Here is a 72,089-nt window from a genome sequence, read left to right on the forward strand (position 1 = left end):
TACTTATAGAAATAAACTTCTTCTCCTTCAAACTATTGCACCAAGATTGGATGTTGAGCTCAAGAAATCTCAAACAAGAATCAACACAAATGTCAAGCTTGATATGAGTGTTCTTGGTAGAAATCAAAGATGATTCCCTTATGAACTTTCTTCAAACATTAGTCGACTAATTGGAAATCAATTAAATGATTTGGTTTTCCAACAAATAATTGATCCGTTAAAATGATTTCTAAAACTTATTTGATTTTATTGATAATTTAAATACAGTCTACTATCACTATTCATCGATCAAGTACTAATCACAATCAGTCAAGTGCAATAGTTGAATCTGTAAATATTTTTTTTATTTCAATAGTAGAAACAATCGACTGATGACTATGAACAATCAATTGATAATAATTCAGTTGAATTGAATAGTCAATTAAAAGTTTCTATTTTCTTCTTGATCAATATCAATCGATTGATATTGATTAGTCGAGTTGGACAGTCGATTGAGAAACATTCTATTTCCTTAACCATATAATCAATTGACTTAACGATCTAACTATTAGAATTACTATGTAAACCCCTTAATCTACTTTGAGGTCTTAGTACATTAATCGATTGATGCCCATGAACAATCAATTAATAATAATCAATTGAGTTGAATAGTCAATCCAAAATTTTTTTATTTGTTTCCTAATCGACATCAATCGACTGATATCGATCAGCCGAGTTGTATAGCTGATTGAGAAATATTTTATTTTCTTCGTCATCAATCAACTAAATAACTTGACTGTTAGGGTTGCTGTGCAAAACCCTCAACTTACTTTGGGGTTTTGACATATCAATCAATTGATTTTGTGTATTAGTCAATTATTGTCAACCCTTCAGCATGATTTTGGATTTTGTAAACCTTGAACTCCCAATAGAAAATCCCCTTTTGTTCTATAGTTTATCAGTCAATTGATATATCTATATCTATCAACTATTGTCAACCCTTCAGCATAATTTGGGGTTTTACAAACCCTAAACCTGGAACAAAAATATCTCCTTCTATTCTACAGTGAATTAATCAAATGATTTACTTGTATCAATTGATCATTACACTTAATGGTGTCCTTTTTCATCCACTCGGGCTCCTCTCACTTTGCCTTCAAGGTAGAAACTTCGATTATCCTCCAGCATGCTCTTCGTGGCCTACAAGTCAAAGCACGTCGGTGGGGGGCCAGCGTTGCTGGTGTGACCCTTTTAACAGTCAAGTCAGCGCTAGACTATGAAATAAAACTATTGGTGCAATCTACCTTAGGTCAAGGTTGACTAAGTTTAGATTGGCTCAAGTTTGAGTTTCAATGTTTGATCAATATATTAGTAATATGTCAAATAGGTCAATGTTGACTAGAAACTTGATAATGAAGAAAAGTCGAATAGGTCAAGATTGACTAGATACTTGATGGTAAAGAAGTCAAGTAAATCAAGGTTGATCGGATATTTGACGATGCCAAAAGTCCAATAGGGAATTAGCATAAGAAGTTAAGTAGGTTAAGGTTGACTGGATACTTAACGATTGTAGAAGTCCAATAGAAAATTGGCATGAAAAGTCAAGTAGGTCAAAGTTGACCAGATACTTGATGATGTCAGAAGTCCAACATAGAGTTGATACAAGAAGTCAAGTAGGTTAAGTTTGACCTGACACTTGACGATGTTAGAAGTTCAACAAAGAGTTGACATGATAAATCAAGGAGTTCAAGATTAACTAGATACTTACTAGAAGTTAGAAGTTTAACAGAAAGTTAGCAAGAGGAAAGTCCGAGTGGGTCAAGGTTGATCGGACACTTGGTAATTGAAAGTCCAACAGGAAGTTGACAAAAGAAGAGTCCAAGTGGGTCAAGATTAATCAGACACTTGGTAATAAAAAATTCAACAGAAAAATAGCCAGAGAAAAATCCAAGTGAGTCATGGAAAATTGGACATTTGACATGACTGAGGAAGTCCTGGCAGGTTAAGGCTAACTGGATGCTAGGCAACAGTAAAGTCTTAATACGTTAAGGTCAACTAAATATTAGGTGATGATGAAATCTCATTAGGTCATGGTTGATAAGATATTTGACAACGAAAAGTCTTGATAGTTCAAGAGTGATTAGATGTTCAGCAAAGAAAGTCTTGATAGGTTAAGGTCAATTGGATACTGATCCGGATGTCAACAGGGGCATAGGGGGCAATTAAGGAGAATGAGGGGGCAGTTGGGTCTTTTGACACCTTGAGGGTTTTAGTGTTTTTAAGAAACACTGTTCACGCAGAAGAGAGGGGGCGGGGGGTTCCGCCGCCGCCACAGGGAGAAGAAGAAAGAGCTTCTTCTTGATCCATCGTCACCGACGCTGGAGAGGTCCGCCGGCGACGATCATCCTCGACCCACCTCCTCCCTTCTCTCTCGACATTGTTGCCTCTCGCCGTTGTTGCCGGTGCATCACGCTGCTCCGCCGCCATCGAGCCGTGGCTCCACGCCACCGTGACCTAACCGCCAGCATCGTCTGCTCCTTCCTCGCCGAAACCGGTCGCTGGTCGCTACCTCCTCTTCTTTTCTTCGTGCGAGCAGCGTTCCGCCGCCAAGCACCACTTCTAGTGGCCGTTGCCGGTGACTACTGATGGATCGAAAGCGCTAGAGAGGGGGAGGGTGAATAGCGCTCGTGGCTATTTTAACGATTTTAAACACAGAATAGAAACACAGCGGAAAGTAAACTCAAACACACAGAGACGTAGGTGTTTTACTTCGTTCGGAGCCTATGGCGACTCCTACTCGAAGGCCCGCGGTCCTTGACCGCTTTCGGTGGGCAACAACTATATATCGGAAAGATTACAATTAGAATTACAATTAATACAATAAGTAAACTAATACCGACAACAAAAGATTGAAGAGTCTGAGCTTCGGGTTGTCGACGTCGAGTAGTAGCACTTCAAGGTCGTCTCATTGGCAGCACTTCACAAAAGAAAGCTTGGAATTCGTTGTTCTTTGAAGCTGCACCTCAACCCTCCTTTTATATGCGGTTCCGGGTGCCTGGAGTGTGACGTGGCCAACCAACTAGGATACTCCACGTGGCGAAGTCGCGGCAGGGATAAAGTTTGGTCCCGGGCGCCCGGACCTGTTCCGGGCGCCCGGACCTCCGGGCGCCCGGACCACCTTTTTCCAGCAGGTTCCTCACCTGCAAAACAAGGTTAGTCCGAGCAAAATCCCCTGCAAGACAGTGTTAGAATATGATAAAACACAGTAAGGAATAACTGACAGTCTTCGGACTGTCCGAGTCTGACTTCGGATTCCCAACCGGAAACCCTAGGTCGACCCGACGCCTACTGTTCCCTCTACGGGGAACGCGTCCTCACCTACTCCCCTCAGGAAAGATTACCTGATGCCAGTCCGGTCCTCCAGACCGACTGGACTTTCCGCCTAGGGTTACCACCCCCTAGGACCTAGGGTTACCGCCCCCTAGGGTTTTTCTCCACCTAGGGTTACCACCCCCTAGGACCTAAGGTTACCGCCCCTTAGGGTTTTCCTCCACCTAGGGTTACCGCCCCCTAGGACCTAAAGTTACCGCCCCTTAGGGTTTTCCTCCACCTAGGGTTACCACCCCCTAGGACCTAAGGTTACCGCCCCTTAGGGCTTTTCACCTGCCTAACCGCAGCTAGGACTTTCCTGAAACACTTATTCAAACGTATTAGATCACACACAAACTTAACTTTGAATCCTTTGCCATTATCAAAACTAAGGTTCGATCGTCGGATGTTTCCCGCACCAACAATCTCCCCCTTTTTGATAATGGCAACCGAAATTCAATGTTAAGTACAAATTATGCAGTTATGTATAAGCACAAGAAATAGGATAAGCGTGATAGCAAGATAAACATAGCTCCCCCTTAATACAAGCTCCCTTTAAACTATTTTCTTTGAATTTCTCTACTCTTTCTTTGAATTTTTCTACTCTCCCCTTTGCCATATATAAAAAATGAGCTAGTTTTGAAAAACTTAATTTTTCAAGACAAAATTTAGCAGAATCCATTTAACTTAGGCAAGGAGCTCTTTTTAACTTAGTGTATTTTGAGGAGTTACCAAAATTTTCACAGAAAAATTTTCAAAACACAATTTTCAAATTCAGAAATTTTCCGGGAAAAATATTCAGGTTTTCCAAGGAAAAGTTTCAACTTAAAGAAGTTAATTGCAGCTTAAAAAATTTCAAAATAGGGGACACTTGAAAGTTTTAAATTTGGAGAAAGATTTTGAAAAGCTGCTTAAGGCATGTTTTTGAAATGAATTTCAAGAATACTTAAGGCAAAGGAGAAGCGATAACCTTAATGTTTAATTGCTTGTCATTTTGTTTTAGTAAGGTATCAGAGCCCTAAGGTCCAAGCATGAGTCAAGATTTGGTTTTGATCAGGTATCAGAGCCCTTATGTACAAGCATGCTTAAACTTTAATATTGACTCTAGAGAACATCTTGCCAATTAGCTAAGTTTAGAAAATAATTTAACTAAGTTTAGTTAGAGAAAACTTAATTAAGTACTTAGCTTTGAAAACATTTAGCTTATAGAGGAGTTATAATTTGAAGGTCAGGTCATAAATAATTTTAATTTTAAAGTTAAAAAATAGCTTGAATTTTCGAAGATATGCCAAAAATAGTTTTTAATTTTGAGGTCAAGTCAAAATTTTTTAAAGAAAAACTAATTTTAAAACCGACTCAAAATCACTCCCCCTTAATTGATGCCTTAATAAATTTTTGAGTTCAGGAGTTCAAGCCTGAGAGGTTAAAAAATTATTTTCCTAATTTTCCATCTCACTCATTCTAGATTAACAAGCATGTTTAGTATATGAGTGAGTGTGACATGGAGTTTACTTTAATTTACAACATTGAAAATATCAGTTAGAATTCCAAATAGGTGACCATTATTTTGAAGATTTAAAAATTAATTGAGTTTAGAATTTCAAAGAATTTAATAACTTCTGAAAAGGGTTTTGAAATTAATTTTTCAGAGGATATTTCAAATGATTTTTCAAATAATTTTTGAAATAATTTTTCAAGGGATTTTTCAAATGATTTTTCAAAAGATTTTGAAATGATCATTTTTCAAATTAAGTTTTAAAATAATTTTGAAAAGATTAAGTTTTGAAATTAAGTTTTAAAATAATTTTAAAATGATTTTGAAAAGATTTTTCAAATAATTTTTAAAAGAATTTTGAAATTAAGTTTTAAAGATTTTGAAAAGATTTTTCAAATAATTTTTTAAAAGAATTTTCAAATTAAGTTTTAAAGATTTTGAACTGATTTTGAAAAGATTTTTCAAATAATTTTTAAAAGAATTTTGAAATTAAGTTTTAAAGATTTTTGAAATTAAGTTTTAAAGATTTTGAACTGATTTTGAAAAGATTTTTCAAATAATTTTTAAAAGAATTTTGAAATTAAGTTTTAAAGATTTTGAACTGATTTTGAAAAGATTTTTCAAATAATTTTTTAAAAGAATTTTGAAATTAAGTTTTAAATATTTTGAACTGATTTTGAAAAGATTTTTCAAATAATTTTTTAAAAGAATTTTGAAATTAAGTTTTAAAGATTTTGAACTGATTTTGAAAAGATTTTTCAAATAATTTTTTAAAAAAATTTTGAAATTAAGTTTTAAAGATTTTGAACTGATTTTGAAAAGATTTTTCAAATAATTTTTAAAAGAATTTTGAAATTAAGTTTTAAAGATTTTGAACTGATTTTGAAAAGATTTTTCAAATAATTTTTTAAAAGAATTTTGAAATTAAGTTTTAAAGATTTTTTAAATAATTTTAAAGTTAAGTTTAAAAGATTTTTGAAATCATTTTGAAATTGAGTTTAAAAGATTTTTGAAATAATTTTGAAATTGAGTTTAAAAGATTTTTCAAATAGTTTTGAAGTTAAGTTTAAAAGATTTTTGAAATAATTTTGAAATAATTTTGAAATTGAGTTTAAAAGATTTTTGAAATAATTTTGAAATAATTTTGAAATTGAGTTTAAAAGATTTTTGAAATAATTTTGAAATAATTTTGAAATTGAGTTTAAAAGATTTTTCAAATAATTTTGAAGTTAAGTTTAAAAGATTTTTGAAATAATTTTGAAATTGAGTTTAAAAGATTTTTGAACTAATTTTGAAGTTAAGTTTAAAAGATTTTTGAAATAATTTTGAAATTGAGTTTAAAAGATTTTTCAAATAATTTTGAAATAATTTTGAAATGTTTTTTTTTAAAGAATTTTTCAAATAATTTTGAAATGAATTTTAAAGAAATTTTGAATTAATTTGAAATTCCTTAGTCATCTCACCTGATCTAAATTTTCAATCAGGGAATTCTATAATCTTTGTGAGATGAATTGAGGTTCAATTTTAGGATTATGTTTAACTTTGTGTTAGATTCAGGTTTAGCTTTGGGTTCAACAAGTAAGCATTCTTTGGATAAACTTCTGGGCTATGGTGAGTCACAAGGAACTCATTAAAATAACCATGCCTTCGAGGTTTTCCAAATAGTCCTACCCATTGAACTTAATACTAAACCTTGGTCTAACTAGTTAGGATCCATTTAAGGGTAGCTTCGGTCAGTTCCACTTGGCCAAATGCACTAGGTCGAAGCCATATCTTCCTAGACATGCGATGCCCAAGTTTCCCTAACGTACTATCATCCAAAAACTTCAGCAGTACTGTGCTTCAAGTTAAAATTTAACCCTTTTTTTTTAATCTATCCTTATTTACCCATCCGGGTAATCTACTCTTGTTTACCCATTTTGGGTAAATTAAGTTAGGTTACCCTGTCGGGTAAATAGATTTCGGAGTTGCCAGCTATTCTGGACCCTCCTTCTATTTGATTTTTGAATTTTAAATTTTAATTCCGAATTTTGAGTTTTTTAGACTTATTTCGAATTTTTAAATTTTGAGTTTTGAGTTTTAAATTTTGAATTTTGAGTTTTAAATTTTGAATTTTGAGTTTTGGATTGATTTCGAATTTTGAATTTTGAGTTTAGATTAATTTCGAATTTTGAATTTTGAGTTTTAGATTAATTTCGAATTTTGAATTTTGAGTTTTGAGTTTTAATTTTTGAATTTTGAGTTTTGATTTATTTTGAATTTTAAATTTTAAATTTATTTTGAATTTTGAATTTTAAATTTATTTTGAATTTTGAATTTCAAATTTCAAATTTTTAATTTAAATTATGCTCTTAATATTGTTTTTCTATTAGCTCCCCCTGGATCATAGCCTCGATATGGTCTATCAAGGTAATAGACTTGATCCTTGGGGACCCAATAGTGACCATTTCCAACTTGATTAACCAAGTTGGATTTTGGCACCCATGCTTGGATAATTTTTCTATTATTTCTATTAACTAGCGATAAATATGATTTGTATTTTATTTTAGTTTTAAATCCAAGTCCAGTTTTGTTGTAAACAGCTCGCTGTTTTCCAAGAATCAGATCCAGATTCTTGGAGCCCAAGGTGAACCATTCCAACGTGTCCTTGAGTTCTTTAATTTGAGCTTTCAAATTGGAATTTTCTTCCTCAAGTTGTTGGACTTGAGTTGAACTTCCAATTTGAACTGACTCAGTTAAAGAGCTCGAGTCAGTCGCTTCCTTAAGGGCTGTTACCTCCTTTTGGAGCGACTTAACCCGGACGTTGGATTTAGCCAACTTTTTTACTAAGTAAGGTAATAATTCATGCAAGTTATCTAATTGAAATTCTGCGAGTAGTGAACTTACAGTGGGTTTTGGTCCTTCGGAAATGAATGCGGATTCGTGGATTCGATCAGACTCAGTCTCGGATTCGCTCTCGGTTTCTGACTCATATTCGGACTCAGTTTCCGCCACGGTTGCTTGTACTGGTAGAGCGAGGAAGCTCGTCGGTTCTTCTTCGTCGGACCCGGATTCATCTGAAGACTCGGACCATATCTTTTCCTCTGTCTTACTTGTACCTGCAACCATCGTAATACCTTCGTGTAGCTCAATCAGATTCTCCCACAGCTCCTTGGCGCTTGAGAATGAGCCGACGCGATTTAGCTCCTTATTCGTTAAGCCACACTGAAGTGTATACGTTGCTTTTGCGTTTGCTTCTACCTTTTTGATAAGGTTCGCGTCCCAGTTCTCGTACGGTAGTGGCTTGTCGTCTTGATCCGTTGGCAGATCCAAGCCAGTCTTGACGATCATCCACGTCTCGAAATGATCTTCAGGAAGTTCTCCATTCTGGCCTTCTAGTAACCAAAGACAATCTCGCAAAATAAACACAATAAAACTTGTTCCAAGACTTGGTCTTGGATTAGTAGTGCGGGAGAGAAATAAAGATAGTAATTCAGGAATTTTAAAAAAAATAATAAAATATTATTAAAAAAAATATTAAAAAAATATTACCACAAATTCTTAAAAACGCAATATTTTGTTAATTCCAACCAATGATGAAAAGATGAAAATTAATTTTTCAAAAACAGTTTTGGAGGGAAAAAACGAAAGGCGTAAGGTTTTATTTTTAACCTATACAAACGACAAAGCCACGAAAAATGCTTGAATGGTGGTTGCACCAATTCAAAGCGACCCCGCTCTGATACCAATTGATGGATCGAAAGCGCTAGAGGGGGGGGTGAATAGCGCTCGTGGCTATTTTAACGATTTTAAACACAGAATAGAAACGCAGCGGAAAGTAAACTCAAACACACAGAGACGCAGGTGCTTTACTTCGTTCGGAGCCTATGGCGACTCCTACTCGAAGGCCCGCGGTCATTGACCGCTTTCGGTGGGCAACAACTATATATCGGAAAGATTACAATTAGAATTACAATTAATGCAATAAGTAAACTAATACCGACAACAAAAGATTGAAGAGTCTGAGCTTCGGGTTGTCGACGTCGAGTAGTAGCACTTCAAGGTCGTCTCATTGGCAGCACTTCACAAAAGAAAGCTTGGAATTCGTTGTTCTTTGAAGCTGCACCTCAACCCTCCTTTTATATACGGTTCCGGGCGCCTGGAGTGTGACGTGGCCAACCAACTAGGATGCTCCACGTGGTGAAGTCGCGGCAGGGATAAAGTTTGGTCCCGGGCGCCCGGACCAGTTCCGGGCGCCCGGACCTCCGAGCGCCCGGATCCATCCCGAGCGCCCGGACCACCTTTTTCCAGCAGGTTCCTCACCTGCAAAACAAGGTTAGTCCGAGCAAAATCCCCTGCAAGACAGTGTTAGAATATGATAAAATACAGTAAGGAATAACTGACAGTCTTCGGACTATCCGAGTCTGACTTCGGATTCCCAACCGGAAATCCTAGGTCGACCCGACGCCTACTGTTCCCTCTACGGGGAACGCGTCCTCACCTACTCCCCTCAGGAAAGATTACCTGATGCCAGTCCGGTCCTCCAGACCGACTGGACTTTCCGCCTAGGGTTACCACCCCCTAGGACCTAGGGTTACCGCCCCCTAGGCTTTTTCTCCACCTAGGGTTACCACCCCCTAGGACCTAAGGTTACCGCCCCTTAGGGTTTTCCTCCACCTAGGGTTACCGCCCCCTAGGACCTAAGGTTACCGCCCCTTAGGGTTTTCCTCCACCTAGGGTTACCACCCCCTAGGACCTAAGGTTACCACCCCTTAGGGTTTTCCTCCACCTAGGGTTACCACCCCCTAGGACCTAAGGTTACCACCCCTTAGGGTTTTTCACCTGCCTAACCGCAGTTAGGACTTTCCTGAAACACTTATTCAAACGTATTAGATCACACACTAACTTAACTTTGAATCCTTTGCCATTATCAAAACTAAGGTTCGATCGTCGGATGCTTCCCGCACCAACAACTACAGCGGGTACTGCCTCTTGGCAGCTGTCCGTTGCCACCCTCCGAGCAACCGTCGTTCGGGTATCGTACTATGTTTATATGTCGGCCTGCGAGCCGAGAGTGTATTCGACCTTCGTGCCGTTATTGTATCCCGGCCTGCGAGCCGACGGAGTGTTCGGCCTTCGTGCCACTGTGGCGCTCCAGCCTGCGGGCCGAGGTTGTAGTCAGATCGTGCGTTGCCCTGCGAATCCATATCGCGTCCGGCTTCGAGCCACCGGAGCCAGTTACTCACCTGGCGGATATTTATCTGCTATCCAGAGTCGAGTGACGACTTGATCAGCTCACCCATCCATCCGAGGGCGCCCCCCTGGGGCCAGGGTGCGTCGCCGTATTCATTTTGTACTTATTTTATTATCCTGTTATTGTATGGATGCTTATCTGTGCGCGGGACCCACCTCGAGCATCGAGGTACCAGGGATCGGGGCAACCCGGTCACTGGTTGCAGGTGTTGTTGACCAGAAGACATCGGACGACTTGGTCAACACAGGAGACGACTCATCAACCGAGTCATGGGGATGCAGTCAACTTTTCAGACATGTCACACCGGCAAATCCATCTTCTCAGCTTCCCGACAGGATCAGATACAAAGAAAGACATGAATTTCTCCTTGAAAAGATTAAAATCATGGTTAACAAGTGGCAATTAATTAGCAAACCTTAAATTTAGAATTTCAAGTTTGTTACTTAAGCAATCAATTGGTGCAATTAATTAGGTAATCAATTGATAGCTTCTTTAGCAGCAAACAGAATGCTTTGGAAATGATTGGTGCAATCGATTGACAGTTAGCAATCAATTAGGTAAAAATAGTTGTTCTATAGGTTTAAACGGTCGGAATTGACGTGACAATTTATTTAGGAGTAAGGTCAATCAATGATAGAAAAAAATCAATCCAAACAACAACTGTATAAGAAGGGTTTCATTTAGAGGAGAAGGTACGAAATCTTGAGGGGTTAGAGATGAAGTGTTGCTGCATTTCTAACCATCAAGAGGCTATCCAAAGCAACAAGCAAGCTTCCAAAGTAAAGATTTCATATGTAAAGTTAGTTTTGCTTTAATTTGCTTTTGTATTTGCCTTTCTTGTTTGTCCTTGCAAGAACAAGATTGTAAGAGGTTTCTCTTCCTTCAAAAAGTATCTGAAAAAAGAGAAGATTTTAGTGGAGGGAGATCGCTAAGAGTCGATCTTGGATTAGTCGCCATAAGAGGTGGATACCAAGTAAATCTTGGAGTTGCGCATGTGACGTCAACTTTGAGTTAAGGTTTCTACTGGACATTTTAACAATGAGCACAAGATCAAGAAAGGAAGTGATTGAAGCTATTCACCCTCCTCTAGCTCACACAGGTCCTAACAAAAACCTATAGAAATGCGAGAGAGAAGAAATGCGCGCGCGCACGAGAGAGAGAGAGAGAGAGAGAGAGATTGTTGGTGGAAAAGAGTTTCCTCCGCATGCGATAAGAAAACCATCATCCCTTTCACTTATCTCTATTGATCCTTATATATACAAAAGGGAATCTCAACGTAGTCCACTAGATGGCTGAATGAAGGGCGGTTAGGGTACAAGAGCAACAGTCATTAGACCGTATACTTGACATTGCCGGCGATTATGGCACCAAGGGCGACAATCATTAGACTATATACCGGACATTGTCGAGTTGTTGCCTAGGTGTCACCTTATGCCAGGTTGTCAGAAGTTGAAGTCAAGTGTCGAATTTGTTTAGTATTTAATTACCAAGTTTCTAGATCTCTAAGTCTGAATGGGACGTCGTGGATGAAAGCCAAGTGCTTGGGAGTAGACACCGGTTGGTTTGGGAATGAAGTTGAGTGCTCGAGAAATTACCTGAGTTCAAGTGGGATGCCTCAGGACAAGTGTTGAGTGCTTAGGAGGAAATGACCAGAGTTCGAGTGGGATACCACAGAATGAAGGCCGAGTTCTCGGGAGTGAGTGCCCTTCTCAATTCCGAATGAGATCTTCATCGTGGCACCAAGTGCATGGGAGCTCAGATCCAAGCGACCTTCTTGAGCCCGAATGGGATGTTGCTGGTGGCGCCAAGTCCTCAGGAGCATGTATCCCGAACGTGCTTCCTGAGCCCAAATGGGAAGTTGTTGGATGATAGTTAAGTGCTCGGGAAATGAGACTTGTGGGTCTGAAAGTGAGGTCAAGTGCTCGGGAGTAACTCCGGATACCATTACATGTTCCTCCTCCAAGTTGGACTGAGGAGTGGAGTCGAATTAAGTCTGATAGAAGTGATGGGCTGAAGAGGATCAGCTGGGCAAGGATTCCTCTGGATGGCAAGGCTCGGATGCCATCACATGTCCCTCTCCAAGTCATACTAAAGAGTAGAGTCGAATGAAGTTTGATTAAGTATGAGATAACTATAGCCATTAAGTACTTGTCAAAGGTAGTGAGCGGAGAAAGCCCATTCGACATTGTTGGAGTATATGTGTAAGAGTTGTTGTAACCAAGTGGGATGGAGTGGTTGGAGGCTATCTGGATCCTTACCCTTTGTTTGGGAGGAGATGAGGGAAGGGGAGGGAAGAGTAAATAAGGGGAAGGAGAACTCTAACCCATGTTTGGGAGGGAGTGAGCTAAGAAAAGGAAAGACAAGGAAGGATAAGCTCTGACCTTCATTCCCCATGAAATGGAAGATTTTCTTACAACCCGATTTGGGGGTAAGGGTAAGGGAACCAAACAAAAATTTGTTCTAATTTTATCCTATTTCTCGACAATCTCACCTTCTTCACCATTGATGACACCATTAGCTCTAGCAACACCGAGATGCCCTCCTTCCTTGAGTGCCTTCGTGATGCCTATAGAATGCATCAAGGAAGGACAAAATTATAGCACGTTGGCTGGGTGAAGATGTGAAGAGATTAGCAAATCAAGGAAGGGAGAACAGAATTGGAGGACGAGGAGGATAAGATGTTGGAGCAATCTGGGTACCCTAGGTTTTGATGTTTGGGCAAAGGTTTAAGTTAGGTTTATTGTTGTATTTGATATGCATTGTGAGTGTACAGGATACAGGTACAACAAGGAAAGTCCAAGGGTGAGTCTTGGCGGTGTAAGTCCAAGCATGTAGTCTTGGCAACGTAAGTCCAAGTGTGATCTTGGCAAAGGAGGAAAGTCCAAGGATGAGTTTTGGCGGTGTAAGTCCAAGCATATAGTCTTGGCAACGTAAGTCCAAGTGTGACTTGGCAATGGATGAAGTCCCGGAGGCGCGACCTCTTGTCAAAGGAAGACCAGACAACAATGACAAGGGCGATGGAAGCTCCAGAAGGCAAGACGTGAAGGATGGGGAGGCATCCGAGGGACGCAAGGCTGATGGAGGAGGCTAGAAGGCTAGGTCTAGGTTGGTCGGGCGAGAACGAGTGCTGAGTGAATGTACTCGGGGTAAAATCCAAAAATTAGGGTTTACTGTAGCAGTACTGTAGCGTTACTGTAGTAGTACTGTAGCAGTCGACTGGTGGTTTCATCAGTCGACTGGTGTAGTCAACTGGTAGCGAATAGAGGGTTGGTATCGAGCCGTTGGGCTGCAACGGTCGAATTTCCACGAAGGGCAGTCGACTGGTAGGCGGGGTTTTCTAACCCGTGGCCTATATAACCAAGCATTGGAAGCTTGGTTGCGGTTGACGAAATTAGTGGTGGTTAACCCTAATTAGAGTCTCCAAGTATCCAAGTGATCTAGCGTGCTTGTACGAGGTTGTGGCGAGGTTTCTCCACCCACAAGGAGCTACGCGAGCTAACCGGAAGTTCTCCGGGGAATCATCCATCGACGGATCGGGATCATCCACCTTACAGACAGCCGTGGAGTAGGAGCTTTATCTCCGAACCACGTTAAATCAACGTGTTAGGTTTGCTTTCTATTGTTAGCGTTTATCTTGTATTTCCGCTGTGCACACTAACCATTGTAGGAAGCGACGATTTGGGTGAGACGCTATTCCCCCCCCCCCCCCCCCCCCCCACCCTCTAGCAGACGTCAAGGTCCCAACAAGTGGTATCAGAGCAAGGTGAGCTCTTGTTGGACTAATCGCCAAGAGAGCGGCTAGAAGAAGAAGATGGAGTCGGAGGGACCTCTCGGATGGGACATCCGAATCTCACCTCCATATGAGTGCGAGGACTTCGACTATTGGAGGAAGCGCATGGAGATGTGGTTCCAAATGAATTGGGACCAATGGATTGCGTTGGAGGAACCATTTAAAACTCCAACGGACAAGAAGGGAAAACGTCTCCGACGTCGATATTAGACCAAGGAGCAAAGGGAGCAATCGGAGACGGACAAGGAGGTAACTAAAATTTTAATTAATTTATTACCTCTTAATGCGATATTGAATGTAGGTGAATATGAGAACGCAAGTGACCTTTAGAAAAAGGTAATTGCGCTTCATGAGAGTCCTACACCAATCCAAGGAGAGGAGGAGCCTAAGGAGAATGACTCATTGGTCCAAGAGGAGAAGGACCAATCGGATGTTGATACGTGTTCAACATCCGAGGAGGAGAAGGAAGATGAGGAGGTATCATCCACATTTTCAAGGGAGGAAGAAGTGGAGCCGTCCACATCTTCAAGTGAAGAGGAAGAAGAGCAATCCAAGGAAGAGGAGATCTTGGAAGCTCAACCCTCCACCTCAACTACCAATAAGAGCACAAAGGACCATATCAAATATTTTGAGTGTGGTAAGATGGGGCACTACAAGAGTAGGTGTCCTTCGCTCAAGAAGATAAAGGAGGTAAACCCTAAACTCACTAAAGTTAATTCAGAAACTAATGTGAGTTGTAGGAAGATGAAGAAGGAGAAGAAGCACATTAGGTGTTTCACGTGTGGTGAGTGGGGACACTACCACACAAAGTGCCCAAGGAGAGGAGAGCTCAAGAAATTGGCGCACTTGAAGAAGTGGGAGAAGAAGTGGAGGAAGAATGGAGGCTTATGTCAAGGGGGAGCTCCAAAGGTAAAGGGTAAGGTAAACCCTAATTTGAATTTAAATTCAAATTCAAATTCCTCCATGCATGTTAAAAATAATATGAATTATTTTCCCATGCATATTTATGGTTTTAGATATAATGATAGGAATAGGGTTAATGTAGGTGATAACCCTAGAAAATCATTTTCAAATGATAGACCTAAAAGGAAACAATCTATCTTGCCTAAGGAGAAGAAGGTGGTTGAAAACCTAGGCATTAATCCCAAGAAAGGGAGACATATGCCTAGGAAAGTGGGTAGGTCTAGGGATGCCCAAGGTGGACATGTTGACTTTAGGGTTAGAACCCTAGAATTGAAAAATCAAGCCTTGAAGACAAAGCTTGAGGAAATGGAGAAAATCCTAGAGAGGTTCATTATTGGACCTAAAGGACTTGACATATATTTGGGTGGTCAAAGACCCAAAAATGTCAAATTAGGTCCCTCCAAGACCAAAAGGAGGTCAAGTGCTAAGGTAGCACATGATATTGGTAAGGGAGGTGTGACCAAGGATAAGGGAGAGTCATCTAAGGCCAATAAGAAGGAATATGCTAGGGTGACATATAATTATGGCAAGCATGGGATGTCCAAGGTTAAGGACAAGAAGAAATTAACCAAAGACAATGTGTCTAAGGTTAAGAAGGTGAGTTTTATAGGCCAAGTGTCACCCGAGGTGCACCGAAATGGCCTAGCCATAGTGGATGAGTCACCAAGGGAGGTGACTAAGGTTAAGATTTCTAAGGTTAGGAAGAGCCTTTGGGACCCATGGTAGATGGGTTATCAAATGTGCCAAGTGGTTAGGAGATAGACTTAAGCCTCTAACCTAGTGGGTTGGCACAATTAGGATATGTTTCGTGCATGGAAATATGAATTGGGTTCATATTGCATGAAAATTAGTTTTTGATGTATATATGTCATATAAACTAATGCTAAGGATGCATTATGGTTTAGTATGGGTAGATACATCAAGAGAAAGCCAAAACTAGGACTTTAGGTCAAGGTTCAATTGAACCATTTAGCTAGTTTTGAATTTTGTGTCAATCTTGGGATCTGTGATAAATATATTTTTATATATATTTTTCCCAAGTAGACATGGATAAAATAGACCTCTCCACAAAATTTGGGATTTTTTGGAGGTCTGTGGAATTTTTTGACACATTTCTGAAAGTGGGTAAAAAAGGCTGATTTTTGCCCAAAAAGAGTACTAGTCGACTGGTACAGTTACCAGTCGACTGGTAACAGTAATTTTCAGCACAGAGGACCTCTGTAAGCTCATTTTGATGAGGTCAGTCGACTGGTAACACTGTTCATGAGCACAGAATGTCTCTGTAAGATCATTTTGACGATGACAGTTGACTGGTACTTATAGCAGTCGACTGATACGGTCTGAAAATATTTTTCAAGCATTATAAAATGAGCAAAAGAGTGGTGAACATGTATGTAATCTTATGGGGGATTAATACATGATGTTTATGGTTATTAGAGGTCAAAGAGTCCAATAATTGAGATATTGTTGGAGCTCTTTTTGATGTATGGCAAAGGGGGAGAAGTTTAGGTTTAAGTGGAAAACTTACATACCTTTGCAAGAAATCCTAGCTCAAGGGGGAGCTTAGGTGAAGGGGGAGCGATTGCTCATTTATTAGCAAAAGGGGAGAAGTTTACCTTTGCAAGAAATCCTAGCTCAAGGGGGAGCTTAGGTGAAGAGGGAGTCTAGGATTAGGTTCCATGATTTATGCATGTGTAGATTACATATATTTATTTGCATATGTATTGCTATATTGTTTCCCTAACTTAAACGGGTTGCCAAACATCAAAAAGGGGGAGATTGTTGGAGCAATCTGGGTACCCTAGGTTTTGATGTTTGGGCAAAGGTTTAAGTTAGGTTTATTGTTGTATTTGATATGCATTGTGAGTGTGCAGGATACAGGTACAACAAGGAAAGTCCAAGGGTGAGTCTTGGCGGTGTAAGTCCAAGCATGTAGTCTTGGCAACGTAAGTCCAAGTGTGATCTTGGAAAAGGAAGAAAGTCCAAGGATGAGTCTTGGCGGTGTAAGTCCAAGCATGTAGTCTTGGCAACGTAAGTCCAAGTGTGACTTGGCAATGGATGAAGTCCCGGAGGCGCGACCTCTTGACAAAGGAAGACCCGACAATAATGACAAGGCTGATGGAAGCTCCAGAAGGCAAGACGTGAAGGATGGGGAGACATCCGAGGGACGCAAGGCTGATGGAGGAGGCTAGAAGGCTAGGTCTAGGTTGGTCGGGCGAGAACGAGTGCTGAGTGAATGTACTCGGGGTAAAATCCAAAAATTAGGGTTTACTGTAGCAGCACTGTAGCGTTAATGTAGCAGTCGACTGGTGGTTTCATCAGTCGACTGGTGCAGTCGACTGGTAGCGAACAGAGGGTTGGTATCGAGCCGTTGGGCTACAACGGTCGAATTTCCACAAAGGGCAGTCGACTGCATGTTTTGGTAGTCGACTGATAGGCGGGGTTTTCTAACCCGTGGCCTATATAACCAAGCATTGGAAGCTTGGTTGCGGTTGACGAAATTAGTGGTGGTTAACCTTAATTAGAGTCTCCAAGTACCCAAGTGATCTAACGTGCTTGTACGAGGTTGTGGCGAGGTTTCTCCACCCACAAGGAGTTACGCGAGCTAGCCGGAAGTTCTCCGGGGAATCATCCACCGACGAATCGGGATCGTCCACCTTACGGACAGCCGTGGAGTAGGAGCTTTATCTCCGAACCACGTTAAATCAACGTGTTAGGTTTGCTTTCTATTGTTAGTGTTTATCTTGTATTTCCGCTATGCACACTAACCATTATAGGAAGCGACGATTTGGGTGAGACGCTATTCACCCCCCCCTCTAGCGGACGTCAAGGTCCCAACATAAGACGCCATCGACAAAGGTTCCTAGGGAAAAAGAAGTTTCTTGTGAATCGGGAAGGAAAACTTGGCCTTGGAATTACACATTCTGAGAAGCTCCACAAGTAAGGAGATAGTTATCGATCGGAGTAGACACAACAAAGGAAGCATCAAAATAAAAAGGTAGGGATCACAAGGAGCAAACAAATCAACCTCATACTTGTAAACAACCTAATTTCTCTGCTCCCAAAACAAAATATGATTGCTTCTAGAAAACTAATATCAAGTAATAAAAACAAGTGCCTAGTGAGTAAAAACTAACGTTGAGCTTCCAAGAAAACTTTATGTTTGTAGACCGCTCCGAGGAAGATGAAGAATTGACTTGGGCTCAATGTGGAAGGATCTTCTCCTCCCTCTCCAAGATCGTAACTTTCTGGCTGCGGAGTGATCCGGGAAATGTTCCGGAGTGAAAATGCGCGTAGAACGACACTCTAATTTTGTAATTAGATATAAGACCTAATTTTGTAATTTTATATATTTAACTTTAATTCCCCTCCATTTCCTACCAAAAAAGATAACACATGTTATGTTAATTAACCTTCCTTCTCTCTCAAACAAGTGGAACATAAAAATTTTACTTTCCCTCACTTTCCATTCCTTCCCTTTCATTCCCCTTTTGTTAATGAACCTTTCCTCATCCCATCCAAATAGAGGCTTAGAGAGCGTTGATCCGCGGAGGGGTGTAAAAGAGAACGACAACCCTATTGGGTTCACTCAAGCTATATCAACGTTGTTCTTAGCTATTTTAATGGTTGAATTCACCTAGACTCCATCTACCTTTGACTCTCGTTTACCTCATGCCAAAGAACCTTGTTCCTTGGACTTTCATGCTTGGAGTCTTTGTGTCTCTAGATCTTCATTTGCCCTACATCCGATCTCCTGATTTGTCTAGACTTTTCTTCTTACCAAAAATCCAAACTTAAGCCTCCTTAAACTTTATCACCTTGCATCTGAGTCATCTGACCTTTTAGGGTTTTCTTAACACGAAAGTGAGACATCGCATTATCCTCCTTAACTTAAATACTATCAAACATCAAAACTACATTTCTAGGGCATGATTACACCAATATATCTCACAACTCCTCTCTTTAAGTTCAATTATAAAACAAAACCCTATTAATTCTTTTGAATCTTATTAAGTAGAAATAATATTCATCTTCACCAACAAATATAGATAAATAACATAGATATGATCATTTTGTAACTTTATGATGATCTCCTAATAAAGGTGTGAGGATCTTAGCTTATAAAGAAGAGTTGAGAAACAACAAACATTTGATCCTAAACAATATATTGGTCCTTAAAGTCCTTTCCCAAATACAAAGTTCAAGGGTTTTAGTAGGAACACGAGATAGTAGGAGAACAACTTTCACCCACAATGAACCTGCCTTAATACAAAATACAAGGGTTTTAGTGGGAATACGAGATAGTAGGAGAACAACTTTCACCCACAATGAACCTGCCTTAATACAAAATACAAGGGTTTTAATGGGAACACGAGATAGTAGGAGAACAACTTTCACCCACAATGAACATGCCTTAATACAAAATACAAGGGTTTTAGTGGGAACACGAGATAGCAGGAGAATAACTTTCATCCTCAATGTGTTGTGATATGATTACGCTAACACAGTAATCTAATCTATAATTGCACCAATAAATGACGAGCATGCAATAAATGATAATAAGAGTAAGGTTAAGAATTTGTGTATCTCCGGTTGAAGCGTCGGGCTTGCCGACTGTCTTTAGAGAATTTATTGCCGCCCACGGTGCAGAGACTCTCCTCAAAAACCAAGCCTCAGAACTCGAACTCGGGAAGAAGAAAGGAGAAAGCAGAGGAATGCTTTGCTTTGAAGTGAGTTGAGAAGGAAGTGAGGCAGTGTATTATTTATACACTTGAAGCAGCGCACAGGAACCAAAGTGTACGTCGGTTCGAAGAAGTGCGTTGCTTCTGCTTTCTCACCAGATGCGGACCAAATCACGCGGACAGATACCATCAGGTGCGAACTAAACCGGGCTGACAAAAATAAATCGGGCCGCCCATAAGTGCGAGGCCCACGAGCTGGGGATTTGCACCCCCCTGCGCGCGATGTTCGCGTGCGTCGCGCCCAGTTTATGGATTTCTGATTCGAACCCCCCTGAAACCACCTGATTTGGGCTCGGCCCACGTATGCGTGTAGGTCCCCTTAATTTTGCTAAGCATGGATGGAAGGACTCCATATATAAAGCCTTCCAAGCTTTCTTTTCTTAGCAATGTGGGACTAAAAGCTTACACTTATGCATTACCAAAAGCAAAGGGAATAATGTGAATTAAAACTCAACACAATGAACCTACGGACTTGTTGTTGAGAACATTCAAAATGTTGACCACACCTAGTCACACAAAATCTCTATGATCGATTTTATACACGAGGGGACTACTCAAATAGAATAATTTTTTTTTAAAAAAAGACAACACGATTTACAAATCAGATCAAGAGAAGAGAGACAAAAGGCAAGAAAGAAGATAAAGTTGAGAATGAAAAACCCAAGATAATTTTTTTCCCATTAGAGAAGAAGAGAGATCAATTTATTTACAAATACAGAGGAAAAAAAAGGACAGAACAAGAGTTTCTTTTCAAAATAGAGAGTATATAAACTATATCTAGATTTGCTTAATTAAAAAAAATTATATGAAAAAGAAAACATAACTCATACTTTTGTTTCACAGCATTTGCATATGTGCTACATGGACTCAATTTATCACACACACACACACACATAAAAGAAGCTAATTAAGTAAATGACCCTCTATATATAAGGTATTAAGAAAAAAAACTTGAATATATAGATATTAATTTGATGCATGAACATATTTGCTCATAAATGCAAAGAATGACAACTAAAATGCTGCTGGCAATGAGGAGGATGAAAGCTAATCAAACAAGTTTGGAGGTTTATGGACAAAAGGAGTAGACTTTAAGAAGGCTGTTGATGGTCCTCGTGGAGTTGGTTGAGTTATCAAAGTTAAATACTATGCATTCTCTTTTATTCGTATTTCAAGATCAAAATGAAATGAAATTAAATTAGAATGATGCCTTAATTATGGTTTAATAGGCTGTGTGGCAATAATTAACTGCTTAATATTCCATTTCTTTTGTGGATCGATCGACTAAGGACAAGGGCTCAAGAAGTTGACGTTTCTCAATCATGGCACAGTGCACATTGTAGAGATGGTTCCTCGTAAACCATGTGGTATTCTTTGAGATGGATAATTGACCAACTGCATCATTAATTTGCTTATAATTAATTATCCAACCGTGCATAATAAATATTTTTAATTAATCTTATTAAATTTGGCCTTTGGTTGTTTGATCCATTAATATGGGTTCCAGAAAAGGCCTATTGTATACTATCTTATATTGCTTTGCAAGAGACTGTTTCCACAATTCAAATTAGTGACGTCCAAATTACACATTAACAATTTTACTATTATATCATGACTCCTCTTCATACAATTCAGCTCTCTTAATAAAATAAAATGTATTAATTATATGCTAAAATATTTGGTCAAAAATGCATAATGCATACAAAAATGGTGTGTAGTTATGACCAATGAGGCTAGATCATCATTCCAATACAACCCTAACTAAAAATAAAAAAATTAACCTCTTCAAGAAATTTTTTTTTTAAAAATTTAAGTCAAAGTGCATGTCTCTCTTAATCTTGCATTTAGCTCTTACATTTAGTGAGCAAGTACATACAAGACATTAATATTTTTGTATATTGTAGAAGTAGATTTGTGCATATTGATTTTTTAGATTACTATTTAGTGTTTGAGTATGCTAAAAGACATGAATATTTTATAAGAATTTCATATCGTGAGAGGAAAACTAATTCTGTTGGTGTAAATTCTCCTAATTTAGTAAACTTTTAAATAGTGTGTAAATATAATAATAAGCTTTATGTTTTTTATGATAGGTGTGTGTGATGTGGTGAAAACAACCGTGACCTATATATATATTTATATATTTTTAAATTAGGGAAATTATAAATTAAATAGGTATGAATATTTTCCTTTTTTTTTCAAAGAAAAAGAGTTAAATCGAAGTTACACTTTCTTGATTTACTCTGTAAATATTCAAAATTAACAGATAAATAAAAACAAAAAAAAATAATTAGAATAATATCATTATTTTATTTTTATGATGAAGTAATGAAGTATATTAAATTTGATTCGGCTTAATTTAGTGAGTTCTAATTTAATTTGGCTTGGGTTGAGCTATGTATGGCTAAATGTAATTCGCGAAGATTAAAAAAAAATAGTTACAAGATTTAAAATTATAAAGGAATTTATAAAATATATTTTTTAAAATTATAATTTTTCATACAGAATGATTTTTTTTCTTATAAAATCTACTACAAAACATTTATAAAATCATGTCGGCGTATAGCTAGCACGACTCACAAACCTGGTCATGTTGGACTCCGGTCTGGGGATGGCCGGTCCAGAATTGTCTAGGCCGGCCCGGGTCGCGCGGTCAAACCCCGAGGTAACTAAATGAGCGGGGAAACCGGCACGTGTCTCGCGCTCGATAGGGGCAAAACGGAGAAAGCAGTGACGAGAGATCCACCGACGGCGACGGCGACGGCGACGGCGATGCTCGGCTCATCGTCCCGCGCTTTTTATTTATTGCGATCGGACTTCCGCCACCAAACTCTCGTCCGGCGGCCTTAAATCCCAGCTTTATTATCACCCGTACCATCTCTCTCTTTTCTCCATTCCCAAGAAATCCCCAAAAAGTTCGATCACAACTTTTTGAGGTTGCGAAAACAGATTAATTGAATTTAACATTAAAAAAAAATTGCAGCTTGTGCACGCATGATGGAGGCGGGCATTCTCTTCCTCTCCGTGAATAAATAAAATATAATTGCGAAGTGTCAGATTTTTTTTTTTTTAACTTTTGTTTATGTTCAAGGAGCCCACAAATCTTGCGTGGTTTGACTTTTTTTTTTTTTCTGGTTAGTTCGCTTGGTTTCAGATAATTGCTGACTATCTTTTAACCTTTTCGGCAATCAAAAATCCAATCCATCGATCAAAATTTGTGTTTTTGAATTCACAACCATAAATTTTTCTACCAGAAAACCATTATAACCCTGCGCCGCTGACCAGAACTCTTGATTGCTCGCATTGATTCACTGCTGCATCGACGCTTGGGTTCGTTTAGACGACGGATTCAGAGTTGCGTTCATTGAGTTTTTTTTTTTTTGAGCATGAGCGGTGGCGAGGTTTGAAGCTTGAGCTGGATTGATCAGTGGTCATTTAGTGGTCACTTGGTTTCTATTTCAGAGGACAGAAATAGGACACATGAGAGAGGATGAGAGGATGGTGGCTGAGAGAGCTGGCAGATCAAGAGGCAGCGCCAGCGCGCCCTCTCTCTTTCTCTTTCCGTTCTTTAATTCTGGAACATGTACAATTGAAGATGACTACCGGATCAGGATAAAATCTTTTTGGTGAATTTTACGGCCAAATGCATGTCTGGAGTGTAGTAACGTACGTAGCGGTTGCTGCTGGATGTAGATGAAGAAAGAGCAAGGGAGTGATAGGAGGATTTGAGAGCAAAATGAAAATGTAGGAGAAGAATTTGGCGGAGTAAAATAAAATCATTGTGTAGTCTACAAGTAATAAATTACGTAGATATGGTTTGGAGAGGAGGATAATTATATATGGGTCCAAAATCCAGCAATTTTAAAGCCCCGGCCTTTTAAATCGCGTCAGTTGCTGTTAGCTTTAAATACAGAGAGAGAAAGGGAGGAATTCTCGGTAGCGTCTTAATAAGGGGAGAGGCCGAGACGGAGCCGGTCGAATCCGCCTGGATTGCGGCCGATATCAGCGATGCGCATACCGCCGGTTTCCTCATTTGGCTCGCTCGACCAGATCATGAGGAGACTGATTTGAAAGGCGCCACCTTTAGGAGGAGGGGGAGGGGGAGGAGGAGGAGAGGAACACGAGGCGGCGGAAGGGAGCGTTGCGACGCCTTGGAAATAGACGCCATCATCTCGCGCGATCGCTTAGCGGATACTCACCTGTAACCGCTTGAAGTCAGAGCAGCAGTGGCAGTGGGAGTGAGAGAAAGAAAAAAGGAAAGAGGAGAGAGGAAAGAGGCGGTGCGGGCGTTGGGAGCGGCGGACGGCGGCTGCGGCGGCGAGGATGGACTCCGGCGATGAGCAAGATGTTCCCGACTCACAGGGGAGGAAGAAGCGGTATCACCGGCATACTCCGCGCCAGATTCAGGATCTCGAAGCGTATGCTCTGTTTCCTTGTACCATTCTACTCGCTTTAGAGATTTTGATGGTGTTTGTGTTGCGGCACTGGCTTCGCCTTCTCATGGGTTTTGTTTGTTGCGTAGGATGTTTAAGGTGTGCCCGCACCCCGACGAGAAGCAGAGGATGCAACTGAGCCGGGATCTGGGGCTGGAGCCGCGGCAGATCAAGTTCTGGTTCCAGAATCGCCGGACGCAGATGAAGGCAACTAACCTCTCTTGATCATTTTGTTTTCCATCCTCTTTGGCTTGCTGTTCACGATCCCCAAATTGAATTTTGATACGGTTTTGAGATAAAAGGAGCGACCTTTGGCGTTGTTTGATGGCACTCTGCTACTTTGCAGGCCCAACAAGAGCGGACGGACAACTGCCTCCTCCGCGCCGAGAACGACAAGATCCGGTGCGAGAACATCGCCATGAGGGAGGCGCTCAAACACGTCATCTGCCCCTCCTGCGGCGGCCCGCCGTCGAATGAGGACTCCTACTTCGACGAGCAGAAGCTGCGCATGGAGAATGCGAGGTTGAAGGAAGAGGTAAACATCAAGCTCACTACCCTTGTTTGGAAATGAACACATATTATTGCTTCAGTAGACAATGGCTCCAAAATATGGCAATTCAATCATTGTTTGAGTCAGAAATTGCTGCTCTAATGTATCTAGAAAGAGATTGAATCACTAAATCGGTTTCTATTCTCTTGGAGTAGAACTAGTTTGCCAGTTGTTATCAACAAGTCGACAAATCAAGAGGTCACTTTTGTTTTGCTACTTTGGCTTTAAACGGGTGATCCTTTAGTCACCAACACATGTTAATCTAATTTTAATGAAGATTAAATAATCATAAATATGTCATCGTCATTTAATTGTACAGTATTAACTTCATGAATTTTGTTGTTGAATGAGCACCATTGTTACCTGTGATAATTAAGGTTAACTATGTTGCCTCCCTTCCTCCTTGCTACCAATTGCAGCTCGATCATGTCTCAAGTATGGCATCAAAATACCTCGGAAGGCCAATCACCCAGCTTCCCCCAGTTCAGCCACTATCCATATCTTCACTTGACTTATCGGTCGGGGGATATAGCAATCCAGGATTAAGCCCCTCTCTTGATCTTGACCTTCTCTGTCGGAGTTCTTCTTCGGCCTTTCCATATGCTCCAACAGCAACTTCCGAGCTTGAAAAGCCTCTAATGGTGGAGATGGCCACCAATGCAATGGAGGAATTCATCAGGTTAGTGCAGACTGATGAACCCCTCTGGGTGAAGTCGGGCAGCGATGGAAGGGACATGCTTCAACTTGAAACTTATGAAAGGATGTTCCAGAGGCCTGGCCAACAACTCAAGTTACTGGATACTCGAATTGAGGCATCGAGGGATTCAGCTTTGGTCATTATGAGTGCTTTGGCATTGGTTGACATGTTCATGGATGCAGTACGTTTCCATCTTGATTGTGTAGAGGGCACATGATCTTCTTAAACGACATTTTAACTCGAATTTGATTATGTTTCAGAGTAAGTGGCAAGAGTTGTTTCCCACAATAGTTTCCAAGGCAAGGCCTATTGAGGTGCTGGCTTCAGGAATGGCAGGAAGTTCAAGTGGATCGTTGATATTGGTAATGTTGCATTACTTGAAACTCTTGTAATTGTACCAAACACTGTTCCTTTATGCTACATACTGATCTATCCAAGAGAATGCAGATGTATGCGGAGATGCAAGTTCTTTCACCAGTGGTTCCAACTCGTGAGTTCTGCTTTCTTCGCTATTGCCAGCAAATTGACCAAGGAATGTGGGCAGTAGCTGATGTTTCGGTGGACTTTCCTCGAGATAATCATCTTGCTTCGCAGTCAAGGAGGCTTCCTTCTGGTTGCTTGATCGAGGAGGTGCCTAATGGCTATTCTAAGGTATTGGCATACTGTAAAGTGATGATAGCTACGTCTTTCTCCGTTCTCATAGCTTAACTGAACAGCATTTGGTAATCTTGATGTAGGTCACTTGGGTTGATCATGTGGAGATTGAAGAAAAAAATCCAGTTCATGTTCTCTTCAATGACCTAATAAGTAGTGGTATGGCGTTTGGGGCGCAGCGGTGGCTCACCACTCTTCAGCGAATGTGTGAAAGATTTGCTTGTTTCTCTGTTGCTGGAGTTCCAACTAGAGATGCCGGAGGTACATAATATTTCCATTGCAATCTGTAGCCAAATATAATGGTGACAATCCAAATAACTAAATTCTAGATGATTGAATGATTTGTTAAAATGTTGTATCAGTTGCTCCGTCACCCGACGGTAAGAGGAGTATGATGAAGCTTGCTCAACGAATGGTGAGCAACTTCTGTGCCAATGTTGGTGCATCAATTGGTCATAAATGGACGACTCTCTCGGGACCTAGTGACATAGGAGTTAGGGTTACACTTCACAAAAGTACTGATGTTGGCCAGCCTAATGGTGTCGTTCTCAGTGCTGCAACTTCTATTTGGCTTCCTATATCACCTGAAAGTGTCTTCAGCTTCTTCAAGAACGAACGAACTCGAACACAGGTTCAAATGCTCAACTCCCCCTGTTGTTTCCGAATAATGTAACTTTTTGCTGTATTTTTCTTCTTCTTTTCAGTGGGATGTTCTCTCGAATGGCAACACTGTACAAGAGGTGGCACATATCACAAATGGATCCCATCCAGGGAACTGCATTTCCCTTCTTCGTGTATGTCTCCTTTCTCGATCCCCGTTAATTTCCTCTCCCTGATTGTGTTTGTATGAAAGGTCACTTCATTAGATAGATTGCAAACCAAGTTGTGTTTCAAAATTTTGCTAGATAGGTACTTGCCTAGTTCTGATTACCTTCACCTGCAAATGAATGCCAACTACTCAAGTTATGAAGGCTAGATTGTAATGAAAACAAAGCATCCAGTGTCAGAAAGTTTTAATTGCCTCTTTTATGATGGTGAATAAATAGGGTCTCAACTCAGGGCAGAACGCCATGTTGATACTCCAAGAGTGCTTCACTGATGCATCGGGCTCGGCGGTGGTTTACTCTCCTATCGATCTACCAGCGATCAACATTGTCATGAGCGGGGAGGATCCCTCCTACATACCCATCCTGCCTTCAGGCTTCACCATTCTTCCAGACGGACGATCGACAGGGGGACAGGGGGCATCATCTAGCTCAAATCCTATGGGTGGGTCATCAGGCTCGCTGGTCACCGTGGCTTTCCAAATTCTTATGAGCAGCTTGCCTTCCGCAAAACTTAACCTGGAGTCAGTAATGACAGTCAATAACTTGATAAGCACCACCGTCCAGCAAATAAAGTCTGCCTTGAACTGTCCTTAACTCTGAAGAGAGAATTGACGGGCTAGTTTTGTTCTTCCACTTCTCTCCTTTAACTTGCAGGTATTTGAAGCTGGCATTGAAGAAGGGGATTAACGTGGGGTATCTTTGTTGGTTGGTTGGACTTGAATGCCTTCAAATCCTGGCCTTAAATTGCAACTTTAAGATGCTGGTGCCACTCTCAGTACATCCCAATTTTTTTTCCCTCTCTTTTTCTCACAGGAATCAGTCAGGCTTTAAATTTACAAGTTGTTAATGAAGGAGTCAAGAACGCACCATACCTGTTTCTCCTCTTTCAGCTCTTTCTTTTTCAACGTTTTTAGATTTCCCCCCTTTTTTAGGATTAATTTGCTCACTCTTCTTTTGCTCTCCTCACTCCAGTCCTATTTTTTTTTTTCCTTCTCTTTTCTTCATGCAGCAAGTGGTTATGGTTCGGGTATTGACTTCTGTCCTTGAGCATTTATTAATGAGCATTTACTTGCAAGATGGTGTAGATGGTCTATGGATTCATTATGAATTTATGATGACTTTGGGAACAGTAAGAAGCATCTAAATTGAACTTGAAATGTGGTACAATGGTCCCTCTGATCACTGTGGCTTAGCGTGGCTTCGATGTTGTGTGATCTGCTAAAGGGCCATGCCTTCTAGCTTTGCATTAGCTGTTGAATTAAGGTCTCAACCTTTGTTACATTCAAGAGTGAAAGGTAACGTGCTTGCTTTATTGGTGTGTACTCTTCATTCCTCTGTTCCGTTTCCATGGCTATTGAAGAGCCAGCCAGCCAGCTATTCCACACTTTACTAGCTATTTAATTAGCTCATAGCAAGTTAGCTGATGTGTGGCACGAAGACAAGAAATCTTTTATTCGAGAAAGTAAGCAAAGGCAATAAGCCAACAAATAACACACATGCAATAAGTAATTTGATCTTTATCTATTCAAAAACCAGCAATTGAACTTTGGACAATTGCATCCTCTGGCATAGCGACAAAATTTAGAGGAGCAGTCGACAACCTTCTCGTCTCCTTAAAGCAGCAATTGTAACGGCCTGAGTAGGAGTGCGGTGCCAACAGCTCTGGAGTTGCATCACCAGCGGAAGTGACGGGTAGACAACCTATTTGTCTCCTTAAAGCAGCAATTGTAATGGCCCGAGTGGGAGCTCGGTGTCAGCAGTTCTGGAGTTGCACCATTTAGGGGACCCAGTTACGAAGCCATTGACATTTCCAATTTTTCTAGTGCCCCGTTTTGGAGTAGGTTTGGATCCATAAATTGCATCCCTTTTCAGTGAGAAGCAGATTTTGCAACTTCTTGTGTTCCTGCAGTAGTGAATAGAATAACTCGCCAGCACCAAACAAAACTAATTTACCCTGCATTTTAGTCTTTCCTCTGCCTTATGTCGTCTTGTAGAATGGACATTGACCTCACCTATACAAAACGAAACAATGATCAAACGATGGAAACCCATTCCTGAATTCAAATAGTTGTGGAGGTTGATCCTACCCCACCATATAGGAGGACCATATTTTTCTCATCCATTCCTCCCCAGCAAATACTTTGTTCATTAGATTGTTGACCATTAGCTGGAAGCAAGATGTCATGAGAGTTAATTCGTGCATGGTTAGGAAAGCTACGTTGGAGCCAACATGCACCTGGAATTTTGCTGACAGTCACCCTCGCATTTTCTGCCCGTTTTAGATTTAAATGAGTACCCCTTCCAGCAGTACACTTGCTAGTGTCCTGCAAACAACAGAGGACCCTAAACAACAGAGTGCTAGTTGCAAATACAAGATTCGAAGATTGAATGAAACTTTAATCTAGGGTTAGTTTATAATATTGATATTGTGAAAATATACATGGGAAGAGACTCATACATGGACTCGTTGGGGGTGCAAATCCAGAGATTCGGATTTTACATTGAACCAAGTTGACTCGTATGCGAGCACGACTTACATGAGTCAAATACCGGATCAATCGGGGCAAAATTTATCCAAATGAATCGACCAATGTTTTGTCACATAAATCTTTCTTTTGCAAACTCTTTAAGTGAGTAACGGATGAATTAATTGAGAATCCATAATTGTCAAGTGAAATAACCGACTATTGGTGGTCGACGACTGACGTTTCTAGCTCGGTGTATAATGACGATAAATGATCTTTATTCGATCATTTACTACGACATAGGTATGAAGCTCTTAAATAAGGAGGCCTTCCATGACCTTGAGCAATGAGAAACAAAAGCAAGAGACACCAATCTCCATTCACTTTGTTCCCCCATTTTTCCTCTTTGTCGTGCATTTCCGCTCGGTAGAGTCATCATGATAGTGTTCGAGTACTAACTTAGTTCGCCACAAGCATCAGTGTTTAGTGGTGATCGTAGTTTGTCATTGTATTCTAGGAAATAGACATCCTTTGTAACCTTGAAGCACAGTTGGAAGGAGACAAATCTATTTTAAGGAAACTAAATTGCATGTAGGTCTCGGAGTCTCTACTTCCAAGCACTTGGAAACCCACTCGAACTTGGGATTGCTTTCTGAGTACTTTGCATCTCTTTCTCGATTGGGTAAGCGATTGATCCGGGATTGGTGACATTTGGTAGTTGGGCAACTCTTCCGACTCGGCTTGCCCTCAGAGTTCTTGACCAACTCGACGACTCGACACTTGATGAGGGTTGAATTGGTGACTCGACAATTCGTTACTCACCACTCGACTGACTCGATGACTCAGTCATACAAGGTAGTTTGGTCGTACAAGGCAGCCGAGTCATTCAGGCATCTCAATCATCTCAAGCAACTCATCCTTCCCTGCTTGACAACTTGCAATTATTAACTCAAGCCTTTTCATAGACAAATTGAAATTTAATTACGATTTCAATTCAGCAATTTCTCCTATATCTCCGGCAATAACATTGTCCAACACATACCTTGTCATATTCTTCAAGCCAGCCCTCTTTATTCACTCTGTCGATGATTTCTTTTCTGATCACATATTCTTGTTTAACTTTTAAAATATGCTTCTCAATGTTAGCCAGGAGTTCAGAAGGATCAACAAGACCTAAATGGACTTGGAGTTAGTCCAGGATAATTACGATGATTTAGCCAAAAATGTAATCGAGGTTTTCATACAAGAATCTAGCAATGCGCAGGCCTTCTCTGGTGCTGTGCTCATCTCAGGTTCAATGTGTGTTCTTCTGCATGCCTCTTCCATTTCTGACCTCTCGCCTGAAACAAGTTCTTTCATTCTGCCAACTTTTTTTTTTTAAGTCTCTCAATCTCAGTTTCTATCTATCAATAAAAAAATTATAATGAGTTTAATAGCACAGATAACAGTAATGCAAATATTAATGGGCTTCTCTATGCATCTTCTTTTTAGTTGTAAATTTAAGGACAACTTGAGCCAGGCCATCCAAAGTTGCATCACTAATATTAGTGGGCTTCTCTATGCAGACTTGGGTTCACTTCTTCAACTATCTTCTCCATTTCAAGCACACCACACAAACAATGCACCTCGTTTACATGCTCCAACACTTTGCCAAGCCCAAGCCTAACAGAATGGAAGCAACAGATGCTTAGTGGACATCATGTTGAACAAACTGGAGCACGAAAAGAAAGTATATCGCATGTATCATAAAGAATATTATTATATTTTACACAAAAGGATAGATATGCATGCTGTTGATTGTCATAGCGAATTCAAAATCTGTCTAGAACTAAGAACTATTTTCACACTCATGGTTAGAGATATTGTCGGAGATATTGAGAAATTATTAAATTTAAATTATATAAAAATTCAATTCAAACTTAATAATCTCAAACAGTAAAGAAGGAAGGACGAGTTGTCTGGGATAACTGAGCTATCTGGTATAGCCAAGCCGAGCTAGTCGAGTTCGACCTTGTCGAGTGCCGAGCCGAGCTATCAAGTGCCTGAACTATCGAGTCGGCCGAGATACCAAGCTTTTGAGCTTCAGAGCTTCCGAGCTACCCAGTCGAAGGCCGAGACCAAGTGGGAAAGAGAAATGGTGAGGATGGTATTTGACGTAGTTTCTTTAAAATATATTCATCCCCTCTTATTGTACTTCAAGATAATGTTGGACATCTATTTCCTAAGATATAACGAGAAGATCACGTAGACAATAAAACATAAATTGTTCATGATGATTACTCGAATGTTATCACCAAAAGCGCCATCGAGCAGAGTGCACGACAAAGAGAAAGAATGAGAGGAATGAAGGTGGAACAATTGCTTATGCACCGGCTCTCTTTAGCAACATTAAATGGCTGAATAAAAATCATTTATTGCTTTTACTTGCTCGGTCGAGAAATATCAACAACTATCAATGGTCGATTGTTTCACTCGGGCGGCCACGGATTGACGATTAATTGTCAATCATTTTAGATCAACATATCAATACTTCCATTACATAGCAAAAGGAGGATTCAGCTAGCAAAACATTGATTGATTCACTTAAGTAAATTTTATCTTAACTAGTCAGACATTTGATGCATGTAGATTGTGCTCACATACGAGTCATCTAAGTTCAATGCAATTCAAGGTCTGGATTTACAACTCCTGCAATCCCATGCATGAGAAAAAGTCTTTCCCCATACATATTCAGAACATTCATTGATTGTCATTCAATATACTCCAACCATAAAATCATACAACTCCCAATATAGAACTAAACTATGATTCACAATAGAATCTTCTCCCCTTCCACATCTCTTCCATTCACAATTTCTTTTCAATACTAATAATGTAACTAGACAAATAAAGTAGCAATACTTATCTCCTACAATATCATTTGCATGTATTTGACATTTGAAAATTTCCACATTCGTACTTGAGTTCCAACAAAATTAAAAGCACACATCAACTCCGAACGATGTCAGCATCTATACTAGATAATGCACCAGACCTCTAGCTGATTAAAAGAAATTAGAGAGTGGCACAAAAAAATTATAAGCTCTCTAAATACCACAAATAATAGGTTGCTACATTGACAAAGATACACTGCCGAAAGATCAATCAAATTTTTTGTGGCAACGAGTATTATTATGAACGCTATCAGTCACGAAGGAACTCCGGTGTCGTCATATGCAGTGTCTAATGGTACAACTTCTGATACAATCGGCAATCATACCAGTGAATCAATTTTTCCTTGTCAAATCTGCATCAGCAATTTTCCTAAGATGCACATTATTGTTATTTGATGTTAAATTACTGGCAGAAACTACTAATAATTAATTAACTTTAGGGTCTTCTTGTCTTTCTGCAATGAAAAAGAAACGGGAGTCAATAGACTGGTTACTCGTTGACTCGGTCAGCTAGGCTTGAACCATAACCGGCCCAATTATGGCCGTGCTGATTACGATTCAAAGGTGAAATGAACTAGAACCGCTGGTTCGGTTCAACATTATTTGATGTTATCGAGATTTGAATCCTAGTATCCTAGCTAACCAACTATGCTTAAAATCTAGAGGGAAGGAGTAAGAATAATTCTGACCATTAGATTGATGGTTCATATCGTTAGGAGAGAGGAGCTTTTATTTTTTTTAAACGGTTTTTGTGCTCTTTTAAAATCACAAGTATATGCAGACAATTTAAATAAGTGCAAATCCTTTTTTATATTTTAAAATAAATATATAATTTTAAAATATTTTTTAAAATAATATTAATTTTGAATCGTGATGAACCATGAATCGAATCGTGAACCAGCGATTTCGAACTGTAATCATCTTGGATTAAACTTAAGGATCGACCTATTAAAAATCGTCTAATCAGCAGTTCCGAGTCATGATCGGATCTAGGTGCAAGGAATGAGACAACTGTCGAGAACATATACCCACAAAACTTACATCTTTATTCAAAATAATTCCATGTTGATCAGGACAAGTACTTCTAATTTCTACCAGCTGGCTTTTCCTGTGTCATGAACATTCATTAAAAACACAAAAGAAAAAAAAAATCGCTCGAAATAATATGTGAGCATTGTGGTTTCAATTGTCCTGTTAAACAGAGTTTGAAACAAAGAAAGCGAGCTTAAAACAAATATGATGCTTAACATTTACAATAATGAGAAAGTAGAAACTGTACCAAAGACTTTATTTTCATCAGAAATACGTTACGATACAAGCGAAAAGTTCCAGACTAGCACAATAAGGTTAGAAATTCCTTTGGCTTGGCATGTGCCACAAAGAATATGCAACTGAACACCTTTGATCTAATAGCCACCATTGTAGAGAAGAGAGCCACATAGAGAAGAGTGAGGTTCAGCAGTCATGCTTCTTGACTTGCCAAAACAGAAATCTCCTAGGAGGAGACTGGACCTCTGATGGCTATAATCTAGATAGACAAGGAAAGTAAACATAGGGTTGAAATTTTTTAATGTCTGATACATAAGAAAAGGAACATCAAATATTCCCTCTCTCTCGATTCACTTGGTTTTTTGCTATTCCATATGAATTTTTTTGAAGATTTTCTTGTGTTAATCTACAAACAGTATTCTCATTGGATCAACCAATAGGATTAAGAGGTGCCAATCATGTTCACTACAACCCCAAAACATTGAAGTTCAATGTTACCATTTTCTAAAGCTACACTAGAGGTTACTCTATTAAACCAAGAATTCTCAGTTGGCTTGTAATTTTTAGAACTAGCGTCTACTATAAATTGTAAAGGTTAAGAACATATATATAATAAAAAGTATTAAATTTATTTATGTACCCGTTATCTGTGCACAAAGCTCCCGCCAATGTAAGATCCCGAGAAGGGTCTAACTATATGGGATCTATTATATGTAACTTTACTTTACATGCATTTTTAAAATGTTATTTTCGCGATTCAAACTTGTGACCTCAAAGAATTCCTGGTTGTCTTGTTTTTCAATATGATTTTTTGAAAATTTTCTTGTGTTAATCTACAAACAATATTCCCATTGGATCAACCCATAGGATTAAGAGGTGCCAATTATGTTCACCACAACCCCAAAACATTGAAGTTCTAAAGCTACACTAGAGGTTACTCTATTAAAACCAAGAAATCTCAGTTGTCTTGTAATTTTTAGAACTAGCGTCTACTATAAATTGTAAAGGTTAAGAACATATATATAATAAAAAGTATTAAATTTATTTATGTACCCGCTATCTGTGCACAAAGCTCCCGCCAATGTAAAATCCCGAGAAGGGTCTGACTATATGGGATCTATTATATGTAACTTTACTTTACATGCATTTTTAAAAGGTTATTTTTGCGATTCAAACTTGTGACCTCAAAGAATTCCTGGTTGTCTTGTTTTTCCATATGATTTTTTGAAAATTTTCTTGTGTTAATCTACAAACAATATTCCCATTGGATCAACACATAGGATTAAGAGGTGCCAATCATGTTCACCACAACCCCAAAACATTGAAGTTCTAAAGCTACACTAGAGGTTACTCTATTAAAACCAAGAAATCTTAGTTGTCTTGTAATTTTTAGAACTAGCATCCGCAACAAAAAAAAAAAAAAAAAAAACATTTAGGGATGAAATTTTGTGACAAAAAATATTCGTTGTGAATTTATGATGAATTTCGCGACGAAAACATAATTCATCGCTAATTGGCAACGAAGTAAAATCGTCGCAAAATAGAAATAAATAAATTTTCATCACAAAATTCGTTGTCAATCGACGTTAAAATATGAAATTCGTTGCAATATTTACAAACACTGGAACGAAAAAAAAAAGTTCATCGCAAAATCTTGCACCAATGCAGTAAAGTTTGTGACAAATCTCTGATTCGTTGCCAATTGGCGACGAATTTTTGGATTCGTTGCAAAAATTTTTATTTTTTAAAAATAAAAAGAAATACATCCTAAATACGAAAGAGAGACCTATAGATCTCGGGATAATATAAAACAAGTTCCTATATGTTCGTCTTGATCTCTTGATTACATTAATGACCTCAAACATGAATTTCACCCAAAACATTAAGGTTTATAAATTTTTTAATATGAATGAGTATTAAAAATCTAATTCTTGTTCCAAGGATTACTGATCTCAATATATTGGATAAAATTTATGTTTGAGGTGATTAATGTGATGAGGAGATCGATATGAACACATTAGAATTTATTTCATATCATTCCAAGATCTCTAGGATCATCCACCACATTTAAGACGTATTTCTTTTTTTTTAAAAAAAATAAAATTTTGGGTTGAATCTGAGGATTCGTCCAAAATTTTCTCTTTTTTTTTTGAAAAAATAAATAAAAATGTGTCATAAATATGGAAGATGGATCTAGAGATGTTGAAACGACATGAAACAAGTTTCTATGTGTTCGTATCGATCTCTTGATAACATAAATGACTCAAACATGAATTTTTTCCAATATATTGAGATCAGTAATTTTTGAAACAAGAATTAGATTTTTCATATTCATCTGTGTTAAAAAATTTATGAACCTTAATTTATTGGGTGAAATTCATATTTGAAATCATTAATATGATTAGGAGATCAATATGAATACATAGAAACTTATTTTATATCATTTTGATATCCCTAGGTTCATCTTCTGCATTTAGGATGCATTTCTTAAAAAAAATAAAAAATTGGGAAGAATTTCTAAATTCGTTGCCAATTGGCAACAAATATCTGAATTCGTCCCAAAGAATTATTTAAAAAAAAATAAAAATAAATGTACCCTAAATGTGGAAGATGAACTTAGAAAGCTTGGAATGATATGAAACAAGTTTCTATGTGTTCGTATGAAAATGTTAAAGTCATTTTGATATTAAACAATCACTGATCTAAATGTATTGGGTGAAATTCATGTTTGAGGCCATTAATGCGATCAAGAGATCGATACAAACACATAGAAACTTATTTTATATCATTCTGAGATCTCTAGAGTCATTTGTAGCATTTAGGACGTATTATTTTTTTAAAAAATATGGGATGAATCTCTAGATTCATTGCCAATTGGCGACGAATTTGAGGATTTGTCCTAATTTTTTGTTGAGAAAAATAAATAAAAATATATCATAAATGCAGAAGATGGATCTAGAGAGCTTGCAATAACATGAAACAAGTTCTTATATGTTTGTATCAATTTCATGATAACATAAATGACCTAAAACATGAATTTCACCCAATATATTGAGATTAGTGATTTTTGGAATAAGAATTAGATTTTTCATACTCATTTGTGTTAAAAATTTATGAACCTCAATGTATTGGGTGAAATTCATGTTTGAGGTCATGAATATAATTAGGAGATCAATACGAATATAGGAACTTATTTCATGTCATTCTCAGATTTCTAGGGTTATTTGCCACATTTAGGATGCATTTTTTTTTTAAAAAAAATTGGGACAAATTTTCAAATTTGTCGCCAATTGGCGACAAATATCTAGATTCGTCACCAATTTTTTTTTTAAAAAAATAAATAAATAAGTGTCCTAATGCGGAAGATGAACCTATAGAGCTCGGAATGATATGGAATAAGTTCTTATATGTTTATATCGATACCCTAATAACATAAATGACCTCAAACATGAATTTCACCTAATATATTGAGATGAGTGATTTTTGGAATAATAATTAGATTTTTTATACTTATTCATGTTAAAAAATTGATGGATCTCAATCGATTGGGTGAAATTAACATTTGAGGTCATTAATATGATCAGGAGATTGATGTGAAAATATAGGAACATGTTTTATGTCATTCCAAGATCTCTAAGTTCATTAACCTATTTTAGACACTTTTATTTAATAATTTTTAATTATTTTTGGAAGAATATAGTTTCATCGCCAAATTTGCCCTAAAATTTCCCAACATGATCCCCTCTGCCCTATTCTTTCTTTTCGTATATCGTTCGTGGTGGTTATGGAGGTGGGGGGATTCCTATTCTTCAACCACGATCTCTGATAAGTAACCTTCATTTTGTCTCCTCTTTACTCTCCGACGGGTTCAACTGACCTCGGGTGGTTGCGCCTTGTCACCGCAACTGGTCTTGCACGACAAGCCACGGGGAGCCAGGCTCAACCTTGCCTAGCTGTGAGGGGCCCCTGGCGGTCAGGGTGGACAGCTAGCGGTCGCGGGGGATTGCTGTCGCCCTGGGGGGCCACTGCCATCCTCAGCACTCCTTGGCTAATGCCCTTCGTGCTTGGCCTTGCTCGTCGTGGGTGCCCGAGGCTATATTTGTATGTGAACTCTTATATATGATTGTATACTTTGTATTGTTGTTTGTGCAGGATTGTATTTCACGTGGCTTGGAGAGACACTCATCTTTTTTTCTCCTTTGTTATATATATATATATATCCAGACATGTTACTTTAATAATGATAGCATTAGTGTATGAATGATATATTTTAATAATGATAGCATTAGTGTAAGAATGATAGAGGTGTTAGAGTGTATACTAAAAGCCTAGATTTTGGTATAAACATTTATCTAGAAATAAGAATCACATTGGTCAAATGTCTACATTTATGATAAATGTAGTTGTTCAATTAATTTATATTGTAGATAACATGGTCCGTGGTGTCACACACAGATGATCATGTTATCAGTACCTTATAAATTATAAACAGTAGCTCACGACCATAATGGAAAGGAACAAACCATTGGAAGGTCGTAGTGTAATTAGGTATTAGTTTATCTTAACTATATAATTATACTAGTACACTTAGAGTGTATTGAGTAGGACCATTAGAGGTCGTTTCTTTTATACTGACTTTATAAAGAAACAAAGACCTCAGTTATTATGGAAGTGTGTGCTCTTAATCCTAATATAATAACAAGCACATATATTTGATATTTATTTCTTTAATTTATCAATGGGTGAGATTTAGTTCGATGAATCAATAAACCCGATAAGTTGAGAAATGATATCACTTATAGTGTGTGTTGTTGATTATAGAAGGAAGCTTTGTCCTAGTGATCTAGGTTGAGAATGTCCCCAAGAGGAGCTCATAAGGATTGTCATGTTAAACCCTGCAGGTGGACTTAGTCCGACATGACGATGAAGTTGAGTGGTACTACTCTTGGAGCTAGATATTAATTAAGTGAGTTGTCAGTAACTTACTTAATTAGTGGGCATTTGTTATCTTAAACACAGGGAGACTAACACACTCATAATAAGAAGGAGCCCAAAATGTAATTTGGGATTGGTGCGGTAGTTCAATAATAGTTCTTTAGTGGAATGAATTATTATTGATGAAATTAAGTTGTGTGTTCGGGGCGAACACGGGATGCTTAATTTCATCGGGAGACCAAAACCAATTCCTCCTCTCGGTCCCTATCGTAGCCTCTAGTATATAGAGATTTATACCCACCGCATACCCACCTTCTTACCCATCCAATGAGGCCGGCCAAGCTAGCTTGGAACCCAAGCTAGGGCCGGCCAAGACCAAGTGGATGAGTCATGTAGGTGGCCGGCCAAAGCTTGGGTCCCAAGCTTAGGTGGCCGGCCACTAGAATATTAAAAAAGATTTGTATTAAAATTATTTCTTATGTGGATATCATGATTTTAAAAGAGAGTTTAAAAATTAAAAATTTTCCTTTTATAACTTTCTACAAAAGATTAAGAGAAGAGATTAATCTCTTTCCTTATTTGTAGTTTAAAAGGATGGTTTTAATTTTTGGTAAAAACTTTCCTTATTTGTAAATCATCTACATGTTAAAAGAGAGTTTAAAATTTGAAATCTTTCCTTATTTGTTGATTAAAGGAGGATTTTAAATTTTAAGAAAACTTTCATTTTTAATCATGTTCATGATTTAAAAGAGAGTTTAAAATTAAATATTCTCTTTTATAAGTTTCTATAAAAGATTAAGAAAAGATTTGATATCTTTCCTTATTTGTAGATTAAAAGATATTTTAATTTTTTAGAGATAACTTTCTTTTTATCCACATGTTTAAAAGAAATATTTTAATTTATAAAATTTCCTTTTTATTAACCACCATGAAGGGAAAAATTATTTAAGAAATTTTTATAAATTTCCGGAAGCAAATTAGGAAGTTTTAATTCTTGTGTGAATTAAAATTTCCTTGATTAAAGGGATTAAGGTGGCCGGCCATTAACATGATGAGATGAGAAAATTTATTTTTAATTAAATAAATTTTCCTTTTCATGACAAAAGAATTAAGGAAGTTTTTATTGAAATTTCCTTATTTGCCAAGACCAAGGATTATAAAAGAGGGGGTAGAGGTGCCTTCATGGGTGAACAACTCTATTATTTTTCTCTCTCTTTTCTTCCTTGGGTGTGGCCGGCCCTTTCTTTCCTCTCCTCTCCTTTGTGTGGCCGAAACCTTCTCATGGTGGAGATAGCTTTGGTGGCCGGATCTAAGAAGGAGAAAAAGGAGAGAAAAGAAGCCTCTTTTCTAGCATCCCTTGGAGCATGGTGGTGGTGGCCGAACCTCTTCATCCTAGGAGAAGTTTTGATGGCCGAAACTTGTAAGGAAGAAGAAGGTGCTTGGTGGTTCTCATCTCGGAAGATCGTTGCCCACACAACGTCCGAGGTTAGAAGAGGAATACGGTAGAAGATCAAGAGGCCTTTCTAAAAGGTATAACTAGTAATTTTTCTTTCCGCATCATACTAGTTATTTTTGGAAATAATACCAAATACAAGAGGCATGCGATTCTAGTATTTCGAATATGTTTTTCGATGTTGTGTTCTTTTGTTTTTTTTCCCCTTGTGATTTGATTGTTCTTTTCGGTTAACCTAAAGTTATTTTAGGAAATTAAATATTAGCTTTCCATAAAGGTTTTGTCTAGTCGGTGGTGGTTGCTCCCATATCCAAGAAGGTCATGTGCCTCGCCACGTCAGTACTGGGAACCAATTATGGAAATTAATATTTAATGGAATTAATAACTTAAGGTAATTTGGGTCGAACGTGTTAAGTTCCGCAGGAGACCCAAGTCAAAACCTAAAAGAACGAATAGATTAAGTTTTGGATCAAACGTGTTAAGTTCCGCAGGCGATCCAAAATTTAATTTAAAAGAACACATGGTAGCTAGGAAAAGGTTCAGACCTTTGTACAAAATTTTTGTACAGTGGAACCTCTAGGTTTTCCGAGTAGCAACCAACAAGAGGGAGCTTGTTCGCCGCTCACCCCTGTCGGCCGAGGGCGGATGCCGCTGGCCCCTACCGATCACGGCCAGCTGCGACCTTCCCTCTGTCCTTGTTTACCTTTGTTAGGTAATGTCGCTCACTCTTATTTTAATAATGATATCAATTTGCCTATTATACTATCTCATGTTTTATTTATTAATGTTCTATTTTTTTTCTATAGATCATTAGAAGCATAAGTTTTTTTTTTTCATAATATTCATTATGCATCAAATTTCTATTTACTTTATCCTATTTTTGAATTTTCAAAATATCTTTCGAAGAGGTGGCCGCAGACGGAGATCTCAAGGGCAGTCTAATACGACACCAAACACTATACCTATGCATCCCCTCTCTCAGGCAGGACTGCTTCGCCAGTACCTTCCAATTCACCATCGCATGTACCTTCCTCTTCGGTAGTACCTTTACCACTCGAGTCGCTAGTAGCCACTTTTGTTCCTTCGAGACACTCAATTCCTGAGAGGCCAAACACTCGAGAGTTTATAGCCTCTTGTGGAGATTTGTAAGTAAAATAAAAATATTTTATTTTTTCAACTATCTTAATTATTTAACATTTTTTGTTTATAATTTTATGATAGGTTTGATAATTCTGTCTGTATTCTGTATGAGATTAATAAAATCATGAATAATCATTTGAGAGAAGACTTGATGAGTTATACAAGCACTCCAACACCAACAAGAGAGCTATGTTGGAGCGAGTTTAGGGTATTCTAATTGATTTTATATCTTAAATAAAAATGAATATATAAACAATTAATTTTTTTCATTACAGTGATTATTCACTTGGGAGAGTATTGATGACATGTAAATAAGGAAGATTTTTATGAAAAAATTTAGCGATCACATTTGCCATGTACTCAATCATGTGAAGTTGGAGGGGAAGTCGGAGGGGGGGGGGACCACCACTCATCTCCAAAGAAAATTGGACTAGGATTTTCATTTTTTAGGAAATCGAGGAGTGGAAAAAAGGAGTCATCCGAATAAAATAAATCAATCTTTTAATTTTAGAGATATGTTTGTGATATATACGGGAGGCTCTATCGATATCGATGAGCATACGTGCAAATTGATAATTTTTTAACTCTCCCACTACTTAATCTATTTGACACTATTTAATTATTTCTAATAATCTTTTTTATATCAAAGAAATGGGAAAGGAATTTATATTTATAGATAGTTCACCTGCACATTTCAAAAAAAGATAAGACTTGAAGCGGGAACAAAGCTAAAGCAATCAAGGTTTGGATAAATTTTGGATCTTAATTTATAACTTAGATTCTATTATTAATGTACCTGCTCTAACTTTATATTCTTACGTTCCTAAAATTTTGTTATTGTAAATTTATTTTATTTTTTATTACAATATATGACAAATATGTTGAGCTAGAGGCAGTACAGAGATGTTCATGTGCTATTAGTGTTAAAGACAGTTGAGATAAAGATAGTTGAACTGTCTATTATTATTATTATTATTCATGTATTTATTATTACTGTGCTAATATCTATTTTGCAGGATTATTATTTAACACTGTTTTGCAGGTTCGGCCTGATCGATCGACCGAACCAGATGATCAATCAATCGAACAAGGCCAACTCAAAGCAGATATTTGTTCATATCAAAACAGAGCAGGATCCGATCAAAGCTTGATCGGTCGACCAAACAAGATGATCGATCGACCAAACCCTGATGACTCAGCACACTTCAGATCGATTAGAAGCAGAAGGAAAGCATGCTGATCGGTCGACCAAACACATGGATTGGTCGATCGAACGATTATCACATTAAAGCGCAGTAAGTGTGAATCTCGGCTAATCTTGATGAACAGGGAAGGATCCTGTTCAATCGACCAAATCCTTAATGATCAGTTAATGTCGAAGATCAAATCAGCATCAGATCTCAGCAAAGATAGAAGGTAGCTGGTTCGGTCAACCGAACCCAAGGATCGGTCGACCGAACGTCGACGGTTCTTATAAAAGAGAGCTCGAGGTCCAAGGCTGAGCAACACTATTTGGTTCAAAATTAATCACTGTGAGAGATTCTGCTGATCGTGCTATTGCTCTACAACTTGCAAGCTGCTCCATCCAGAAGTACCAACCAAGCTTCGTCTTTTATTATTGTCGGTATATTTATTTAATCTTGCATTGTACTTAAACTCTTACAAGATAGTAGGGTGTTACTATCTTGCATATTGTATGCACTATTTCTTTTCGAGGTTTTCGGAAAGAAGGGTTTTAGTGGATTGCCTATCAGTGCAGTCAAGGATCGTGGGCCTTGGAGTAGGAGTCGACCTAGGCTTCGAACCAAGTAACTGAACTGAGTATTTTAATTTTCGCTGCATATTCTGATTGTCCTTAAAATACGAAAAGAAAAGTTTTTTAAAAGCACGATATTCACCCTCCCCCTCTATCGCACTCTTCTAATCCAACAGGTTTATGCTCCAAGACCGCTCGAGCCTTCTCCAGTCTTTGTCCTGCAGGTAGTAGACCTCCGAGTAGAGCTTTTGAATGACTCTGTCAGGTTAGCAGTGACAAATGTAGTGGCTTCCGATCTGCTAGGATGGATCTGAACCTCCTCCTTTTCCTCATAGACCAGCACGGGAGGTTCTTCCATGATGGTACTCACTTCCAAGCGCAGGATCTTCTGCACGACCTTTGCTTTAGATTTGACCATCTCAATGTAGTACCGTTGATTGACCAACTGGTTACCTTTAACTTCACTTGCCTTATTGTCTCCCGAAAACTTGATCTTCTGGCTGAAAGTGGACACCACCGCTCAAAACTCATTCAAGGCCGGTCAACCCAATATGATATTATAAGCGGACGACACATCCACCACAATGAAATTTGTTGTCCTAGTCATCTTGAGAGATTCCTCTCCGAGCGATATAGCTAGTCAAGCCTGACCGATCGGCAATACTTCATTGCTTGTGAACTCGTAGAGCGGGGTCGTCATGGGCTGCAATTCACTCCGATCAATTTGCACCTGATCGAACATCTTCTTAAAGATTATATTCACCGAGCTACCTGTATCAACAAAAGTTTAGTGAATGATATAGTTAGTTATTACCTCCCGGATGATCAAGGCGCTGCTGTGAGGTATCTCCACTCCCTCTAGGTCTCAAGGGAACTGATCTCTGGTCCCTCGGCCTTCTCCTTGCTGCATCCAACAGCATGTATCTCTAGCCACCGAGTGTGCGACTTCCTCGCTCAGTTGGAATCACCACCGGTCGGCCCACCGGTGATCATTCCAATTTCACCTTGAGTGGCATTGTTTTGGTTCTCCTCCTCCCGAGTTGAGGGCCTAGTCTGCTCAGCAGAGGCTCGAATGAGACTTGTGTTATTTCTTCTTTAGGGCTGACGATGGCGTTGTTTGTCAGCCGGTCTATCTTCTTCTTTTCGCTCGTCCAACCTACGTCGATGTTGTCACTCAGGAGTCAGTGAGTGATGACGATATCCAAGAGGAGTCAATCAACTGGAAATCGATATCAGGTCGTAGCAGTCGTGCGTGTTGTGCGTCGCCAACTGATGGAAGGAGCAAAACAATGGCGTCCATGACTTGCCTTTCACAACTTTCGGGCGACCTGTTGTTACATATAATTATACTCACGACATGTGTTCTTGGCTCTAGGTGCAGCTGTGCTACTCCCAATCGGGGGCCCTTTCGTGGTTAATGACTAGTGATCGGTCATCATTCCGAGAGAGCAGTATGCTCGGCAGGTGCTTCCTTCCTCCGTGCCGCTTGGGCCTCCTCCACGTTTATGTATTAGGTAGCCCTCCTAAGTAAGTGATCAAAGTCCTTTGGCGACCTTCGGATGAGGGAGCGAAAGAATTTCCCTTCGATAAGCCCCTAAGCGAAGGCATTTACCAATATCTCCAAGGAAATCGATGGAATGTCCATGGTCACCTAGTTGAACCGCTTAATGTAGGCGCTCAGTGCCTCCTTGGGCCCTTGCTTCACTGCGAATAGACTAACAGTTGTCTTCTAGTAGCGGCGACAGCTAGCGAATTGGTGCAAGAATGTCGCTCAAAAATTTTTGAAGCTGTGAATTGATTCGATCGGCAGTCGTCTGAACTAGCGCTGTGCTGATCCTGAAAGGGTGGTGAGGAAGACTCGACACTTCACTCTGTTGGTGTACTAATGGAGTGTGGATGCGTTATCGAATTTGGCCAAGTGATAGTTCGGATCAGTTGTTACATTGTATTCCCCGATCGTCAATGGGGCATAATGTCGGGGTAGGGGTCGTTTATGATCTCCTGAGAAAACTGTCGGTTAATCCGCTCGAGTGAATTATCATTTCTTGGTGCTTTCCCTTTCTGTGTATCCCAAACGAGCGCGTCGTCCGATGAAGATCCTGGTTCTCTCTTCGTTCGACACTACTCCTCTAATGGAGTCTGGAACAGAGCACAATAAAAGGGGATTGACGCATTGGGCGCACCCCCATAAATGTCAGTCGACTTCTTATTCTGCCTCTAAACGAATATATGTTCCTCTCGCTCGCTATATCTTGCCTACTGCCCTGCTCCTGATGCCACGAGCTCATGTACCTGGCACTTGGCCAGTACTTGTTGTTGTTGTTGCTCTGTCATTTTTGCTGCTCGGGTTTATCTTAGCATATCTAATTCCTCCTTTGTCAACGTCACCATCATGAGTTGTCCAGCACCCTCCATCTCCATGTCTCGGATGCAAGCTACATTCCCATAGACGACGTCAATATGAACCTGTTCGAAAATCATGAAGAAAGTTGGCTGGGGATGTGGCATCTAGGTTGATCGCGTGTAGACTTTGCTTCGCTTTACAACACAAGAAACGCCAGTGCCAGACTAGGGAAGGGGTCCCGGGCGTTGACCCTCTGACGCTCAAGTCAGTCACTGAAAAAATAAAAGGAAGCGGAGCAACAATAAGTATAGACGTGAATACTGAATGACACATACCTCCACTGGTGCATGGACCCCCTCTTTATATAGCACCCCAACAGGTGACATACACGTGCCTCAAGGCATAGACACACTTTCCTACCATTCTATGAAATGACCTGTCATGAAAGTATCTCTGACACTATACCTTTACAGGTCATGCAAATCCCTGATGAGACAGTAGAAGCTTCCGTCGTATGATCCGCCTGTTGATCATGGCTCGTTGCCAGCGACGTTATCTCTCAAAAGGATATCTAGAGATATGAGAGGGGTCCCACTATTTGGCTGAGCGGAGGAGCCGCTCGGCAGGGGATCCTTACCCAATCGACCTCAACCGATCTTCTCCGTAATTCCTTGGATCGGTTAATTGTTTCCGCCTGACCAAACCAGTCCTTCGGTCGTCTTAGCGTTCCTCCGCTCCATGATGAGCATCTGATGTTCTTGCTGTAGTGCTCTTGGCTGTTTGGGTGTTCCGTTCGGACAAGCCATGCCCAATCGACAAATGCAGTAGACCTCCGCTCAGCCCACCTTTCGTGAGCCCATTAATTCTCTGACTTTAACCGCCCTAACTTTGACCTCCACATTGACTGCTATTTCCATCCTTGACCCACACTTGGTGGGCCTACTTTTATCACCGCATCACATAGGAAATCTGAAATCAAGAAAGGAGGAATCTTGGGATATGGCCACTATTGGAGACTTTCCACGAGACCCTGCTTGTAGAGAAGGTATTCGCAGTAAATCTTGCTTATAGAATTAATGACAACAAAAAGAAAAGAAAAACTAATGAGAGCAACCGATTCATGTTTATCAGTTTCATAAGTGTTGTTATATCATTTAGTAACTTGGAATCTGTTCATATCTCAATAATTTCACTCATTAATATTTTGTCTACTAAATTTTGCTTCCGTTTTTTGAAAAGACACACACAAACTGACACACATTTGATACCGCTTTCTTTGAGTTGCCTGCTATTGCTTAATCAGTGTTAATATAATGGGATTGACTTGTTATTAGAGTTTTGCTACTACTCTCACACTGGCTATAGCAAGCCCAAGCTGCTCTGGATGATGAATTTGTTGCGCAAGAATGAAGTGTTGGTGCAATCATGCCCTGGGAGTTTCAATGTGTTGACAATTGTTTAAGTTTAGGTTAATACGTTGGATCTAACATGTATTATGAGTTTGCAGGGGAAGTTTCTTGCAGGTCGAAAGACCAGATACAAGAGAAGTCCAAGAAGGTCGAGGATCGGATTTTTGGCAAAAGAATCCTTGTAGGTCAGAAGACCGGATGCAAGGCAAGAGAAGTCCAAGAAGGTCGAGGACCGGATTCTTGGCAAGAGAAGTTCCTGCAAGTCAGAAGGCTGGATGCGTGTTAAGCTCACTTAGCAAGAATCGATTGGTAAATCGATTTAGACATGGCTATGAGGCAGAATGCCTCTGAATCGATCAGCTGATCGATTGGAAGTAAGCCAATCGATCGGCCGATCGATCGGGAAGACTTTGTGCGAAGCACAGAATGCTTCTATATCGATCAGCTTATCGATTGGGGTAATCCAATCGATCGAGCGATCGGTCCAAGAAGGTTCTGTGCGAAGCACAGAATGCTTCTGGATCGATCAGCCAATTGATTGGGGCAATCCAATCGATCAAGCGATCGATCCAAGAAGGTTCTGTACGAAGCACAGATTTCCCATGAATCGATCAACCGATCGATTGAGGTTACTCAATCGATCGGTCGATCGATTCACCGAGCTGCGATTTCACGAGCAGGTGTCTGAATCGATTCAAGCACTACCCCCAATCGATTCAAGTTAAATGAAAGAATCTGGACCGTTGATTTTACGCGATGGCCTCCAATGAATACTTGTGAATCGATTGGGATATAAACCCAATCGATTCACGGCGATGGTTATGTGAGAAACGACTATTTTTCACATCGTTTAAAAGAGCTGAAAGAAAAAGAAACGGATTATCCTTGAGAAAACTACTGTTCTATTGCTCTAGTGTCATCAATCTTTGAAGTGCTCAAGATCACTCAAGGAATTAAAGATCAAGCTTTTCATCTCCGCACATTTTCAAGATTCATGTCACAAGGAAGAAGCATTTCAAGTTTGTAATCTTTCTTTTCTTCCTCATTGTTGTGAGTGCGATCTTTTCTCTTGGAAAGGGAGGCTTGTAAGTCTTGTAAGGTTTCTCCACCTTCGGTGTTAGTCCGAGAAGGAGAAGTTTGATAGTGGAAAGGGTGACGGTGGTGTGGATCCTTGGACTAATCACCTCCTTGAGGAGGTGGATGCCAAGTAAATACAAGAGTTAACATTGCCTTCAAGTGTCTGCTGCAAAAGATCAAATTTATCAAGAAAACGAAGTGAATCATTCACACCCCCCTCTAGCTCTCAATCGATCCTGACAAGTGGTATCAGAGCATTGGTTTGCTTTTAAGGATTCATCGCCAAGAAAACACAAGTTAAAGAGCTACAAGATGTCATTGAAGGAGGGACATAGTACTTCTCGACCACCATACTATGAAGGCAGTAATTTCGCTTATTGGAAGAGCTGCATGGAGCATTATCTCATGACCGAAATTGACATGTGGTTCTCGATCACGGAGGGATTCACGGCGCCAACTGAAAATGGAAAGATGCTTGAATCATCAAGGTGGACCGCTAAACAAAAATTGAAGGCTCAAGCAAATGCTAAGGCAATCGTGACTCTCCAGTGTGGGTTGAGTTCGGAACAACTCAACAAGGTTGGACCTTTCAAAAACACCAAGGATTTATGGGATAAGCTCATTGAGCTAAATGAAGGCACCAAGATTCAAGAATTACAAAGAGAGATCTTTTGATAAATCAACTTCAAAATTTCACAATGAAGGATGGAGAAACGGTAAGTTCACTACATGGGAGATTTAAGGAACTATTAAATGACCTTCATTCAGTTGGAGAGAGTGTGGAGAACCGGGATCTCATAAGGTATGCCTTAAAATCTTTCCCAAGAAACTCATTATGGTCATCTATGGTGGATGCCTATAAGGTTTCAAGGGATTTGTCAGTAGTAAAATTGGATGAATTATTTTGTGAACTTGAATTGCATGAGCAAGCTAACACAAGCCACAAAGAGAAAGGTATAGCCTTGGTTGCAGGTGAAAAGAGCAAAAAGAAGTACAAAGAAAAGAAGAAGGAGAAGAAGGAATCATCTTCAGAATTTGAGTAAGATAGTGATAGTGATAGTGATGAAGAGCTATCATCAAGTGAAATGACAAACTTTGTTAGAAGAATGATGAGACGTTCAAGGAAGTTTGACAAGAAGGATGTTAAAAAGATTTTCAATGATGAAAGAAAAAAGGTAAATCTTTTGTGGATTCTAAGATTAAGACTGATGTAATTTGCTATGAATGTAAGAAAAAGAGGCACTACAAAATGGAGTATCTAAAGTTGAGGAAGCAGGAGGAAAAGACCAAGAAAAAGAAGAAGGCTTTGAAAGCCACATGGGACGACTCATCATCAAGCTCATCGGAAGAAGATGAAAGGAAGAGCTCAAAGCATATGGCTCTCATGGCGTTAAGTCATGTTGAAGATAGTGAAGATGAAGATAGCCATGGAGAAGATGTGGAGTCTTCAAGTGAGTCATCATCTAGTGATAATGAGGTAATTTTTCCCAAGCTTGATAAGATGTATGCCACCATTGCATGCTTAACCAATGCACTAGCTAAATCAAAAGGGAAGGTTAAAAAATTACAAAATGAATTGAAATTACTTAAAAATGAAATTGTGTCATGTGAAATTTGCACGCTTCATGAAAATGACAAAAATGATTTTGATGATCTTAAAAGGGAAAATGCATCGTTGAAATTACAAGTTGTTGATCTTAGAGGTGCTCTAGAAAAATTTACTTCAAGCTCAAAATATTTAGACATGATTCTAGAAGCTCAAAGGGGTGTGTACAACAAAGCGGGACTAGGTTTTAAATCACAAAATAAAGAAGTTAAATTCATGTCTCTAATTAGTAGAAATCATGCTTCAAGGGTTAAGTTTGTTCAAGCTTGGGTACTTAAGTATTTTGTTATTGATGCTACCGACCCAAAGTTTGGGTACCAAAACATTTGGTTCATCGTGTGTAAACAGACATGCGTCGAGGGGGAGCATCCAACAACATAGTTTGTAGATAGTGAATGCTCTAAGCATATGACGGGGGACTCTTCAAAATTTTCATCATTTAGACACAAAAATAAAGGTACCGTTTCTTTTGGTAATAGTGTGAATTAAAAGTCATAGAAATAGGAGATATTAGAATTTCTGAAAAATTTGTAATAAGAAATGTGTTGTTAGTGAAAGACATGGTCTTTAAGCTTTTAAGTGTTAGTCAACTATGTAATTCGGGTTATGAAGTTGAGTTCAACTCATCTCAATGCTTAATCAAGCATAGTGAACTAAACACAAATATTCTCATAGGCCATAGAAGAGAAAATATTTATCAAGTTGAACTATTTAGTGCTACTAATGTGTTTGCTAAGTGTCTCATGTCTAAAGAGGAGGAGACTTGGCTTTGGCATCGAAGACTTGCTCACACCAACATGAGGAATATCAAAAGACTTTCAAAGAAGGAGTTGGTGCAAGGATTGCCAAAGTTGAAGTTTCAAAAAGACAAAATATGTGATGCATGTCAAATGGGTAAGCAAACCAAAGCTACTCAAGGTAAAAACATAGTAAGTAGCTCAAGTGCTTTGGAGCTCATTCACATGGATTTATTTGATAGTAGTAGACATATTTCTTTAAATGGTAGTAGATACTGCTTTGTGATTGTGGATGATTACACTAGGTATACATGGGTGTTTTTCTTGAAACATAAGGATCAAGCTCTAGATACCTTGATTGCTTTTTGTAATAGAGTAGAAAATGAAAAGAGTCATAAGATAAACAAGATAAGAAGTGATCATGGAGGTGAATTTGAAACTGATAGATTCACAAGTTTTTGTATGGAAAAAGGTTATAAATATGAATTTTCCACCCCTAGGATTCCTCAACAAAATGGAGTTGTTGAGAGGAAAAATAGGGTTTTGCAAGAGGGCGCTCGGAGCATGTTAAATGAATATTCACTTCATAGTTTCCTATGGGCCGAATCAATTAATACGGCATGTTATGTGCAAAATCGAACATTAATTCATAGATTTCTTGGAAAAATACCTCATGAGTTGTGATTTGGTAAACCACCTACAATTAAGCATCTTAGAGTGTTTGGGTGTAAGGTCTATATTCTAAACACCAAAGATCATTTGGGGAAGTTCTCTGCTAAGGCGGATAAGGGCATTCTTGTAGGCTACTCAAGTCACAGTAAGACATATCGAATTTACAACAAACGATCAAAATTAGTTAAAGAATCACTAAATGTTGTATTTGAAGAAAATCCTTCTTTGAATTCTATAAGAGCAAATGATGAAGAATTACAATTTGAATTAGAGAAACTAACACTAAATGAAGTAAATCATCAAGGAGAAGAATACCAAGAGAGTGATGGTGAGAAAAATAAACTTTTGCCACTTGAACCCGAACTTATAACAAATTAAGAATCAAGATCTACTAGGATTCATGTAAATTATCCCTTGGATCAAGTAGTCGGAGACATCACTCAAGGAGTGAGAACTCGATCTTACTTTAGAAATGAAGAAAGTCAAGTCGCCTTAATATCTCAAATAGAACCAAAAACCATTGATGATGCTTTGTTTGATCCGGAGTGGATCTTAGCAATGCAAGATGAATTATCTCAATTTGAAAGAAGTCAAGTTTGGGATTTAGTTCCTAGGCCTACCAACAAATCAATTATTGATACAAAATGAGTTTTTAGAAACAAACTTGATGATAAGGGAAGAGTTGTGAGAAACAAAGCTAGATTGGTTGCTAGGGGTTTCAATCAAGTAGAAGGATTAGATTATGATGAAACTTATGCACCCGTAGCAAGATTGGAGTCTATTAGGATGATGTTGTCCTTTGCCGCCTACAAGGGGTTCAAATTGTACCAAATGGATGTAAAATCAGTATTTTTAAACGGTGTTATAAAAGAAGAAGTATATGTTGAGCAATCACCGGGATTTGAAAATTTGGAGTGTCCAAACCATGTATATAAACTTTAAAAGACCTTATATGGGCTAAAACAAGCTCCCCGAGCTTGGTATGAACGATTGTCAATATTTTTAGTATCAAAAGGATTTCATAGAGGGAAAATTGATCTCACATTATTCTTGAAAAATAGTGGTAATGATATGTTTGTGGCCCAAGTATATGTAGATGACATTATTTGTGGCTCCACAAATAAAGATTTTTTAAATGAATTCATTAGTCATATGGAGAGTGAGTTTGAAATGAGTTTGATTGGGAGTTAACATTTTTTTTTAGGGTTACAAATTAAGCAAACAAAAGAGGGCATTTACATTCATCAATCAAAATATGTGAAAGAGCTATTTAAGAAGTTTGGAATGGAAAATGCAAAGGAAATATCTACTCCCATGGCCATTAGTACTAAATTGGATAAAGACATTGAGGGGAAAGAGGTTGACTCCAAGGTGTATCGTAGTGTTATAGGAAGCCTTCTCTATCTTATGGCTAGTAGACCAGATATACCTTTTGCCGTAGGAATGTGTGCAAGGTATCAATCTTGCGCCAAGGAGTCCCATTTGAGTGTCGTTAAGTGAATTCTCCGATATCTTAAAGGAACTCAAAATGTTGGTCTTTGGTATCCTAGAACCGAATCTTTTGACCTAGTGGGCTATACCAATTATGATTATGCCGGATGCAAATTGGATCGCAAGAGTACTAGTGGTAGTTGTCAATTTCTAGGATCCTCTTTAGTAAGTTGGTCAAGTAGAAAACAACATTGTGTAGCTCTCTCCACAACCGAAGCGGAATATATTGCCATGGGAGAGTGTGCATCACAATTATTGTGGATGACCCATACTTTAGAGGGCTATAAACTCACCTACAACAATGTTCAAGTTCTTTGTGATAATGTGAGTACGATTAACTTGACTAAAAATCCCGTCCACCATTCAAGAACAAAACACATAGAGGTTAAATATCATTTTATTCGTGATCATGTAACTCGGGGTGATATCATTTTAAATTATGTTGGGTCGAAATCAAACTTAGCCGATATCTTCACTAAACCTCTTCCTGAAGTTGAATTTAGTTTTCTTAGAAGGGAATTGAGAATGTGTTGTATTGAATAAATCACATCCTCCATGATCACTTTATAAGTACATTTCTCTTGGTCATAGTGCTTGTTATGATGCATTATTTTGGTCAAGAAAAATGGTGTTCATATGAAACATTCATTTGTCCAATCATAGGGAAAGCAAGTGTACAAATCATGTGCACATTGCCCTACGATTATGATTGGAAATTTTTTAAACTCACCATATGCATAAAACTTATTTTTGAAACCTTGGTAAGTCTCACTCAAATCATTGGACAATTCGATACGTACTCACTCGAATCCTTGAAGTTTTCAACAATTTTTAATTTTTTGTAAGTCTTAGCTTCTTTAGGGGGTGTCACTTTTTGTCGAATTTTATTTTTCCTTGATAATATGAGATATCTATAATGTCTACACAAAATTTCGTGATTTTTAGAGTTGTGTGTAATTGTTTGTGCATTTCTGAAACTTGGATCTGAAAGACCAGATGCATGCATTGTGAGTTTGCAGGGGAAGTTTCTTGCAGGTTGGAAGACCAGATGCAAGAGAAGTCTAAGAAGGTCGAGGACTAGATTCTTGGCAAAAGAATCCTTGCAGGTCAGAAGACCGAATGCAAGGCAAGAGAAGTCCAAGAAGGTCGAGGACCGAATTCTTAGCAAGAGAAGTTCCTGTAAGTCAGAAGGCTGGATGTGTGTTAAGCTCACTTAGCAAGAATCGATTAGTAAATCGATTTAGACATGACTATGAGGCAGAATGTCTCTGAATCGATCAGCCGATCGATTGGAAGTAAGCCAATCGATCGACCGATCGATCGAGAAGATTTTGTGCGAAGCACAGAATGCTTCTGGATCGATCAACCGATCGATTGAGGTAATCCAATCGATCGAGCGATCGATCCAAGAAGGTTCTGTGCGAAGCACTGAATGCTTCTGGATTAATCAGCCGATCGATTGGGGTAATCCAATCGATCGAGCGATTGATCCAAGAAGGTTCTGTACGAAGCACAGATTTCCAATGAATCGATCAGCCGATCGATTGAGGTTACTCAATCGATCGGTCGATCGATTCACCGAGCTACGATTTCACGAGCAGGTGTCTGAATCGATTCAAGCACTGCCCCCAATCGATTCAAGTTAAATGAAAGAATCTGCACCGTTGATTTTACGCGATGGCCTCCAACGAATACTTGTGAATCGATTGGGATATAAACCCAATCGATTCACGAAGACGGTTATGTGAGAAACGGCTAGTTTTCACATCGTTTAAAAGAGCCGAAAGAAAAAGAAATGGATTATCCTTGAGAAAACTACTGTTCTATTGCTCTAGTGTCATCAATCTTTGAAGTGCTCAAGATCGCTCAAGGAATTGAAGATCGAGATTTTCATCTCCGCACGTTTTCAAGATTCACATCACAAGGAAAAAGCATTTCAAGTTTGTAATATTTCTTTTCTTCCTCATTGTTGTGAGTGTGATCTTTTCTCTTGGAAAGGGAGGCTTGTAAGTCTTATAAGGTTTCTCCACCTTCGGTGTTAGTTCGAGAAGGAGAAGTTTGATAGTGGAAAGGGTGACGGTGGTGTGTATCCTTGGACTAGTCACCTCCTTGAGGAGGTGGATACCAAGTAAATACAAGAGTTAGCATTGCCTTCAAGTGTCCACTGCGAAAGATCAAATTTATCGAGAAAACGAAGTGAGCCATTCACAGCCCCCCTCTAACTCAACCGATCATAACATGAAGTTCTTGCAATTCGCGGTCTGGTTAGGTCTTATACTTCATTGGCAATCTGTGACAAGTCAATTTTTTGCCCCTTTTTTGTGATCGAGAATACAGACTTATTTGTGCCATCTATGCCTAAGGTGTGTTGAATACAACAACTTTATTGTCTGTCTGATTTGTGTGGTCTGATGAAAATTCAATTTTATTTGGATCTGAGTATTCATTTCCAAGGATGGTTACCGCCTTCTCTTTGCGGCCATACTCTATTGTAATTTAAGAACCAATGCAGTTGTAGAAAAATTGGCAAGGTGTGTTTTTATTCTTTAGATTACCGAGCCAAATGTTGTTTCAGAAAAATTGGTAGAATTTTTTTGTTGAGAAACATGAATTTTAACCATACTTGGATTCCTTCTTTCATAACTTAAAATTGAGATTGTTTTGGCATTTTATATATTTTGGCATATGAAGGCCACAGTAGCAAAGAATGGAGCAAATTCAGGATAGTGTTATCAGTAATTAGCTATGCATGTATTTTAACTTCAAATTTCTTCCTACTTGACTCATGTTTCTTGCTTATGGATCTCTTTCATTTGGCATACATAAACAGTTAACTAATAGTAATTCTGTTAGTGCAATCAACCTCTAGAATTTCAATGTTTGATAATATATCTAAATTTGATCAAGGGTTGATCGAATCAGGACTTGATGTTTGGGGGAGAGAGGTCTAGTCGGGACTAAATGACTAGCAAAGGTAAGTCCTAACCAAAGGTTAGGTAAAGCAGAAGTCCTGGTGAGTGAAGCCAGACCCTAGTGAGTGAAGCTAGGTAGTGGAAGTCCTGGTAAGTGAAGTCGGGCCCTAGTAAGTAAAGCTAGGTGGTGGAAGTCCTGGTGAGTGAAGCCCGACCCTAGCGAGTGAAGCTAGGTAGTGGAAGCCCTGGTGAGTGAAGTCGGGCCCTAGTGAGTGAAGCTAGGTAGTGGAAGCCCTGGTGAGTGAAGTCGGGCCCTAGTGAGTGAAGCTAGGTAGTGGAAGTCCTGGTGAGTGAAGCTAGGCCCTAGTGAGTGAAACTAGGTGGTGGAAGTCCTGGTGAGTGAAGCCGGACCCTAGTGAGTGAAGATAGGTGGAGGAAGTGTTAGAAATGGGGATAGTGGGGAACGTGGCCCATGTTCCCCACTACACATAATGGAAATGTCCATTATGCCCCTAGGGTATTTCCCTATATAAAGGGGGTCCGTCCAAGGCTCAGGGTGTGAAATCGCGATCGTGCGACGAGAGTCAGAGGAGAACATCCAAAGCGGCGGGATTTGGTTTGTGGAATTGCGGAGGACTTTCCGATCCTGTGATCGCTCTTCCGATAGCAAGTTTCGTCATTGCCGATTGCAGATCTGCGGGAGATCGCTGTAAGTTTTTACCGCATTTAATTAATTCGTCTATCATGCATTTAGAAAATATTTTCAACATTGGTATCAGAGCCAAGTTATTTGTTCTAAATGTATGTGCGATCTCCTGTTTAAAATTGCTGCCGTGAACGGAGTCCGTCTTCCGTCTAGTTTTGCCGTAGCCAAGCATATTGCGTTCATGTTGCAATCTGCTACAGTCGTCGGCATCAAAAGCAGCCGTAATCAACGTCTGTTGAAAGGTCTCGAATGAACACTCATGGAGTTTGTCTCTGTGTGTTGGCCAACGGCGTACTCGAGGCTGCCTTTGAAATTTCTGTACAGCGTTCGTCGCTGTGAGCGGCATGCGTGGCTTGAGCGGCCTGTGCAACGTGGGCAGTTGCGAAGAAATCGGCAGAATAACGAAGCACAGTGCTTCGTGTGAGATAAAGTTTGTTTTTGAAAAATCAAATAATAAAAAAAAAACCGTGAACGAAAATACTGCATGCATATGAAATTAAGAAACATAATATGCTTATGTTTTTTAATTAAAGTATAATTTTTTGTTTGCCATATGTGATGCATCGTTGAAATATGCTAATGCATGCTTATTGTTTCATGCTAATGTATGCCAACTGTAGCATTTTTTTTTAATTTGGATGCATGCCTACCGTAGCATTAATTTCAATTTGGGTGCATACCGTAATTAATTGAAAATAAGTTCAATTAATTTCATCATTAATGATAAATGATCAAAATAAATTTTGGTCCATTTAGATCCGGTTCAGGTTTAAATCATTAGTTGATTTAATCGAATCAATTTGATCCAAACCCAAAATCAATTTGGGTTAATTAATTGGACTTAGACCAAATATGATCAAAATTCAGATTTGATCAAAATAATTAGATTTGTTCTAATTGGTCGGACTTAAACCAATGGGCATTGGTTTGATCAAATGGATCTGAGTTTGATCAATAAGTCTGAAATTGGTTGAAATGGACTTAGAGGAAAATTAACAGAACATAGGTACAAAAATCCCTGTCCAATTAGATTAGTTCTAATTAAGGACAATGGACCAAGCTTAGGATCTGGATCCCTAATCAACCGATCCGATGGGTTTGACCAATTAGATTAGTTCTAATTGTCGATTTAACTCCTGAAAATCGAGAAGATTTGTTTTTCTTGATTGATTATGTTGGTACTATGCCTGTATAAATTGAAATAAGCTGGTTTTGTATTGGTTAGTCGGTTTTGTACCGACTTTTTATTTTCAATTTTTCGGATGGCACGGACGATTACCACATTGACTCGTCGCGACGAAATCACTCAGGGAGCAGATTCAGGAGATAGAGTATAACTCTACTTATGGAATCGACGGACACATTGGACGGCTTGATGATCTGCTTTGGAAACTTGAGCGAGAAGAGTTTCCAGTCCTGGACAGTTATAGGATTTGGGCTTTGATGCGTTCATTGCCAACAAATCCTAGGATGATAGCAGACTATATTTGGGGGCGTCATCAAGGACGCGTCACATATTCTAGATCATGTGAGGAACTGCTTTATCAGATGACTCAAGAGGATCCGGAAGAGTTCGAAGAGGACCCGGAAATGATCGAGGAGGAACCAGAAAAGGATCCAATTGTGGATCCAATAGAGAGCCTTGAAGCGTCCTGCCTGTAATTACCCCAAATGAGTCCAGGCTGAGAGGGATTATATTAGCCACTGCACTAGTGTCTGTCCTAGTGGGAGTGGTAGTTGCCTATCTAGTTGATTAGAGTTCTGTTATTTTTTTGTCGTTTTGTATGAACAATAGTTAGTCCATTTCATTCATGTCAGTTGGTTATATGTTAACAATTTGCAGCATAATTTTATATTAATGATATGTTCATTTATTTATGCTGTTTGCTTGACATGATACATGATTAGTTCATAATGTATTAAATGATTAGTTCATTTAATTAAAAAAAATACATGATATGTTAAATGATTAGTTCATTTAATTAATGAATTCATGATATTATAAATGATTAGTTCATTTGTTGGGATGTATGTAATAGAATTGATTAATATTAATTTGATTGGTCATACGGATGATGAGTGAAAACACAGTTGTCACTTGATTTTGTAAACTAACTCAAAGTAATATTAAGTCAATCATAAATTGCATACATATGATTTACACTGAATACTAAATAATGTGTTTATTTATGATAGATTATGGCAACCAAAAACATAATAGCTGAACTCAACAAAGGTGAAAAACTTAATGGGGATAACTACAAGATCTGGCACCTCAAGATACAATATGTACTTGAGGAACAAGAAGTTCTAGAGGCTGTAAATCAGGTTATGGAAGTACCTGTAGATGGTCCCACTGCACAACACAGACGAGATCTTGATGCCTATAAGGCATGGAAGAAAAAGGACTCCACTGCAAAGGGTATATTGATTAGTTCAATGGTAGACGACCTAGCTTTTGAGTATGAGTCATATCTTACGGCTCATGAAGTCTGGGTTGCCCTTAAAGAAAAATACAGTGGAGTAAGTCTGAGCAAGTTTCGACAGCTGACAATTAAATTTGACAGCTACAAAAAGCGTCCGAACGTGTCAATGGTTCAACACCTCAGGGAGATGTCGAACATGATTCGGGAGCTTAAAACTGCTGGTCATGAGTTGACTGATGAACAACAGGTTCAAGCAGTTATTCGTTCACTTCCAGATTCTTGGGAGACCATGAAGCAGACCTTAACTCACAGTGAGAGTATCAAGACTTTCACTGATGTCTCACGCCATGTAGAATCGGAGAGAGTTGAATCCGCAAGGATTTCTGGACAAGCCTATGTGGCTGTAAGTTCTGCTGGATCATATGGATCCAAGAAAAAGAAATGGTTCAAGAAAGGGAAGGGAAAGAAGAGGGAAGCTGCTGTTGTGGGACAAGGCCCAATCAAGAAGACTGGAAAGAAACCTAAAAACAAGTTGACTTGTTTTAACTGTGGCAAAAAGGGCCACTTTGCTCAGGAGTGCACTGAGCAGAAAAAGGTAAATCCAAGTGTGTCTTCTTTTCAAGAGTATTTTGTTGCTAGTTCAGTGTTGTTAGCTGATTCTTATCCTTTGTGGATTATAGATTCGGGAGCAACCAACCATGTAGCTCGGGAACGAGTTACATTTGTTGAGTACCGTCGGGTACCAGCTGGCAACAAGTGGATCTATGTGGGAAATAATGCAAGAGTTGAAGTCAAAGGAGTCGGCACTTGCAAACTCAACCTACGTGGTGGTAGAGTTTTATTTCTACATGATGTCCTGTATGCTCCTGAAATTCGACGGAATCTTGTTTCCGTTACGTGTCTTCTTGATTTAGGGTATTGTATTAATTTTTACAATCGGTCTGTTGAACTTAAGATTGACTCAAGTGTCAATCGGATATGGTTTTTAACAATGGTTTTATGGTTCTTGATGTAGAACCAGATGTCAATTATGCTATTGATGGTTGTTTTTCAAACATTGCTTTAACTAGTGATGCAGATATAACTGATGAGGTTTTGCATGCTAGATTAGGACACATAGGACAAGAACGTATGAATCGATTAGCTAAAGAGGGTTTATTGGGCACTCGAGCTAAGATTCAATTGTCTATATGTGAGCATTGTCTTGCTGGAAAAGCAACTAGGAAACCATTTGGTAAGGCTATTAGATCTGAATCAACATTGCAGTTAATTCATTCGGATATTTGTGGTCCAATGAATGTGAAGGCTAGACATGGAGCTTCCTATTTCATTACATTTATTGATGATTTCTCTAGGTTCGGTCATGTGTATTTGATTTCTCACAAATCTGAAGCATTAGATTGCTTCATTCGTTATATGAACGAAGTTGAGAATCAAACAGAACGTAAAGTTAAGACTTTACGCACTGACCGTGGTGGGGAGTATTTGTCTGATATGTTCAAGACAATATGTAATGATAGAGGGATTATTAGACAGCTGACAATCCCTGGAACTCCACAGCAAAATGGGGTAGCTGAAAGAAGAAATAGGACTCTTCTTGAAATGGTTAGGTCTATGATGGCGCAAGCTAATTTGCCAATCTCCTATTGGGGAGATGCATTATTAACTGCAGCCTATATACTTAACAAAGTGCCTTCAAAGTCAGTTCCATCTACCCCATATGAACGTTGGACAGGCAGAAAACCAGATTTGAGTAATCTGAGACCTTGGGGGTCAGCTGCTTATGTTCATGATAGTTCTCACAAGTATGGAAAACTAGGGCCTAGAGGTAAGAAATGTATCTTTATAAGATATCATGAGACCTCTAAAGGTTATGTTTTCATAGGTGAGTCACTAGATGGAACCATCTCCGAAATAGACTCGAGAGATGCGACTTTTCTCGAAACAGAGTTCCCAATCAGAGGTGATGTTGATAAAAATGTTCCTCTATTTGAGGAGGATGAGATATTATCAACAAGAGAGGTGTCAAAAGGGATACCTGAGTCTAGTCAACCGAGTGGGAGTGATATGCCGAGTCATGAGTTGACTTCTCAACAGCCCAACTTACGAAGAAGTGTTCGTAAGATCAAACTTAAGAAGAGGTTTGATATTGAGAATGAGGCATTGGTTACACTTCCAATTGACGACGACGAGCCTCAATCCATTGAGGATGCATTGGGATGTAGAGTTAGAGAAAAATGGAAAGCTGCAATGGTTGAAGAGATGGAGTCCATGATTCAAAATCATGTTTGGGACTTAGTCGATCTTCCTCCGGGCCGAAGGGCTATTGGGAATAAATGGATTCTCAAAATAAAGAGGAAAGCGGATGGATCGATCAACAGATACAAAGCTCGTTTAGTTGCAAAAGGATATACCCAAATGGAGGGTATTGATTTTGAAGAGACATTTTCTCCCGTAGTGAAATTTGTATCAATAAGAGTTATTTTGGCCTTTGTGGCACATTATGACTTAGAATTACATCAAATGGATGTAAAAACCGCTTTCCTTAACGGTGATCTTGACGAAGAAATCTATATGGTTCAACCAGAAGGTTTCATTGCTGAAGGCCAAGAGCAAAAAGTATGTAGACTTAGAAAGTCTATATATGGGCTAAAGCAAGCGTCAAGACAATGGAACATAAGATTTAACGAAGTCGTTTTATCTTATGGTTTCGAGATGATCAATGAGGATCATTGTGTTTTCCTGAAAAGGGAAAAAGGAAAATATGTCATTTTATCATTATATGTTGATGATATGCTGATAGCTGGAAATGACATAGGATATGTGAATGAAGTCAAGAAGTGGCTGTCATCACAATTTGATACAACAGATATGGGAGAAGCTGAATACATCTTAGGGGTGAAGATCATGAGAGATCGTCCTAAAAGACTTTTGGGTCTGTCACAAGAGTCTTATATAAATAAGATGTTACATCATTTCAGCATGTCTAATTGCAACATAGAACATACACCTATTGTGAAAGGTACTGTGTTGAGCAAGAGTATGTGTCCTAAAACTCCAGAGGAAATAGCTGAGATGAATAAAAAACCATATGCCAGTGCTATTGGTAGTTTGATGTACACTATGTTGTGTACACGTCCCGATATCAGCTATGTTGTGGGCTTGGTCAGTCGCTTCCAGTCAAACCCAGGACCGAGACACTGGAAGGCAGTAAAAAGGATATTCAGATATCTGAAGGCGACAACAGATATGAGTCTGAAAGGTTATTCAGATGCAGATTGGGCTGGAGACCTGGATGATAGAAAATCCACATCAGGCTATGCATTCTTGCTGAATGGTGGCGCCATCTCCTGGAACAGCAAGAAACAAGCTTGTGTAGCTTTGTCGACTATGGAAGCTGAATATGTGGCATGTTCAGCAGCTGTGCAAGAAGCAGTCTGGTTGAGAAGGTTTCTGAAGCATCTGAAAATTGCTGAGGATAGTGGGAGTCCAGTAACTGTCTACTGTGACAGTCAAGCTGCAATAGCTTTTTCCAAGGATCCCAAATATCATAGCAAAGGCAAGCATATAGAAATTAAATATAATTTTGTAAGGGATATTGTGGCTAAAAGAAAAGTCATTCTTGAGTATGTCCCTACACGTGTTATGCTTGCAGATCCTTTTACTAAGCCAATGACTAAAGAGTCATTTAAAGAACATGTAAAGTCTTTGGGACTTCGTAGAATGTAACAATATTGAAATAACAATCAGACTTTGTGTTATGATTATGTCATTTGCCATAATTTATTCAGTGTATATGTTGTATTTGTTACATTCATGTAAGATCTCGGTGAGCATGTTGGCAGGTGAAGATTGGTCTACTCACATGGACAATCATCTCTGTTTGTTAAGTACAAATAGGGGTAAGACCGTTACTTATGAAACAGCTTACGTAGCTGAAATTATGAAATTAGAGACAGATTCATAAGTTGAGGTCACCTTGATAATTGTGTCAAGATGAGATCATTTATGTGTAAATAATGATCGAAGTAAATGAACCCACCATTTACTGAACCTGTTGAAAGCCAGATTAGAATTCATATGTTGAATTCAGGATTAGACATTAGGTATGTCTAGATCGAAATCTGTACGATGTTAAATTTGAAGACAACATGCACTCTTTTTAGTAAAGAGAATAACATCGTAGCATGTGATTCATACCACATGTGCTATTGCGACAATAAAGGTAGTAGGAGAATGAATCCCTGTTTCTCTACTATGTGAGACCTTTGAGATTATATGTTAATCTCAATTTTTGCCTTAGTGACTATTTAGCTATTTACTTGAAGTTTTAATCAGTGTCTGCTACTTTAGCGTGTATCCTATGGCTATGGATGATTCGGTCTATGGAGCATAACTAGGAAAGCGACTGATTAAAATGAATTGATTCTAGCTAAAAAGGAAGATTAAATATATTTACATCTTTTGTTGTTATTCACTGGTCGACCCATTTCTGTTATGTACGGAAATGAATGTGAATATTGGATATGGAACATGCTCATGACATAATGGTCATTATAAGGGATTAGAGATGTTCATATCGATGTAAATGAAAATTATTTAATCTGGGTAAATAGCAAGACATGGATATCTTCAAGATAATGACTGTGTGTCATTTGAAGATTGGATGGATCCTGGATAAAGGCTATGTGCCACCAGGAAAGTGGCTAAGTGCCATAAAGAGTGTGTCTCTAATTTATTTGAGCAGCTAAGCAAAGTGTAACAACTTTATTAGCATTGATTGCTCAACGAGCGGCTAAGTCAAGGTGTAACAATCTTCTTAGCAACTATCGCTCAGTGTGCTTGCTGTCGCACGAACCATTTTCTCTAAGTATGGATTGGATGTTCTCATATGGTCTATGGGACCAAACTCTCTAATAGTCTATGTGACTTATTAAGTCTTTGTGACTTACCTGAATGAACTAGTCTTAGTGACTTACCTTGGACGAGTGGGAGATGTTAGAAATGGGGATAGTGGGGAACATGGCCCATGTTCCCCACTACACATAATGGAAATGTCCATTATGCCCCTAGGGTATTTCCCTATATAAAGGGGGTCCGTCCAAGGCTCAGGGTGTGAAATCGCGATCGTGCGACGAGAGTCAGAGGAGAACATCCAAAGTGGCGGGATTTGGTTTGTGGAATTGCGGAGGGCTTTCCGATCCTGTGATCGCTCTTCCGATAGCAAGTTTCGTCATTGCCGATTGCAGATCTACGGGAGATCGCTGTAAGTTTTTACCGTATTTAATTAATTCGTCTATCATGCATTTAGAAAATATTTTCAACAGTCCTGGTGAGTGAAGTCAGGCAATGGAAGTCCTACTGAGTGAAGCTAGACAACCCTAGGGGGAGATAACCCTAGCGGTCGACCGGACCAGCAAATCTTGAATTTAGTTAACACTATTTACCTTACTATTTTATCTATTATGTTAACTTAGTGTTGCAGGGAATTTCAGCTAGGTCGACGGGTCGACCAGATAGCTGGCTCGAAGCCCAGATTGGTCGATGGACTGACCGGATATCTGGTAAAAGGTAAGTCACTGGAAGAGAGTAATTGTGAGTATGCATCCCAGTTGAGGGACAGTAGGCGTCAGTCCAGTTTAGGTCCATTTGGGATCCCTAAGCTGAGACCTTGACTAGTTCCTGGTATTAGGAGGACAGGAACTAATTACTCTTTTTATTATTTGTCTATGTTTGTGCTAACACTTGTCTTGAAAGTTATTTGGACTAACACATGTTTGCAGGACAAGAAAGCAAGCAAGAAAGCAAATCTTGCTTCGGATGAATAGTACCCGAAGGCGCCTTCCATGGTTATGGAAGGCGTCTCAGTACTGTTCATAAAAGGCGCCTTCCATGGCTATGGAAGGCGCCTTCCGCTGGATAAATTTTGGCCGAAGTCTTGGATAAGTATCGAAGTGATCGAGATTGATTTTGTCTCATTGGAGGCGCCTTCCATAAGATGCTTATGGAAGGCGCCCTCCAAGCCTTTTATAAGGTAGTCTCGAGTGTGCATTGAAAGAACAACAAGATACAAGCTACTACGCGCACATTTGAGCCTCCGACCGCTCCCGATTCTTGTTGTGACACTACTGCGAAGCTGCTAAGCCCAACGACTTCTCCGAGGAGTTCCGATCGTGCCCGACAGATAGGCTTCAACACAAAGTGCTATCATTTCTATCTTTGAAAGTGTTGGTAACATTTCTTTTTGTACTTAATTACTATAAAAGGACAAGTGCAGAGTGTTGCACTTCGCCTAACTTTTTTTGTACTCGATTATCTCTTCTGAGGATACCGGAAGAAGTTTTTAGTGGATTGTCCATCGATAAGTCCGCAGGACCTGGGCCTTGGAATAGAAGTCGTTGAAGGCTCCGAACCAAGTAAAAAACCGCTCGTATTTTTCTGGTGCTTTCTTATTTACTTTCCATTGCGTACTTGTGTTTTTAAAATCGAAAAAGAAGCATTTTGAAAACTACGTGATTCCCCCCCCCCCCCCCCCCCCCCTCCTCCTCTCACGTGCGTCACGATTCAACAAATTCTTCTATGGATAAATATATGTTCTTCTTAGGGGTGTAGCTAGAATATTAGTTCGGATGCGGTCGCTCACACTACCCGACGAGGTAGCGACGCAGTCGTGCAAGGTAGCAATGTGGTCGTGCAAGGCAGCGAACAATGGCATCAGTGATCGAATGGGTGATGGCGAGCTGATGAAGAACCCCGACAAGATGAGCCGCGTCCAGGAAGAGTTGCCATCCGTCGCCATATTAGATCGGTTGGTCCAGGAGAGCAACCTCGAAAGGCCTCCTACCTCAAGTGCGCAGTGAAGGAGATGCTTTGTGCCTCTGCCTGCACCCATCTATCCCGTTGTTGCTCCACAAGACGACAGAGGAGAGCCAAGTGGCGAGGTACTTGGTTCTAACATGGTCTCGTGTGATGGTCAACGTGTGGGAGATCGGGCAGCAGATGTCAGTGTTAAAGGAAGCAAGGGCATTCCGCTCCACATGATTCGTCTCTAGTGGTGAGGTAGCGGCAGTGGACTTCAAGGGGAATTTCTTTGAGTTCCTTCCCTTTGGGTTGGGGCAGTGGTCCTACCTGTGGATGCAATTGGAACTTTATGGGGTGGAGCTGGCAGTGAAACAAATGACTCATTGCTTTGAGTGGAGCTTAGCAAACTAGACATGAGAGATGTCTCCAGGCTGACCTCACCTAGCCAGTGCGGCTAGTGGTCATCCCCACCTAGCGCCTCACCTAGGCTCTTTATTGATAACTAGTTATTTGTATATATATAAATTGGATTTGGTAAGAGTGCGTCCGACCAATATAGTAGTGGGCACTCGAAAACCTTAGCAATAAATTACTATAATGGATTTTCTCTCATAAAAATTAATTTAATTTTTATATCAGATATTAAACTGATAAGAATAGATATTACACTTGATCTTAGTCAAAAGGTCAAGAAAGGTATGCTTTTTAATTTCGTCGACCCAAGATATTTATAGAAAATTCTCTGTTCACGATGTTGCCAATCCTAAGGTATAAGACTAAAGAAAATCATGATAATATATATTTTTTATATTAAAAATAATTAGAGAAAATTATTAATAAGACTTAAAATTATTTTCAGTGTAAAAAGAAAAAAAAAATGATATTAACGTAATTTAATTTTGAGTTTTACCAAAATTAATTATTAAATGTCTGAATTCTTAATTAAATAGTAAAATGGTGATCAATGAGTTAGATATCAATAATAGAAAATATTATAAATATGATTCTTATAAATAATTATGTGTAAAAATATGTACAATAAATTTTGCAGCCCAGTGTGGGTGGGCTCAGGCTCCGCCCTAGTTCTTCTTGGAGAAGCATAACAATCCTGTTAACCTGGTTCAAATATGTAACTAACGATAGACAAGTCACTTACGGATCAAACCTAAATTAACTAGCGAACCGACTGGTTGAAGTTCGTCTATATTTTTTTTAAGAAAATTAATTATTAACAATGAGAGCTTCTTATTTAATAATATTTATAACATTTTAATGATATTAATGATATGATTTAATATAAACCAACCCTTTTGCTTAAAATTTTTCATTACGGGATTATATTACCACTATTGAAGTCAATTTTTCAACTGAATTTTTTATTATGGGATTATTCCACTTTTAAATCACTTAATCTTATTTTATTTTTTATCCGATCCATTGGAGACGAGCGTATTCGCCTTTGCCACAATTAATATTAGATAATAAAAAATTATTAGTATCATGCAAGACTAAGTGACAGGAAAGTTATAAAAAAATAATATGAATATAACTTTTAAAAGATGAAGTATAAAATTTTAGTATCGAAAAAACTACAAATTAAGTAGGTTTTTGAAACGAGGATTCAGGTGGGCCTTTGAGTCAAGTTAAAGTCTAGGAGATCGATTGATATGATGGTCAAAGTTAAGAAAGAATTAATCCTTATATTCAGTATAATTAATCGTCACAGTCAAGAGGTTATCCGACTGGACCATCGGATAAGTCGGACGCCAAGCCTCTCCATATGGACGAATAACTCAAGATGAGTTAGTACTCTCCAAGCCAAGATTTCTTTAAGATAGCACAATTGAATAGCTCGGTCGAGCAGCTTAGCTAATCGAAACTACGATCCAATCGAACAGAATGGATGCCCGATCTAATTCAACTATTTGGTTAAAATTGATAGATTGAATAAGGGGCGAGCCCTCGACGATATTCTATATATCTGATCGGCCAAGCGACTGTCGATCGGGTCATAAGAAAAGCTCTGTCAATTTGCCAGGTAAGCAGGTTATAGGTCCCCAGCCCAACGATCTCATATTTCTTTTTGACGTTTTGTACCATGAAGGATAGCGAATATTCTATATGCAAACTGTACATCAGAAGTTTCCTCTTGCCAAACACAGAGATTTGCAAGTCCATTTTAGGAAAGGTGTCAAAACATCTTTAAAGTTTGTCCTTTTTTTTAAATACTTTGATATCCGTGCATAGACAAACAAAAATACTATAAAAAGGGATTTTCATTTACATGCGCAGGTATGCTCATATTACACGAGACTATGCAATTTCTACTGTTCATTCATACTGTTGTTCATCAACTTCTATCGATTACTGACTTGAGCATCGAATGACCTACGCTGGAGACCTCTTCCCTAACCCAATCACTAAAGTTCCTTTTGATACGCAAGAGTATTTCAAAATTATCTTTTAACAACAAGAAATTTTCATTTAGTGAACATCCGAATCATATATCCAACATTCCATCTCCACCTATTTCCTGAGAGGTTCAATTTTAATACACTGCCGTAAGTGCTTTGAAGTTCACATCTTGGTTTATTTTTTTTTTTAATTTTCATATTTATAGATTTTTAAATTTTTTTAAAAAATAAAATATACATAATCATTTGAAAACCAAATCATAATTGACAATTTCGAATCATGAATCTCCTTTGAAGGTTAAGATTAATAGTCAAAAAAAATTTGAACCTTCGGTTTCAACTCTAGCCATACTTGAATTGTTATATTTTAAAGTTAATTTTATTCTTCAGGTGTGATATTTATCAAGAAAGTAAATTAAAAGGGTTTTGAGATATTAATTATTTCTTATTTTTGGACCTTGAACAGGGTTGGAATACTGGCTTGACAGTAAAGAATCCCCGGTGTCATGTCTACCTTTTCGCATTGGACAGCTTTGAGACAATTATCTGTCAAGTCAGCTTGTAAACTGCTATCCTTCCTTGTGTGCCTTGATTCTTTGGCTCCTATAACTTGGCCTTTGCTATCTCATATCAGAGTGACAATCTTTACTAAGCCAGCTCGTTGCCAATCTTAATGTGATACAGATCTGTTAGATGATTGATGCGGCATTGGTTGCTACGCAAGAGCATTCACGTGGCTCATTCATTGAATCTTGGCTATTTTTCTATGGCAGGTGAGATGGATATATCATCTGTGACATCATCATTAGGTTTTCAACATTACTTGCAACCATATAAAGCACTCCAATATAATACTTAAAGATCAATAGAGCTTCATAGTTCTTAAGAAATTGGAGGCCAATTAAGAAGCATTTCCCATATATGATTGTTTATATTCAAGCTCTACTTCGCTATATTTGGCTGTGGAATTGTTTGGTTATAGCCTGCTTGTGGAGGGCATTGCCAAATGCATCGTAGAAGACAACATGAGCCTGCGTCTTGGTGAGCTGCAGGGACATGAACCCTTGGCCGTCGTAGAAGAACTCAAGCTTGTCGGAAACGGAGTTGAGAATGCCCCTCCAAGCTTTTGACCCACCTCCACTTGTTAGGAATTGAAGAGGGCTGCGGCGCCGACAAATGGAAGACTATTAGATCCTCCAAACCACCCACCCATGGGGGATCAAGTTAACTTTCAGAATCTTACCAGTCATTGCTGCTAATGTGTTCAAGGCAATGGTCATGTCCATTGACATAAAAATCAACTCCATTTTCCTGTGATTTTAGAAGCATTACAAAGAGTGTATTTTTTTTTCCTATAGAGAAGAGAAAAATAAAGTAAGATTACCTTGAGAATCGGAAGGAGGAGTAACTGGAGCTCAATGGTGTCGCCATGTACGCTGGCACTCCTTATAGTGTGGTGACCAACCACAACCTTCCATCTTGCAGGGGATTCCTTCAGTGCTAAATCCAAATCCTTCCTCACAAAAATAGCAATCATAAGCAATGTAGAAGAAACACCAAGTCTATGGTATTGAATTTGAACCAAACAAGGATTCAATTGATCTTTGTGTGAATTGTGTCAGATATAGTTTAGTACCTTTACTAGATTTGAAATGTAAGTTTCTCGCGGGGCGACTCCCCTCCAATCATAGTGATGGCCCTTGGGTTTGTTCCAATAATGTTCAACAAAGGGAGTTGTGTCCACAAAGAAGAAATCCACAATTTCTAACAATGAGCTCGAGCCACACACAGAAATATAAGCACACTTGGCCATGAAGATTAGTAAGGAAGTGAATTTGGAGTTATGGTTTTCCTTTAACCTGCGTTGAGGACAAAAGATCTCAAACACAGCCATCGGCGATCGATTTGCCGAAGAACAGGGCTCAATTGCGCCAACACATCACCTCTGTAGTCATGGTTCCCCAAAACTGCAAGAGCATCATCAAAGCTAAGTTGGTCAGATCGATATGCAGCAAAATGCTTCACCAATGCAAACACAAGTTTCCATTAGCATTGACGATATTGGAATCGAATGATAACATGCATGATGCGAATTGTGAACCTCGCATATGCTTGTAGAAACATACCACTATACCATTGCTTCTGTAAGCTCTCAGCAGCGTAAATGTTGGTGAACGATTCCTCAAATTCCTTGTCGTCAATGCCTGTCAGCCCTTCTTCGTAGAAATTGTCCCCAGTGGATACCACAAAATCTATGTCAAGACTTTCTCCAATCCTCCCCATCTTCATTCATGTTAAACATTTTTTAGGTTAATTAGGTTTTTTTAAAAAAAAAACAAAAGTAAAAGGGGAAATAAAAACTAATGCATAGTGCAGCAACACATGGCCTACTGTAGCAACACAGATCTAGTTAGGGGTGGGATAGGGTCGGGACCCGTCCTGTAACCCCCTTATTCAATACCCGTCCCGATAAGAATTGGGAATTTTTTTTTTCTCCCGATCCCGTACCCGAAAAGTGTCGGGACCCGAATATTCGGGATCCCGAATATTCGGGATCGGGTAGGGACCCGTAAGAATATCCCGAAAAATATTTTTTTTAAAAAAAATCTATAGAGACTCAAACAATTTTTTAGTACAATACAAATAAATTAAAACAATTTCGTGGTACTTAACCATTAAAAACTAAAATATCTTCCTAGGACATCATAAATATATTAAAACTAATAAAAAAAAACTAAAACTACTACTTAATTTATACTTTATACATAATACAAGAAAATCCAAAAATAAAAATTGTCATATTAACCATTGTATCAATAATGAATTGATGATATGATGACCTTAGTCCTTAGAAATATTTGGATTCAACTTAGAGAAAAAAGATCATAAAAATTATTCTTTATATCATTTTATCGATTTTCATATGCTAAAATAAACTAATTGATTATCTTCTTCACATATTGCCAATAAATTATTTAGAAACAAAATTATGATGAAGTATGAGAAAAATGAAGAGAAAAAAAATAAACATAATAATTAGTTGCTTAAAATATATAAAAAAAAATAATATAAAAATAATATTTTTAATATAAAAAAATAATATTTTTAATATAAAAAATAATATTATAATATAATCGGGTCGGGACGGGATTTCCGTCAGGAGAAAAAAAATTCCCGATCCCTTTCCCGATAGTGATCGGGACGGGAAAAATCCCGAACCTTCGGGTCGGGAAAATGTCTGGTCGGGATATTTTCGGGTCGAAAATGGGATGAGATTCGGGAAGGGTCAGGATTTTCGAGAATTTTTCCAACCCTAGATCTAGTGGAGGAATGAACAAGGGAGAACAGGGAAGGCAGTCTCCTACCTGAGCTGCAACAAGTGTTTGATTAAATGTTCCTTTCCTTCCCCAGTCACCAATCACCAACAAGCTGAGAGATCCATCGCTCTTGAGTGGGTGCTCCAACCTTGGGAGCTCAGCCATGGAGGAGAGCAAGAGAAAAGAAGAGACCATGGAGAGGAGGGGCAGGAGAGCCATGGCCATGGCTGTTGGCTGCTTGCTGTTTGCTGCTGCAAGCATAGGTTTTGAGGAAGAAGAGTTGGACATGGTTGTGTTTAAATAATGGCAAGTGATTGTGAAGGTGAATGATTGTGGTCCTGTGGAGCAGGATGGATAGAAGAGTCAGTGGAGATGCATTTCCTGCATCAGTTGAAGTGGTGGCGTATAGAATCTTTCACTGGCGTATTTTGTAAGAATCTCTAAATTTCGCTAAATGCTGATTATGCACGTCAACATGTGCATATATTTTTATTTTTAAAAAAATATTATATAACAATTACAATTTTTAATTATTATAATATTAATAGACATTTTGTTTCTATCCATACTAATGGGAATTAATCATGTTACCACTGGTCTAGCAAATAGGCTTTCGGCAGGTATACTCCAGCAAAATTGTAAATTGTTTACCCTCAACTTGTACTTTTTATCAAATAGAGCACTACTTAAAAGTTTAATTTAAAATGAGAAACCGATGTGAAACATGTGCACGTGGACCAATATAAAGAATGAGAATTGCACAAAAAGCAGGCAGATTTAGGAATTAATTAAACGGCGCGTATAATCACTAGAGGACGCATTTATTTAAAACTTGTTTGTCTATTGTATGGCTCCTGTCAAAGGGCACATTAATTAAAAGAGCAGGCAGAGCTGCATTTAAAACTCTCTTTTTCTTTCTCATTCATACGGTACTTTGTTTTTTATGTATTTATTTTCTCACTCTTCGCTCCTATAAAACTTTTCGTTTTTTCATCTTTTACCTATCTAATGAAAGTTTAATTCTGAAACACCTCGAGCCCCAAATAAGTAATAGAATTTTAGACTCTAATGATCTTGAAAATCCATAAAATCTAAAATATGTCCAATCTGAGTTTTCTACATCAATAAATAAATTTTGACATAAACTCATTAATCGGTCTAAGTTATTTGAATTTGATAAATTTATACTCACCCGATAGGATTGAGTGAGAGGAAGATAGATATAATATCAAACCTTGATTTCCGATAAAAAAAAATTATGGATTTGATTTGGGAAGACCAGGAAAACACTAGGCCTGATCTGAGAAGATCATGACTAATGTGAGCTTGATCTGGATCTAAGTAAATTAGGCCTATGTTGGTCTTAGTCTTTAGGATATCAATCTCAAATATTCTAGCTGAAAATTAGCATAATACTAAAATACCTATGGGAGCCCGAAATAAATAATAGATGGCACATTTGGAGTCTTTGCAACTTTAAAAATCCATAAGACT

General features: G+C 38.8%; 2 protein-coding genes and 1 pseudogene across 2 annotated transcripts; 1 reads left to right on the top strand and 2 right to left on the bottom strand.

Moving 5' to 3' along the window:
* The first annotated feature begins 23,424 nt into the window (after positions 1-23,424).
* Positions 23,425-27,807, top strand: LOC122038560 (homeobox-leucine zipper protein ROC8-like). The gene is made up of 10 exons (XM_042598359.1): positions 23,425-23,989; positions 24,094-24,211; positions 24,351-24,539; positions 24,974-25,432; positions 25,512-25,613; positions 25,699-25,902; positions 25,989-26,166; positions 26,268-26,536; positions 26,610-26,699; positions 26,952-27,807. Exons 1-10 carry the CDS (start codon positions 23,895-23,897, stop codon positions 27,324-27,326), a joined length of 2,079 nt encoding a protein of 692 aa, XP_042454293.1. The 5' UTR covers positions 23,425-23,894; the 3' UTR covers positions 27,327-27,807.
* Positions 27,808-65,399: 37,592 nt separating this feature from the next.
* On the bottom strand, positions 65,400-65,564 carry LOC122039175 (annotated as a pseudogene).
* Positions 65,565-68,112: 2,548 nt separating this feature from the next.
* LOC122038561 (purple acid phosphatase 17-like) lies at positions 68,113-70,910 on the bottom strand. Its single transcript, XM_042598360.1, has 7 exons — positions 70,644-70,910; positions 69,405-69,561; positions 69,138-69,245; positions 68,915-69,042; positions 68,663-68,791; positions 68,522-68,589; positions 68,113-68,439 (listed from the first exon to the last, which is right to left on the bottom strand). The coding sequence occupies exons 1-7, from the start codon at positions 70,881-70,883 to the stop codon at positions 68,229-68,231; spliced, it is 1,041 nt and encodes a 346-aa protein (XP_042454294.1). The 5' UTR covers positions 70,884-70,910; the 3' UTR covers positions 68,113-68,228.
* Positions 70,911-72,089: the final 1,179 nt, after the last annotated feature.

Source organism: Zingiber officinale, chromosome 1A, assembly GCF_018446385.1.
Source record: "Zingiber officinale cultivar Zhangliang chromosome 1A, Zo_v1.1, whole genome shotgun sequence".
In the NCBI taxonomy this organism is placed as follows: domain Eukaryota; kingdom Viridiplantae; phylum Streptophyta; class Magnoliopsida; order Zingiberales; family Zingiberaceae; genus Zingiber; species Zingiber officinale.

Excerpts from the sequence above, each read along its gene's own strand:
- LOC122038560 (XM_042598359.1), top strand. The coding sequence starts at position 23,895 with ATGGACTCCGGCGATGAGCAAGATGTTCCCGACTCACAGGGGAGGAAG. Across the intron at positions 23,990-24,093 it reads CAGATTCAGGATCTCGAAGC|GATGTTTAAGGTGTGCCCGC; the intron begins GTATGCTCTGTT and ends TTTGTTGCGTAG. Across the intron at positions 26,700-26,951 it reads ACTGCATTTCCCTTCTTCGT|GGTCTCAACTCAGGGCAGAA; the intron begins GTATGTCTCCTT and ends GTGAATAAATAG.
- LOC122038561 (XM_042598360.1), bottom strand. The coding sequence starts at position 70,883 with ATGTCCAACTCTTCTTCCTCAAAACCTATGCTTGCAGCAGCAAACAGC. Across the intron at positions 69,246-69,404 it reads ACAGAAGCAATGGTATAGTG|TTTTGGGGAACCATGACTAC; the intron begins GTATGTTTCTAC and ends ATGCTCTTGCAG. Across the intron at positions 69,043-69,137 it reads ATCTTTTGTCCTCAACGCAG|AAATTGTGGATTTCTTCTTT; the intron begins GTTAAAGGAAAA and ends GCTCATTGTTAG.